Raw genomic sequence first — 69,375 nt, forward strand, 5'->3', positions numbered from 1 at the left:
CATTAAAACTAAAACTTCTCTTCCTTAAATGCTTTCTTTCTTTCTTTTTTTTTTTCTTCTTGAGATGGAGTCTTGCTCTGTTGCCCCAGCTAAAGGGCAATGGTGTGATCTTGGCTCACTGCAAACTCCACCTCCCAAGTTCAAGCGACTCTCCTGCCTCAGCCTCCCAGGTAGCTGGGATTACAGGTGAGCACCACCATGCCTGGCTAATTTTTGTGTTTTTAGTAGAGACGGGGTTTCACCATGTTGATCAGGAGGGTCTCGATCTCTTGACCTGGTGATCCACCCGCCTCAGCCTCCCGAAGTGCTGGGATTACAGGCGTGAGCCACCGCCCCCGGCCTATATAGACTCTTAAAACTTAATAATAAGAAAACCAACAGGCTGGATACAGTGGCTCACATCTGGAATCCCAGCACCCTGGGAGGCTGAGGTGGGCAGATCCCCTGAGTCTAGGAGTTCAATAACAGCCTGGGCAACATGGAGAAACCCTGTCTCCAAAAAATACAAAAATTAACTGAGCATGGCGGTATGTGTCTACCTTCATCAAGTTAAAAAATATTGCTACAGGTCGGGCGTGGTGGCTCACACCTATAATCCTAGCACTTTGGGAGGCCGAGGTGGGCGGATCGCCTGAGGTTGGGAGTTCGAGATCAGCCTGACCAACATGGAGAAACTCCATCTCTACTAAAAATACAAAATTAGCTGGGTGCCGTGGCACATGCCTGTAATCCCAGCTACTTGGGAGGCTGAGGCAGGAGAATCGCTTGAACCCAGGGGGCGGAGGTTGCAGTGGTGAGCCAAGATCATGCCATCGCACTCCAGCCTGGGCATCAAGAGCAAAATTCCATCTCAAAAAAAACCATATATATATATATATATATATATATATATATATATATATTATACATTTATATTAGCTAATATAATATATATTTATATAAATATAATATATATTAGCTAAATATATATATTAGCTAATATAGATATAATAAATATATATTTATATAAAATATATAATATAAAAATATATTATATATATATTTAGTGCATATATATATATATATATATATATAGCTACAGTATAGCTCCAAATCCTCACCCCTTTAGTGCCCCTGGGATGGAGTTAAACAAGTACCCAGGTTTTCAGTGAGAAAGCAGCTTCTGGAGAGTTAGGCTTGGAGGAGGCTTCCTTGCACTCAGTAATGACAGGATGGGACCTCGGACCTCAGCGTGGCTGCTCCGTCCCCCTGCCCTGCTGGAGGGAAAACATGGCCTGCTCGGTGTGGTGTTTGCTAAGAGATGGAAAATGAGGGCTCCGGTCTGCTTCGTCCTCTCTGGGGCCATCTCAGTGGGGCCCCCAGGGTGAGCAAGAGAGGGCTGCCATGAGGCTGACGGCATGTGTTAGGTGGGACCAAAGTGCCCAGAAGTGCCAACAGGTAAACAGGTAACTCTACACACATTTTCCATCCTCCCCCACGTCGCTTTTACATTCATTCGTGCCTGTGAAAGGCTCTTACAGAGCCTACCCAAGAGAACCTTATTGGAGAGAGTGTCTCCGTGGGAAGGGAAACGGGGGAGGCCCAGTGGCTGGCTGCAGGGCTGAAGGCTCTGCCCTGGAGCTATCGACAAATGAGAATACAGCGGACTTTGCTGGACCCCAAACCCCATTCCCCTCCCACCTTCCTCTGGTGTGGACCAGTCAGCACCTGTTACCGTCAGTATCCAGCTGGAGTGTCCTGCCCATGGAGGAAGTTGTCTTCACTTTTTACTCACACGTGTCTCTGCGGTCCAACTCTCTGATAGCTGGGATGAAGAACATGAGAAAACTAAAGTAAAATAGCAAAGGCTGGCACGGGGACCCATGCCTGTAATCCCAGCCCTCCCACAGGCCAAGCTGGGAGGGTGGCTTGAGCCCAGGAGTTTGAGATCTGCCTGGGTTGTGTGGCAAAATCCCATCTCCATAAGAAAGTAAATAAATAGGCTGGGCACAGTGGCTCACGCTTTTAATCCCAGCACTTTGGGAGGCCGAGCAGGGGGGATTGTGAGGTCTGGGGTTTGAGACCAGCCTGTCCAATATAGTGAAACCCTGTTTCTACTAAAAAATACAAAAATTAGCCAGGCGTGGTGGCATGCACCTGTAATCCCAGCTACTCGGGAGGCTGAGGCAGGAGAATCGCTTGAACCCGGGAGGTGGAGGTTGCAGTGAGCCGAGATCGCGCCACTGCACTTCAGCCTGGGAAACAGAGTGAGACTCTGTTTCAAAAAAAAAGTAAATAAATAAATACATAAATAAAAACAACTAAATAAAATTGCAGAGCTATTGTGAGGCCTAAGGGAGAGATGGTTCTGTCCAGAGCTTGTGCCTGGCCTTTGCAGGGGATTGGCAGGGAGGGCCCTGGCCGGGAGGCTGTGGGAAGAGTCCCAGCCAAGCTGTCTCTCTGTGGATATGAGGGCAGTGTGGAGGGCATCCGGGGCAGCGGCTTCCTGGGAAGTGGCTTCCTGGCTCCCTGACTTTTGCTTGCTCTGCATCTCCTGTTCTCTGGGTTGGCTGTGCTGACCTATGACTGGGGAAGCCCCTGGCCAGGCAGGAAACCAGGCTGCACGCAGCAGCCCACACAGTTTGTGTCCAGCACAGGGCTTGGGATGAAGGTGCTTGCTCAGCCATCTCTAGCTGCCCCTGGGGCACCCTCCTTCTGGGGGTCTTCCTCCCTGACACCTCCCTCAGCTGCTGTGCCTACCGTGCCTGTGTTCCCTCTGTTACCTTCTCCTTCCGGTCTCGAGGACACACCCAGCCCTGCCTGTGGGTCACACCACTGGGTGGGGTCAGGCATGGTGTTCCAGTGTCCACCACCTGCTGCCCGTGCCCCACCCTGACCCCTGGCATGGCTGCCAACCTTCCCTTGGGGACCCAAGGAAAGCTGCGGGGCTGAGCTGGGCCCTGCGCTCTGCAGGTCTCCCTGGCAAAGGGCTTCCTGGTCCTCCCTGGAAAGCAGGGCCTGCCCGGTGCTCTGCTGGACCTGATGGGGAGGCCGTCTTGCTGGTGTTCATGGACCATCCACCCTGGTGGAGCCCTAGGGATGAGGAGGGACAGGAAGTTGGGTGGTGAAGAGGAGACCTCGTGGGCAGTGAGGAGCCAGCCCGGGGAGGAGGGAAACGAAGCGTCATTTGTTTTTCTGGGTATATTCCAGACCGTCCGGGACTGGCGTCTTCTCGTGGCACACCAGTTTCCACCTCACACGGCAGCCTTTCATCGCCTCCCGGGTTCAAAGGAAACCAGCAAACCTGCTCCCCGGACTTTGTGGGACTGAGGCCGCCACTCTGGGGAACCATTCTACCCAGTTCTGCACCCAGGAGGGCTCATCAAGTATTCATCTCATCTGTTTGCGTTTCAAAAGGGAAGGTTTTCAGGTGAGGTGAGCTTGCATTCAAAGGAAATGCATCTAACAAGGGCCCCCAATCCTTTCTGGGGTTCACCTTTCACCCCATGCTCTATGCAATCTACCTTCTCCACAGAGCTGGTCAGGGAGGGATGGCTTCACAAGACACAAAGGTGAACCTGCCGCATCATCCCTGGTCCTCCCTCAGCCCACAAGGACACCCCTAGGCCTGGTAGAGCCTGACACACCTTAAAACAGCCCTCCAGGGTTGACACTGAGCTCCAGGGAGAAGCCCTTTCCTCCCGGACTGTCTTCTGAAGTACCAGGAACCCAACTGAGTGGGACAGGGCTCCCCGCGGGAAGCAGAATGGGAGGGAGTTTGGAAGGCGAGAAACCCCACTTTTCAGGGTCACACATCCTTATGGTGTGTGACCAAAGAAGGTCATTGCATTCTTTGGCTTTTGTTTGATATTTTTCTCTTTTGTTCTTGTCTCTCTCTCTCTTTTTTAACAAGAAACAAGAATTATTTCTGTAATTGTCTTAAAGGTTAAAATATGATGACAGTTTCCTGATTGGGCTGTTGGGAGAATTAATGTGATGGGGCTCCAGGGAATGTCAGTGCGGCTTTGGGGATCTTTGCGTCTGTGCTCGAGAAAAGACGGCACTTCTGCCACCAATATCGTTTCCATCAGTCGCCTGTGGGGAGCTGTTTGGGCCCCTAAGTTTGTCACTCATCAAATCCTGGCTCCTGGCGTCTTCCACGCATCAGAATCCCTTCCCAGCCCTCCAGGGAGGCCCTGCCTGCATTTTAATGGCACACTAAAGTCTTCAAGAGGAATTTTCAGTCATCAAGAACTTTAGGGGCCCAATTTTTTTTTGAGACAGAGTCTCACTTTGTTGCCCAAGCTGGAGTGCAGTGTCACGTTCTCAGCTCACTGCAACCTCCGCCTCCTGGGTTCAAGCGATTCTCCTGCCTCAGCCTCCTGAGTAGCTGGGATTACAGGCATGTGCCACCATGCCAGGCTAATTTTTGTATTTTTAGTAGAGAGGGGGTTTCACCATGTTGGCCAGGCTGGTCTTGAACTCCTGGTCTCAGCAAATCTGCCAGCCTTGGCCTCCCAGAGTGCTGGGATTACAAGTGTGAGCCACCAGGCCAGGCCTGAGCCACCGCACCCAGCCGCTTTTCTGGTGAGGTGCCTATAATACTGGAGAATTTAAAAAAATACACCTCCCGGGACTGATGGGAGGATGCAGTGAAATCAATGTCAGGTCAAGCCCCCCTGAGATCTCAGGGAATGAAAGAATGGGCAGCTATCAGATGCCTGGGGGTGCTTGAAGAGCCCTCGTCACAGTGGAGTTGCGGAGATGCCTCCCCAGGCCCCAGGAGACCACGTAGAGCCGGCCCAGCTTCCAGCCAGAGCCATCCAGTCCTCTGAGCTTCCACTTGCAGCCTGGGGCAGGGGTGGTGCTGGCTTAGCAGGAAGCCAGTGAAAGCAAACTGCCCCCGCAATGGTGGGCTTTGGTCGGAGGAGCGATTCCTGGCTGTTGCTTTAAGGAGAGAAGCGCTGGCCGGGCGCAGTGGCTCAACCCTTCAATTCCAGCACTTTGGGAGGCCAAGGCGGGCAGATCACTTGAGGCCAGGAGTTTGAGACCAGCCTGGCTAAATGGTGAAACTCCGTCTCTAGCAAAAAATACAAAAATTAGCTGGGTGTGGCAGTGGGCGCCTATAATCCCAGCTACTCAGGAGGCTGAGGCAAAAGAATTGCTTGAACCCAGGAGGAGGAGGCTGTAGTGACCTGAGATGGCACAACTGCACTCCAGCCTGGGTGACAGAGTGAGACTCTGTCTCAAAAATAAAAATAAAATAAAAAGAGAAGAGAAGGCTGGGCATGGTGGCTCACGCCTGTAATCCCAACACTTTGGGAGGCCAAGGCAGGCTGATCACCTGAGGTCGGGTGACCAGCCTGACCAACATGGTGAAACCCCGTCTTTAAATTAAAAAAAAAAAATTAGCCGGGCATAGTGGCACATGCCTGTAATCCCAGCTACCCAGGAGGCTGAGGTAGGAGAATCGCTTGAACCCTCGAGGCAGAGGTTGCGGTGATCTGAGATCGTGCCACTGCACTCCAGCCTGGGCGACAAGAGCAAAATGCCATCTCAAAAAAAAAAAAAGAGAGAGAAACACAAGCAGAGTTCATTTTCCACCCCTCTAACCTGATCATGCCAGCTTGAAAATGTCTGAAGGTGGTGCGGTTGAGAAGGCAGGTGATCATGGTGGGATTACCGGAGGCAGGCTTTATGGTCACCCTAAGGCTGCCAAGACTGGGAGCAGTGACCCAATCTGCGGTGCTGCGGTTTGCCCTGTGTCCGTGCCGCAGGGTGCTGGGCTTGCTGGTCCCACCAGCTGCAGGCACGCTTGCTTCTTGCCACTATTCACAGAGTTGTGGTCTCCTGGTTCCCACGCCTGGCAGGGCTTTCGTACCCATGTGTGGCCTTGACTTGCCATGTGCCTTGACTCTCTGCACCAGTTCACTGCAGGAGGGTCCCCATTGCCATGTGCCTTGACTCTCTGCACCAGTTCACTGCAGGAGGGTCCCCATTGCCATGTGCCTTGACTCTCTGCACCAGTTCGCTGCAGGAGGGTCCCCATTGCCATGTGCCTTGACTCTGCATCAGTTCACTGCAGGAGGGTCCCCATTGCCATGACTCTGCATCAGTTCACTGCAGGAGGGTCCCCATGCCCCTTACACTGCTGGCATCAACACCCTAGCAGCTACCTCGTGCTTCATTCATTTGCTCAGTGGCTGGGGATGGGGTGTAGCGATTGCTGGAAGACTTTGCCAAGACAGGGAAACGGTCTTCCGCGACCCCAAAGAGCTTTGCCCCACAGGCCCCAGGTAAGAACAAGATAAATATGCTTGGTACTCACTCTCACTTTGAACTTGCTAAATTTCAATCCCAAAGCACCTCTTAGAGCCCGTCTGGAGATACTCGGCTCTTTTAAGAAGGGAAGCCCCACAGGGTTAGAGAAGATCAACAGCCCAAGGAATTACCTTCTGCTCTCCCGCTGCCTTGCAAATAGCTCTGTCGGCTGGGGGTGTGAGCACAGGAACTAGCAAAGCTCCCCTATGGAATGAGAATGGACCCCTCACCTGCGGAGGAGTACACTCCTCTTTTGTTTTTTGGCCCTACGGATTGCAGAATCGAGCTTCGGCGTTTCTGATGTAATTTGACACTTGCAGGGTCCCTCAACTGCCAACAGCTCCAAGCCCAAGTGCAGGATTGGGCTACTGGCTAGTAGGTTACTAGAAAGTGAGGATTTCATGCCCCAGACCTAAATAGGGGATCACAAAGTTTGCAGGTCTGTGAGAGGCTATTTTCCCCGGGCCACGATTCACCGGCGGTACGTGGTTCGCCAGTGGCCCGTGGTTCGCCAGGGGCCCGTGGTTCGCCAGGGGCCCGTGGTTCGCCAGCAGCCCGTGGTTCACCAGCGACCCACAGTCTGGAACACCGTAACCATGCAGGTACAATGGCGTTCCCTAGGTTCTTCTTTTCTCCCTGCTCCACTGCTGCGAGACTGTGTTTTGCTGCTGCTGCGTTTTTCTTTTTTGAGATGGGGTCTTGGTCTTGCAATGTTGCACAGACTGGCCTTGAACTCCTGGCCTCAAGGGATCCTTCTGTATCTCTTGAGTAGCTGAGATTACAGGTGCGAGTCACCGCATCTGGCTCAGACTGTGGTTTGTGCCCTCAGTTCACCATGAATCACCAGTCGTTCATCCATCTCTGATCCTTGGAGTGGTGTGTTCCTTGATCTAGGGGACTGGTTCACCAGAACGGCTTCCCTCACCCACACCAAACTGTCCAGGGTTTTCTCTGTGCATCTCCCACCTGGGAAGAAAGGACTAGAACAAAAACCCCTCTTCCCTGGGATGACCTTCGTACATTTCACCCTTCACACAGCTCTTTAAAACCTGCTGGGGATGTTCCTTTAAAAAGAGGAAGACTAAAAAGCCCGACCAATTTCAGCTCCACTCCTCTTACTGTTTTGCAAATGTCTCTCTCAGCCCAAGGCGGGTGCTTATCGCTCTCCTTGCACCCCTCCGCCCAGAGGAAGACTTGCTGTCGTCCTCTCTTCTTTTCATCTCTGGGGTCCGAGGAATTAAGTTTTGGGGGTATTTGAGGAGATTTGGCATCTGCAGCTTCACGCCGAGATACTAACTACTCCTTGGACAGGAGAGCACGTAGCCCAGCCATGGAGCTGGGTTCGCCAGTAGCCCGTGGTTCGCCATTTGCCCGTGGTTCGCTGATACACTTTAATTTGCCATAAAGGATCTGAGCTGCCCTGACCTGCTAGGCTTCCTGGCCCTTCTTTGCCACAGATGGTTCTCTGCTCCATTGTTCAATGTGATTCACCACACATCACCCTGGTAGGCAACTTAATGGGTCTCTGAGATTCTCGGGTCTGCGGGTGATTATTGCCGGGTATCTGCGTGAAATAATACCAACCACTAATCCCCGCGTAACTTTTGCACCCTTTCGAGCATTTGCCAAAATTCTGTGGTAGGAATTGCCCAGACCTTCATTGTAGCTTAAGGAAACTGTCCAGAGGGTCCCAAAGACCCAGTTCTCCTGACGAGAGCCCACCTGTCACCCCAGTTCTTTTCCTTGATGGTTTTTGCGATCCTGACCTGCTTGGTGAGCAAGAGGTGCCAGTCAGTCTGGTGTTCGGTAAAACTGGAGAATGGAAGACCCATTTCCCAGCATTGTTGTACTGAATAAATGGTATGAGTTTCGTAGTATTGTTGCTGAAAACACTACTAATTGTATCAGAGTTTTGGTACCCATTTCCCTTCAGAACCATCAAATCCCTGATCCACAGCTGGGGCGCGGGTGACCACACTACACTGGCTTTTCTTCATGTCTGGGGAGGACAGGTGAACCAAGCAAAATTTGCCTGGGTAGCTCCTTAATGTCTTGTGTCCACTCTGAGTCCATCTTATGTGGGATGAGGCAGGATAAGAAAGACAACAACCATCCTCCCTGCCAATCCAAGATGAACTCTGTAAATTTCATCCTTAGAGCTGTTCCTTACAGCCTGCCTAGGGACACTCTGTTTCTTTAAGAGTAAGGTAGGATAGAGTTTAAAAGACTAACTCAAAAAAAAAAAAAAGAGAGAGAGATAAGGAAAAAAACGACTTGAACACTCTTAACCCGGGGGATGGGCTACTCCCCACCTGGCGCTGCTTGTGATGTAAATGACTCTCACGCGGGAGGCTGGCGCACACACCTGGTGGGTGGCTTGAACTTCCCTGAGAATGAAACTTGCTGCAAATTTCTGTTTTAGGTGTGGTTCTGCGGTATTGAATTTTGGGGTCTCTGAGGAGATTTGGCCCCTTTAGCCTCACCCCAAGACTGCTAGCTCCTCCTTGTACCCAAGTACAGGGTGGGCAGCTGGGCATCTTGGGAACTGGGGCATTGTTTACACCCCAGGCTGGAATTGCTAGGATTTTGTAAATCTGTGAGAAATGAATTTGTTCACAGAGCTGGCGCTCGCCTGCTACCTATGGCTCGCCAGTTGCCTGCGGCTCATCAGTTGCCCGCGGCTGACCAGTTGCCCGCGGCTGACCAGTTGCCCCCGGCTCACCAGTGCTCGTGGCTCACAGTTGCCCGAGGCTCATGGTTGGCCGCGGCTTGCCAGTTGCCGCGATTTGCCAATTACGAGTGGTTCGCCAGTTGCCCGCGGTCTACAGAACCCGTAATTCCGTGGTACTGTAATTGGCCACAGTGGACTTGCCCTCTAGGCTTCCCAGCCCTCTTTTGTCCAGATGCGGTTCTTAGCAGTGCAGTTCACTGTGATTCACCACAATTCGCTGTGGTTTGTGATTTCTTGGGTCTTGGTGATTCTCAGACCACAGGTTATCTATGTTCTTCAGGCAACTTCCTGCCTGTCTGTTTGGAGGAAAGCAGCCGCCAAATTGCTCCAGGCTCGCGTCCTGCACCTCCCCCATCTGAAACTCTACATTTCAAGAGAAATGGAATCTTGCTGCTTAGGCAGCCCTCCCCCAAAGCTCTTGGTTACAGTGAATTAGCCAGAACTCAGTCCAAGGAATCCCTGCTGGAGGTCAATGGTGGGGGATGGTGGAGTCAGAAGTGGGAAGGGCAGCACCTCCCATTCCCAGGTCCATTTCTGCTCTCCCTGAGCTGTTTGAGCAGAGGTGGTGGAGATGGGGTCCAGTGAGGCCTGGCTGGGCATGGTACTTCTGCAGGTGCAACCCTGAGCTGCCATGAACTGCAGCCCCAGCCTCATTCTCATTCCAGTGCACGTGAGCACTGAGTGCGCCGTGGCCACAGACACGCTCACTCATACAATGCACATGCACACTTCTGTCTGGAGCACCTTTATTTCCAGTGAGATAGACCTTGATGGTTTCCTGGATCAAATGGAGCAGGGGCTCAAGCCTGGTGTTGTCTGAGGAGGAGCATGAGTTATTCCTGTTTCCCACCATTGGACAGAGCCCTGGTTCTTGCTCTTCCCAAAGAGAGAGCAGCAAGGCTGTCAGGAGACCGCAGAGGCTCGGAAGACCCGAGCTCTCTCGGCAGAGGACCTCTTGCTTCTGTGGCCCCTGAAGCGCCTGTCTCCGTGGGATGAGGTTTTTGGGACTGTGGTGTCTATTTCAGGGGAGAAGTCACAGCTTGAAGAATTCTCCTCTGCCCTTGACTTGCCCTGCCTTCCCTGGGCTGTCTGTCATCCTGTCAGAAAGAGCGGATCTTGTCCTCTGCTTGAAGCAAGAAAAGGAAGTATCTGAATGGTTAGCCCTGAGCGAGCCTTTTCCTTTTCACCTTTGACATTTGCTCTGTTGCCAGTGAGGCCAGGAGAGAGTTAACTCTACAGGACCCGGCATGGCAGGCCCCAGTGCTGGGCCTACTTGTCCTCTCAATGTCTCCTCAAGCCAGTCACTTCCCTTGGGGCAAAGGAGGAGAATGACCTGGATGGCCACAGACTAGTGCTATTTCAGTGCTCCCACACAGAGCTGGGGCAAGTCTCGGCCCCTGGGAACCTCGCCTGAAGCATCTGTAGAAGTGGAGGATGGAAGCTCTGAAGGGTAGGATTTAGGGGTAAAAAGTTTTAAGAGGACTCCTGAACTAGTAGCATGGGGGCCCTAAATAGCCCTGCTCCCCACCGGATGGAGTGCTGGCCCTTCCCAGACCCCAGGAGGCAACACTGATCTTACTGAGCTCCAAGCTTATCATGGGCTTTTCCCTCCCAGCCTGGGGCAAGGGGTGGAATGTGCTTAGCCCAGGCAGTGAGTGGAAGCAAACTCGACAAGAAAGGGGCTGTTAGTCTCCATGGCCATTGTCAGCTGGAGTTGATCTGTTCCTTTAAGAAGGGGAATAATTCTCCAGCCCTGGAGTTTCAGGTCTCCTCCCAGTCTTGCAAGTTTGCAAATGGCGCTGTCTGTTTTGGGGGAGGCTGAGGCTGAAGGCCTGTCCACCTCCGTCCTCTGACTGACAACTGGAGAATGGGCTTTCGGATCCTTGGGTCTTGAGGAAGCTTGGCACCTGCAGACTCCACTCCAAGTCTGCCTGAAGCCTCTTGAGCACTTCTTGCCAGCCACACATACCGTTTGAGCAAACGGAAAGGGGACTTGGGGATACACATATGTCTGGTGGCTTTGCAAATAGGATCGAGGAACGATTTAGGTTTCCTCTCAGTGACTGCAAGCCAGCGGTGGGCCACGGCCGGTGCACTGGGCTGCCAGTCTGCTCCGCTCTGGCTTAGCAGGATTCTCTGTTGCTGCTCCACCACCCCCAGGTCCCATGGTTGGTGGTGCCCAGGCTCCCTGTGGCCCTTACCGTGGGGCTGATGTTGATGGGGCTGTGATTTGCGGTGTCCCACCATGCCTCCTGTGGCAGTGGGTCAGGAATGGCACACTCTTCCTGGGTGTTTGCTGAGTTTGAATGGAAACTGCTACAAGCCTTTCCCCTGGCTAGGGAAATGGAGAGGCCCAAAAATCCAGCTCTTCTGTGGAGAGTCAACTGAACTGTGATTTCTGCACTGAGCTGCATACACCAAAGTACAGCGCGCTCTCCGTACACACCATACACAGAGATGTACTCTCCAGTGTACACAGTTCAGTGCAGAAATGCGGAGCGTACAGTGACGCCCCTTTCCTGGGCCAGGCGTATGTGTGGACGGCTTATAAGCCTTCGTGCAAAATGCTAACTTTCTGATCGGGAGGCTGTGAGCAAATGACACCCAGCTTCCTTTGGGGTCTTCTGTTACCCATGTGGCCAGGAACTCAGTTCCACATCCTGAACCTTTGAGTGTCCCTGCCCTTCCAGCAGGCAAAGGCGGAGGTTATGGTGAGCCAAGGTTGGGCCATTGCACTCCAGCCTGGGTAACAAGAGCGAAACTCCGTCTCAAAATAAAAAACAAACAAACAAACAAACAAATAAATAAATAAATAAAATGGTGAATGGTGTGGCGTGTGAACTCCATATCAGTAAAGCCATTTTCTTTTCTTTTTGAGTCGGAGTTTCCCTCTTGTTACCCAGGCTGGAGTGCAATGGCCCAACCTTGGCTCACCACAACCTCCACCTCCTGGGTTCAAGCAATTCTTCTGCCTCAGCCTCCCGAGTAGCTGGGATTACAGGCACGTGCCACCATGCCCGGCTAATTTTTGTATTTTCAGTAGAGACGGGGTTTCACCATGTTGACCAGGATGGTCTCTATCTCTTGACCTCGTGATCCACCCGCCTCAGCCTCCCAAAGTGCTGGGATTACAGGCTTGAGCCACCGCGCCTGGCCGCCTTCAAGCTCTCTATTCACTGAATATACAAGGATTTAAGATGAAGCTGGGAGTGACCCTGGGCTGCCCCACATCCCCCAGGTTCCTGCGGCTGCGTGGCTGGGGCTCCTCAGTAGCTTCTTACTGCGGTGTCTAACCCATGGGCCTGGGACCCCATTTCTCCTAGCCCAATCACTCACCAGGGAGGACATGGCACACGCAGAGTCAGGGCGGCCACCCTGCTTCAGGCCCTTGTGACATCTGCCTTGCTCATTTTGGGTTGTTGTTTCTTGTTTTGAGCCTTTCCCTCCGGGAAGCACTACCTTATGTTCTAAACAAGCCCCGTTATGCTATGCGTATGATCTGAGCTGCTGTGACTGGGACGTGGGAGATGAGCGAGCGCCTGAGCTCTCGCCCCTTCCTGACCTGCATTTCTGGAATTCCTAGCCCTGGGATGGGCAGGAGGGAGCCTCCCTGCTCCAGGTGGACATGCTCTTCCCCTTTAGACAGGCTGGGAGGCCCACAGAAACCCCTGCCAGAGAAGCCGTTACCAAGAAGGGCATTGGAGAGGTCTCACCGGGGAGTGCTGGTGCCCTTGTTCCCTTCAGCTGCTCCCCTCATCTTCCTCCCTCTACTTCCTGCCAGCACACTCACCCTAGCCTCCTGCCCCGCCTGGTGGGAGAGGGTAGCTTATATAAGGTTCCCTGGCCACTTCCTGACCTCCCCAGTGGGGCTCTTCAGCTTAGGTCCACTCAGATTTCTCCAAATTAGGGCCCCGATTTGGGCCACGGAAACCGGCCCTACGTCCGGGCCTGGGTCTTGCCTGCTGTTCAGGTTTGCTGGGGGCCCTGCCTGTAACTCCAAAGCAGGGTCTGAGATACACACTCAAGCCTTTCAGGCCAGGCAACCAGACAGTTTTGCTTGGATCTCTGGGGCGGCTGCATGGCCATACATTCAACGCTCTGAGATGCCTGTGCCCTAAGCTAGGCAGGAAGTGACTTACAGCTGAAAACAGGATTTGAATGACTCTGCTCCAGGGAGGCCCCTCAGTATAAACAGTGAGAATTTCTGGGAAATGTACATGAGGCCAGACTCTTGGGAAAGAATGTGGGCCCAGATTCCTCATGCTCCCACCTAAGTGAGAGGTGTCAGCTCTTCCTGAGCACCCCAACCCTCCACGGGCTCTCCCTGTGGTTAAATGACAGTGTCTTACTTCTCATTTCATCCTCCCAGGGAGGGAGTTCACTCACTCGCAGGGGCTGGGCTGAACAAGCTACCCAGCTAAAATCCAAGCAGGGGCCTGCAGAGCGGCGTTTGCACACAGTAGGTGTGTAGCTCAGCTCCCTTGTTGGCTCTGAGCTCTGTGAGACAGGGTGCTTAGCCCTTGAAACGTAAAATAATGCCAGCCCTCGGCACCCAGGAAGTGCTTCTTGAATCGAATGAACTAATGGATAAGGAAAACAATCTGAAATTGTCTTTTAAAGTTGACAGAACTCAGGCTAAAGATGCAAATGCTCTGCTGGTATACTTTGGGGCAGGCTGTTCCGAGTGTGGAGTGTGCCTGGCCTGGCTTCCCCGCCTGTTTCCCATGCCCTTACTCCCACAGTTCCACCTCCCAGCCGTGGACCTTGACCCTCAGTGTCCCTATTCAATTGGGTAATGTGGGAGGCTTTTAGAAAATACTTTGTGGCCAGGTATGGAGGCTCTTTCCTGGAGACTAAGGCAGGAGGACCTCTTGAGTCTGGGAGTTCCAGACTAGCCTGAGCAACATAGGGAGACCCTGTCTCTTTAAAACAAAAACGAAAACAAAAAACTTGATATGGTGGCAGGTGCCTGTAGTCCCAGCTACTTGAGAGGCTGAGGCAGGAGGATTGCTTGAGCCCAGGAGTTTGAGGCTGCAATGAGCCATGATTGCACCACTGTACTCCAGCCTGGGCAACAAAGTGAGACCCCCATCTCTAAAAAAGATAAATAAAAAGAAAACAGTCTGTTTTAGTTCAGAATAAGCCTGTGGCATTAATATCGATTTTCATATTTTTGCAGGGGAAAACTGAGGTCTGTCAGGGTGAAGTGGGCCGGACCCTTCTCAAAGGGCCAGGATGCTAGTGGCCACCATCCTTCCCCCACCACCTCCAGGCCCCCCATCCCCCCACAGTTCACGATTCCAAAGGCAGCTTTAGCTTGGGAGCTGTGGAACAGAGAGGCCTTTCAAAGGCAGCTTCTTCGTTTGCTTTTCCTTATCAGCACATGTGTGAGGGCAGCCCCGCTTACCTAGAGGCAGGCGTCTTTGAGTTCATCCTTTCCGCAAACACCTAAAGGGTATGTTGAACATTTGAGCCCCTGTCTCAAAGGGCACGGCGTTTGCACAACACAAGCCCTGGCCACTTGGTAGATGGGGAGTGGGGGGTAGACTCAGGTTTCTGGGCGAAGCACTGAAAACCAAGGTGACCTGGGATGACCTTCAGTGGCCTTCGGTCCTGTCCAGTGACCTGGGGTGGTGAAGTTACCCCAAATGGGAGGAGATGAACTCTAGGTGGGCCGAGGCTGCAGGATGCCTTGGCATCATGGCTGTGAGAGCTCATGCATCAGGGGCTAGTGTGGAGGGCGCCTCAGCTACTCGGAGAATCTGCCACCGCCCCCCGCCTGGGATTCCCAGGAAAGGCTAGTGGTGGAGGCTGGAGAGGCTCACAACCCTGTCAGCCAGGCCTGGAGCTCCTGCAAACAGGAGGCCCAAGGAAAGGTCCTGGGCTCTGCATTCTTGTGGAGCTGCTGGCACTGTGAGGCCTGCTCTCCCTGGGGCAGCGGGGACTGTCTGCAGGAGGGGGAAGACGCAGTTACTGAGCACCGACTGAGTTACTGAGCACTGACCGTCTCACTGAACCTTCTCAACACCCCTGGGTGGGAGCAGGCACTATTATCCCCATTTTACAGGTGGAGAAACTGAGGTGCAGAGAGACGAAAGGAACCCACCCGAAGTCAAGTGGTGGTCAGAATTCAAGCCAGACCATCTGAGTTGGGAGGTTGTGTTCTCACCCACCTCGCCTCATGGCCTTCTCACTGCCAGATGTCCCATGCTAGGCTGCAGAGTCCCCACCCCTACCAGGAACAGGAGAGCCGCGGGAAGGCAGACCGAGCGTCCTGGGAATATTTTTATCTGGAAGATTTGTTTTCCCACTGAGCTTGTAAATGACATCTCAGATACCAGACTCTGAGATAGGAAGTCTTCAGTAGAAAGAGAGCACCCTCGGCAGCTCTCGGTGACCACAAGGACGGAGGCCAAGGGGCCAGGCGGCTGTGTTAGGGTGGCCAGCCCAGGCTGCTGATGGCCTGCAAGGCTCAGCCAAAATGGTCTGGAATGGGGAGGCTTGTTTCTCTTTTCCCCTCTGACCGATTAAGATTAAGGGGACTGCAGAGCCCATCCCCCACACCTCAGAGGGGCACAGCTGTTTTGCAAGGCGTTTCAGAGGAAGCATTCAAGGCGGTCCCACCTCCGTGGGAAGGGAAGAGCAGCAAGGCACCCATGGCACAGGCCTTCGCTCATAAAACTAGCTGATATGTTGGTTTAACTATTTTTATTATTTATTTAATTTTGAGATGGAGTCTTTTTCACCCAGGCCGGAGTGCAGTGGCGTGATCTCGGCTCACTATAACCTCTGCCTCCTGGGTTCAAGCAATTCTCCTGCCTCAGCCTCCCAGTTAGATTATCTGGGACTTCAGTCCCCCACCACCATGCCCAGATAATTTTTGTATTTTTAGCAGAGACAGGGTTTCGTCATGTTGGCCAGGCTGGTCTTGAGCTCCTGATCTCAAGTGATCCACCCTCCTCGGCCTCCCAAAGTGCTGCGATTACAGGTATGAGCCACTGTGCCAGGCCAGATTAACTTTTGAAAAATTACAAAATAAAATTTTTCTTCATACAAAATCAATGCAAATGACGGAAGACAAGAAGGTCTCTTCATCCCACTGCATGTCTTACGGCGGGCCTGCCATGAGTACAGCACACATTTCCCCCATGTCATCTTCTCAGCTGAAGAAGGCGTTTTGTCCCCATTGCACAGATCATGATAACGAGGTTCAGAGAGGTTAGGCAACCAACCCAAGACCACACAGGCAGCAAGTGGGCTCGCACCTGCAGTCTGATCATGGGGCCCGAACCTTCAATCACCAGGCAAGACAGCTGTCACTCTGCGAGCTGCACTCAATGGTCTGGAAGAAAGGCTGCAATCAGCATGTGCAATATTGTGCTTAAGGGGTGGGCAGCCCTCCCACCAGGTGCACGGCGTGTGGCTCTGCAGACTCTGTGCAGCACAGGCCACTGCACGGAGGGGTACTCGCCCTGCGCTGCCGCGTGCTGCCCTCTGATTCTCATCTCCTTTCAGTGTCAGACAGCAGTGGCAGACAGCCACATGGTAGGAAGGGGAACTCATTGTCCTATCTCCCAGGCATTGCCACCTTCCCCTGAGCCCTCATTAGCTTCTGAGTGGTTCTGAGCCTCTGAGAGGTTCTATGAAGCAAGAGTCTTGTGGATTTGGGCTTTTTGGAGAAAGTTAAAGGGGATTCCTGCTCTTGCTGGGACCCTCCTGTGGACGTGGGCTGTGACATGGACATCAGCAGACTTAGGCTCAGTGAGGGAGGATGTGTGCCCTCTGGACCCCCTGACCACTGCCTCGGTGTGCACAGGCCCCTAATCACAGTGCGTCTCCTACGCACCCTTGGCTCTGCCAGGAGCTGGTGGCTTCTGGGTTAGCGCTCAGACGCCGGTATCACCAGGCTTGGCTCAGGGAGACTAACTGTGTGCTCCGGAGCCGCCCAGACCCTGAATGTTTAAATAAATGGAAAGTGCGCCCAGCATTGGCCCCTACCCTTTGACATGAAGACATAAGACATTGGTTGTCCTTGTTGAAATCTAGTACAAATGCCTCCTCTGGGAGCCTCTTGGGTGGGGTGGGAGTTTTTCAACTGTCAGCAATCTTTTAGTTAAAAAAAAAGAAAAAGAAAAAGAAAAAAAGAGCAAACTTTCCAGTCCTGTTCTACCTGGAGCACATTTTCTCCTCTGGGGCCCCTCCGCAGGCCTCTGCAGTTCTCTGTCAACACAGCCAAAGCCACCCCCTCCCTAGCCGCAGGCAGTTGAATGAAGCAGTTCTTTGCTCCACCGAAGGAAATATTTCCATGGAGTTAGTCCAAGAAAACCCCTTGCTCGAATCTGGGGCTGGCCCACACCCAAAGCCGGGGGGCCCCGCGTGGGGGTGGGGTGGGGCAATGTGGCTATCTTTTCCTCGTGTCACGATGTGACTTCTAGAACCCAACCCACGGCAGTGGTCTGCGTCATCAGGACCCTGTTCTTGGCCTGCTTTGTCTTCTCATACATGGATTTCTTTAGGTCCCTCCAGTAGGAATGAAACCACTGAGGTGCACTTTTTTGCTTTTACCAGCTTGGAATTTGTTCACCCCTGGGGCAGATTCAGGAGAGTCCTTCCAGAAATTGGACGAAGCTAGGTGGCTGCCCCTGGCACCTACCCCTGTGCCCACCCCACACCTACCACCCATGTATGAATGCCTCTGTCCAGGAACTGGGCCTTATTCTATGCAGGACATGGATCCTGGGTTTCTTGATTTTTATTTACTTACTAGAAGAAGATTTTCTTTTTTTTTTTTGAGACGGAGTTTCGCTCTTGTTACCCAGGCTGGAGTGCAATGGTGCAATCTCGGCTCACCGCAACCTCCGCCTCCTGGGTTCAGGCAATTCTCCTGCCTCAGCCTCCCGAGTAGCTGGGATTACAGGCACACGCCACCATGCCCAGCTAATTTTTTGTATTTTTAGTAGAGACGGGGTTTCACCATGTTGACCAGGATGGTTTCGATCTCTTGACCTCGTGATCCACCCGCCCCGGCCTCCCAAAGTGCTGGGATTACAGGCTTGAGCCACCGCGCCCGGCCATAGAAGAAGATTTTTTAATAGAGGCCAATAAAAAAGAGGCTAAAAGAGTCACTCTTCTTGTACTGATACATTAAAACCATTTTTTTTTTTTTTACAGTTGGGTCTTATTATGTTGCCCAGACTGGCCTTGAACTCGTAGGCTGGAGGCCTGTGATTCTGTGATTCTGTCTGCTTCAGCCTCCTGAGTAGCTAGGGGTATAGCATATGCCATTATGCCTGGCTTTAGACTGCAGCATTAAAACACACACACACACACACATACACACACACACACGAGGAATATATGGCAGTAGAGAAATTTGTAAATGTAGAAAAGAAGAAGAAAAATCACTCAGAATGCATTCATCCAGCACAACTGATGGTACCATTCGGGGCATTATCCTCCAGCTTTTTCCTTGACACTAGTTGAAAAGTAGTCCCAAGGTGCAACGTCCCCTGCTTGTCCACATACCACACCCCTCCAGAGGCCGATGAGGAAAAGGGCCACTCTGCTGTTGAGCATTTCCTCTTGGGTTACAGCTGGTCAATGGGAAACGGGTGGAAGTCTTTTTAGCTCAAACACACAGTTGCCCTGCCTTGAAGCCCAGCGGTCTACCTGGAATTAAACTTCATCTTTGGCCTTCTGTGAAAGGCGTTGAACTTTATTTGTCTTTTTGCATCTACAATTTGGCAAACTCTTCTATGCAAGGCTGGTGCTGTGCCCAGAACTCTGGTTTTAAGGGAGCGGAGTGTTCCCGGCACTGGGAGCTGGGATCGGTATGGTTTCTGGACGAGCTGCTGTCAATGTCAAGATCCCAGAAGACAGGCCCGGTGTGCCTTTGATCACTTCCTCCAAATCCTTGGCTACCTGATGCCAAGTCTCACCTCTTTTTTTTTTTTTTGAGATGGAGTTTTGTTGTTGTTACCCAGACTGGAGTGCAATGGCGCGATCTCGGCTCACCGCAACATCCGCCTCCTGGATTCAAGCAATTCTCCTGCCTCCGCCTCCCGAGTAGCTGGGACTACAGGCGTGCACCACCGTGCCCAGCTAATTTTTGTATTTTTAGTAGAGACGGGGTTTCACCTTGTTGACCAGGATGGTCTCGATCTCTTGACCTCGTGATCCACCCGCCTCGGCCTCCCCAAGTGCTGGGATTATAGGGGTGAGCCACCGCGCCTGGCCAAGTCTCACCTCTTATGGGAGGTAGAGGTTGTACTTGACCATGACAGACTTTCCCTTGTCCCACAAGAAAAAACAGCCCCATGGAAGACCCCCCATGTGCTCTATTGCTTCTCTGGCTTGAGCTGAGTTCTATAGCAGAATGGGAGGGGGAGGGGGTTCAGTGATGTTCAGGGGTTTGAATGGCCAGAAGCTGGCACTAGAAGTAGAGATTGGCATCAATAGAAGCAGTGGCACCTTACATACGAGGTAGCCGAAGCAGCCTCCCTATCACTGCAGCCCCCCGGGGGAGTGAGGGAGAGGGACTCAAGAGAGTTCTGGTGCATGCTAAATTTCAGGGGTACATGGAAAACTGGGAAGTCTGCTTGGAGGGGGAGGCGCTCGGGGTTCACAGTATGATTTTTGAGAAGAGAGTGCATTTACCCATGTCTGGGAGATGGGTATAGGAGGACCTTGTCTTCATTTCCTGGCTGGCTCTTAGGAGGTTTGTCCCCTTGCCCATAAGTATGTACATGTGGATAGGAGGCTGCTCACACGGCTTTTGAGGGTTCCCAAGTATGAATTAAAAAAAGAAGAAAAATGTGTGCTTTGAATTAGATCTATGTGAAGAAAAAAAAAAAAGCAGCAAGCTAAGCCGCGCGTCTGGGACACTGGCTCTCCTCCAGGATGTCAGGAGAGTTGGGTTTCAGCATGCACAGAAAGCGCTCCATTTCTCAAACCTGGATTTCCTTGTCTGTTTCCCCTATAGATACAAATCTGAGCCCCTGAATGGCCTTTTTGAGCAAGAAAGCATGTATAGCATTGCTCAGATTGAGAAATAGTTCAGATCCAAGCATTACCATAGGTTTGGCTCCTTCAAGAATTTCTTCCATTGCTTTGGACCAATAAATATTTAAAAAGTTAAGTTCTGAGCTCCAGAAAAGCCAACAAAAACGTTTAAACATATGGATTTTTTTAAATTGTGGTTAAACCGTGTTCAGTGGAGATTAGTTTGCAGAAGTCTTTTCTTTCTCTTTGCCTTACCACGTCCATCTCTCCTTTCTTTTTCTCTCTCTTTCTCTCTCTCCTCTTTCTCTCTTTCTTTTCTTTTCTTTCTGGAAACCAGAAGGGTAAACATGTTGCTATGGAGTTCTGTTTAAAATAAAATACAATGGAAAGAAAAGCAGCATGATGAAGTAACCACATGGGCTGCAGGATACACCTGATACTAATTACTGTCATACAGAATGTTCTGGAAGACATTTGACTCGCCTGATGTATACATTCAAATCAAGCAAAGGAGGACTGGAAGGCTCCTTGGGGACCATCTTGTCCAAGTTTTTCCTTTTTCCAGATGAGGAAGTAGGGGGCCCAGAGAGGGGGAGGGCCTGGACCTCAGCCTCCCAGCACGGAGGGAGCAGAGCCAGGATTCAAACCCGCGGTGCTTTGTAGAAAACCCATAATTTCCAGGGTCTTTTTTCTTGGCCTGTCAGTAAGGCCCTGAAATAGAAGACTGGGGTTTACTGCGAACCTCGAAGGAGCAGACTTAAGAGCCAGGGAGCCCAGAAAAGCTGGCTTCCCACTGGGAGGCCCAACTTCCTGCAGGGGCCCCAGCTCTCGAGGGGAGAGACTGGACATTGGGTGTCTGGAATTTCTCCATCTTAAGGGCTCCAGGAGCACCCCAACGAGGCCTGGGGCTTCCACCAGAACGTCAACTCGCATCCTCTTGGGGCTGCAGGGCTGACGCGAGCTGGCACTGTCTGTACGACAGCCTCCGGGGCCCCCGGGTGCGAGGCTGCGGTTGCTCCCTGGCGGCCACCACAGTTCCCACGCACGGAGGGCTGAACTGCGAGCCCCATGACAATGCGCGCCCCTCGCCTCTGCCCCCGAGAGGCTAGCAACTGGGCCTCCTGGCGTCTGATTGGCCGTGGGGGCCTGACGACAGGGGCTCCTCGTTGCTGATTGGCCCCGGCCACCTCCGGCTGTTTCCTAGCTATTAATACCGTGGCTAATAAACGTTCTCCTGTTGACGCGGGTGCTCGGAGCCATGATTTTTTGAAGCGTTCTTGACGTCTGTGTCTGGTGCGGGCGTTTCTGCTGTGCGAGGCCTGCTTCCGGGGCTGTGGTCCCTGGGGCTCCTGGCAACTCCACAGGCTGTGTGGGGGGTGTTTTCTTTCTCCCTCGCTTTACCTGACATATTAAAGCAGGACCCCACGAGGCCCCCAACGTCCCACGCCTCCATCTCCCCAACAGAGCGCCTGTTTACGCAAAATCGAGGCCCCCGCACGCCCTCCCAAGGCTCTCTAGTGACCTCACGGTCACTGTTCACCTCCGTAGTCCTTAGCCGTGGACATAGAAGTAGCCTTTCTCCTTCCTTTCAGCCCTGGAGCCTCCCGTCTGATTTACAGTCACCTCGCAGGACCGCTGGGCATGGGTGGGGTGGGGGGGGGTCCCTCTGATGCCGCTTAAATCCCCAAAGAAGTGCGGGGGAGCGGTTCGGACTTGATGCCCTCGGTGGGGGGGGCCTCTCTGTTGTCCTCTCTGGGGCCCCTTGCTCATCCTCACCCGCTTTCTGCTACCCGGCACTCCATGCTTGTCCTCCCGGCTGCCACCCACCTGTCACCCTAAGATAGATCCTCGGTCCCTTTCAACAGCATTTTGACCTTTGCGAGAGGACATTTGATTGACGGCCGTGCAAGCTCTGGCACTCAGAGCCGGGCAGAGCTGCCGAGGGCTCCCACCTGTTAGGGATTAACGCTCGTGTACCAGCCCCGGAGCCCGAGACCGCGACGGGGCTCGGCGCAACATGTGTGGCTGCCTGCTTTCCGGGGTGGTGGTGTCGGTGGGGCTCTTTCCAAGGGCATGCGTGGGGGATCACCCCAACTTTGAGGGGTAGTGCACATGGGACACAGTCTGTCCTCTAAAAGTACTTTCCTTAGAGGGCACGGCTCCTGCCCGGATTCTTATTACAACCCTGGTGTGTGTGTGTGTGTGTGGGGGGGTGCCCCTCGTTAAAGTGGAGGAAACAGACCCCCTGGAAGAGGAAGGAAGAGGAAGGGGGATAGCGGGTTCCGCGTACACGAGTTGTAAGCGCTGGAGCCCAGGACTCAAAGCCAGGTTTTCTTACTCGGAGACTCGGAGCTCTGTCTCTCTTGTCTCAAAGAGAACGGTCAGAAACGCACGGGTGGGCAGGGAGGGGGTGACAGCCTCCGGCTTACATCTGGGAACTAGTTATGTCACCCGGGCATTTTATTTTCCTGAACAGTAAGAGAAAGCATCGTTTTCTTTCGCTAAGCCCGCATCCTCTGATGGATGTTCCGAAACCGCCAGGTGTGGAATCTGCTCCCCGACAGCCCCACCTTGGCCCTCGGCCGCGGGAGGACGCCAACCCTTGGGGCGATTCCCCACACACATTGTGCACGAATTCACCCTGCCTGGCCAGCCGAGATCACGCAGGGAAAAAGCACCCGCGACCACAGGGTGTTGGTCATGGCGGCCAGGGGCACTGCGGCAGAATTTTTTCCTCCCTTCTTTGCTGCAATCTGGGTGCGGCTAGAGCAATTTGTCATAGAATCTGGGGGGCTCATTTTTCCGGCCAATCACTTTTAGAGAAATGAGCGCATTGCAGCAGAATGCGCTGACGTCAGAGACCACCCCTTCTGCGCCTCCATATAAACCCCACCCAGCCAGCCACTAGCGCAGACGGCGGAGAGCGGAGAAGGAGCGCGCCTTGGCTCGCTGGCCTTGGCTGCGGCTCCTCGGGAGAGCTGGGGCGCCCACGCGAGGATCCCTCACCTGGTGAGTGGTTGGCCATCCTTGCCGCAAAGGATGTGCAGAAGGAAGACTGCATCCCCCTCTAGGGTGGGCTCTGTCCTCTTGGACAGGCCGAGAGCCGGATCCCGGTCCTGCTGCTGGAGGCGGCCACTTCGTCTGGTGCCCAAGCGTCCCCAGCGAAATTTGTCAGAAGGAAAATCTCGAGGCACATACTCCTGGGGGGAAGTCAGGGCTCCTCTCGAAAAGGTCCAGTCCTTGAGGGCGGGCTGGGTGGTAGGGACTTCAGTTCAGAGGAGCAGGAGGAATCGGATGGAACCCCTCTTGGATTCGGGTGTATGTCAGTCACTGGGGGGTGAACCCCGGATTTTCTGTATTGGGAGCGCCTCTAGAGTTGCGTTAATAGTGGGAGATATGGCGGCGAAGCCTTCTGCATGCCCCATGAATTAGGGGGGAGCACCCGAATGGAGGGGTCTCCCGGGCGGATTCGCCTGGCCAGTTGTTGGCCAGGTTTTTGGTGGATTGTGGGCGGGAGGAGTGGAGGTTCCTCTCGGCGAGGGATTCCAAATCCAAATACACAGGTTTAGTGCAGGGTGGACTCCAGGCAAAATGTAGAGTACAATTTCTATCCGATATCATCTGGTTCTGCCCTGAGCAGCCACTTTCACAGTGGAGAGAGATGGCGCCCAAGTGCAAACCTGCCAGGAGCCCCCTAGGATCAGTCCCTGCTCAAGGGGGGCGAGGGATCGGGGGGCACAGGCAGAATAGATGAGAGACGGCCGTGTCCTTGGATCTGAGAAGAGGGAAGAGAAATTCAGAAAAGGGGGTGTGTTGCTGGGGTATGGACGCTGGGAGCTGGGGAGGAAGGGCCGTGGGGGTCTTTTCAGCCTTGCGTGGTGGTCTCTCGAAAATCCTGACGTGTTGCAGGCTTGGACCTTTGGTCAAGTCGCCTTTTGCCGTTTCCTTTGTCCCTGTCAAGGCCCCCCAGGACGCCCCCTCCCACCCTGGGCCGGCGGGCCTGGTGGGGGCGCAGCCGGGTGGCTACGTGGCAGGTTTCTGGAAGGTTTCCTGGCTGGCCGCGAGAGGGCGCTGGCGTCACTGCGGAATTTTGGGGGGCGGGGTGGGGAGGGGAGGTGGCCTTTGTTCTCCTGCTGGAGGGGGTCGGGCGAGGGATCCACTGGAGGATCCTGGATTCATTTACCCAAGGGGGAACAGTTTCGAGACCCCCGGGTTCACCGTGGAGCGGCCACAGAGGCTGGGGTCGGCCCTGGCGCCGTGGCTTCGGATGTCTTGGAGGCGCGCGGACACACGTTAGTTGATTTCCAGTGGTTTTTGGTTTCGGGGGTCTTAGGAAGGTGCTGCTCATTTGAGCAGGATGGAGAGAGAGGCTGCGACAGGGTCAGTGAGGCGCCATCGCACGGGGTCTAGAAATTGTTGCTGTGGCGAAGGAGGGAGGCACGACTTTGGGGGCGCAATGTCAACACCTGGGGGCGAAGGCGGGGGCGGCGGGGTGGCCCCCTTTGCGTTACTTTCCAGCGATGTCGTAGGTTCTGTCTCGTCCTGAGACCACCCACATGGGTGACAGCGGTGTCTGGAGGACTGGGTCTTTTTGACTTTAGTGAAGATGTGTTTAATTGGATTGCCGAAGGTGGGAGATGAGATTTCTCTGTTTCCTAGTCGCAGGCAAAGCAGCGCTCTGGAGGGGCCTGGCACGGGTTCGCTGGGGGGCCCACGTTCCTCTGGGGTGGGGGTCCTGGTGGTTGCGAGTGCAAGAGACCCCTGGCGTGGGTGGGAGGCGCTGGGTGGCCACAGGTGGGCTCTGGCTGGTGCTGGCTGGAGAGGCGTCGAGGGGGTGTAGGGGCCTGGTGCAGTGGTCTGGGGTGGGCTGTGCAGCCCTTCCTCGCCTAAGACCTGTTGGGCACCCCCTGCCCGTCCAGGCCCGCCAGGCGCAGGCGGGGGCGCCGCAGGTGGCTGCGCTCCCGGGTTCAGGGTGAGGGCCGCGCGCCCCCTAGCGGTCTGTGCCTGCCCCGCTACCCTGGGCTTTCAGTTGCGCACGCGTACACAGCTAACACTTGTGACCTGTCAATCAAATCATCATTACCCCCTCCCACTCCTCTCCTCCCCCTCCCATTTCTCCTCTCCGCCCTTTTTCGTTTCCCCTGTCCCTCCTCCCCTTCCTATGTTTCTTCTCCCTCCTCCCTCTTTCATAGTTCCTCTTCCTTCCTCCCCCCTCCCCCCTCATTTTCCTTATCTCTCTTTTCCCCTCCCCTTCCCTCCTCCCCCCTTCCTCTCCCTCCTTCCTGCATACCCCTTCCTCTTCCCTCCCAGCCCCTCCCTACCGCCTTGCTCACTCCTCCCCTTTGCCACTCCTCTGCCTGTCGCTCTGCCTGCCCCCTTCCGCTCTCTGCTGTTCCGGTGCTGGCCATTAGAAGTCTTAAAGATGGTTTCTAACTTGCCCCCCTCCCGTGCCATAGGGTCTCTCCTCAGGGATGACATCATCCATCCACCTCCTTGTCTTCAAGGACCACCAACTGTCCATGCCGAGCTGCTGCCAAGGGGCCTGCTGCCCATCTACACCTCACGGTACCTCAGCCCTCCAGCTATCATTTCATATCCAACATGATGGGGAGAATCTCCCAACCCCACACCGTCCTTGCACCAACCCCAGACCCACTAGCAGTTAAAAGACAATTTTAAACTTGAACTAATCAGCTTTAATTATAATGAAGTAACTTAACTTGTAATTATGACCTAGGCCACGACTTTTTTAAGCAGGTTCTCTAACCTTTGATTAATTGCAGAGGGCACTAGGAGCACAGATTCCTGGATCCCACCAGCATACAAGGCAGCCACTGACAGACCCCCAGGACCAGGATGGCAAAGGATGAAGAGGACCAGAACTGACCAGCCTGCTGTCCCTCTTGCCCAAAGACTTAAACCGATGCCCTAGTGAGGGGGCATTGGGTGTTAAGCCCTGACCTTTGCTGTGTTCATGCTTTGACTCTATGAGTACTTTCCTATACATCTTTGCTTGTGTTCACCTGCTAGCAAACTGGAGTGCTTCCCTCCCCAAGGGGGTGTCAGTCTTTCTCGACTGTCTCTGTCATCACCCTTACGATGTCCTAAATGGAAGGATCCCTTTGGGAATTTCTCAGGAGGGGGACCTGGGCCGAGGGCTTGACCAGCATCTTGCTGGCAACTCCAAGGCCCTGGGTGGGCTTCTGGAATGAGCATGCTACTGAATCACCAAAGGCATGCCCTGCCTCTCTGGAGATCTTTCTGTCCTTTTCTGGGGAATGGGGTCGATGGGAGCAACCTCCTAGGGTTGTTGTGAGAATTAAATGAGGTTAAAGAAGCCTCAGGCAGGATCTGGCATAGAGGAGGTGAGCAGCAAATGTTTGTTGAAAAGGTTTGTCAGGTCAGTCCCTTCCCACCCCTTTTGCTTGTCTTACTCATCCTGTTTATTGTCCAGCAGCACTCCAGGCAGCCCTTGTCCACGGGGCTCTCCTTGCATCAGGTAGGGGCTTGCAGAGACCACCGGCGGGCTGACTTGAGTAAGAACACGAATTATGCATGTGGCCATTTCCAGAGCACTTTCTATGTGACATGAACATGTGGTTTTTATGTACTGTGTGTATGTAACTGACAGGTGACAATGCATTTGGTAGTATTGATTCGTGTAATTTAAAAAAGCTGAAAGGGAAAGAGGACCTGTGAGGACTTACATTTACATTAAAGAAACTGAAACTTGGGGGAAGATGTGAGTATTTGGTCACATTGCTGGCAAGAGAAGGGGTCTGAGTTGGCCCCAGGGTGCCATGGTAGCTGCCCTCACCCCCTCTTCCTCTCTGTCCCAGAGTTATACTAAGAGTCTTTTTGTTTTAAACCAAACGTTTGACAACGGGACAGTCTGTTTGAAATCCCAGCTGCCTGGGGTGGGCTTGGGGGTCTGGGTGGCCCCACTGCTGGTACCATGCGTTGGCTTCACCTTTTAATAATGGTGTGACCTTAAACAAGTCGCTTAACTTCTCTAAGTTTCAGTTTCTTTCATGGTCTAAATGGAGATGAAAACACATACACCCCCCCCCCCACACACCCCACCACACACCCCCGGGTGTATCTACCCCACAGGGCGCTTTTGAAGACCAAATGCTGTAAGTACTATGAAAGTGCTTTGTAAATTGCTGTGGAAATTGCAAGCTACTTAAACACCCGAGGCTGTCCCTCCTTGCTCCCATGTCCAGGCCTATTCCGCCTTAGTGAGAACAGCACCCGGTAGGTGCTATGTACATTTGTGTTCATTCAGAAATTCCAGAATAACTAAAAGCGAATTAATTCAACAAACGTTTTCTGGAGCACCGACAATATGTGCAGCGCACCAGGCATCTGATGCAAAGATCGTGAAAACGGGCTCTTGGAACCTAACTGGGGTCCTGGTTTGACCAGCACTCTCTTTGGTCCCCCTTTAAACCGACCAGTTTTGTCCGGACAAGACAAAAACTACGTGGGCTGCCTTAGAGAAATCCCACTCGCTGCGGACAATGGCCGCCCGGCCTCTGAAAGGCGCTGATTGGATTATGTGGCAAATGGAGGTGCGAGGATGACTTGCACGGTGACAAATGAAGTGGGCGGAGACCTGCTTTGAGTTAATCCGGGCTATTAGGAGGGGACCTTTTGTCTTCCAGAGACTGGCAGGAGCTTTTTACCAGTGGTTTTTATATCCTTAAAGTTCAGGACACATAATTTATGGTTGGTGAAAATCCAGGCCCCAGTGAGATTCGAGTGGGCTCTCCAGTGAGTAATGGCAGGGAATGTTTCGGTCACTTTTTGCAAGCGTCCATTCATTTGATCCTCACAACTCCCTGTCCTGAGCCAGGGCCGGCCTGCCACTCCCAGGGAAACAGAGGCTGTCAAGCGCTTGCAGGTTAGGTGTCCTCACTGGCCCATTGAGCCCCCACTGCCTGAGTTCCAGAGGAAGCATTGTACCTCCCTCAGCCCCAGCCTCCTCCAGAGGCTTCCCTCTGCATTTCTGACTTCGCTCTGCCTGCAGCCTGGAGCCTCCCAGGTCCCTGCTGTCATCTTTTCTAGCCGCTACAGTCTCTGTCTTTCCTTTCACAGCCAAGCTTCTTGAAAGGCCTGCCCACATTTGCTGTCTTCCCTCCTCACCTCCAATTTCCTCTTCAACCCACTGCTTCCTGACTCGCTCTACTCCGTGGAAGGGCTCTCACCAAGGTAAAGACTTTTCTGTGGCTTAACCCGCAGCACGTTTGCCACTCATGGACACAAGGACGCGTTTCCATTCCTTCTGTCACAGGTCTCTGCGGCGCCGGTTCACTCCTGTGCACTTACACTCCCCTTCACAGAGACACCTGCTCCTCCTCCTCCCGTTCTTAGCACCCCTAGGAACTTGCATACCCAGGACACCCTCATGGGGGGGACTGACCCCGTACGGGGTGTAGACAGCATAGTAAGAAGCAGGTTCCAGAGTCAGGAGTCACTGATCTGGGTTCGAGTCCTAGTTAAACTGCTCGGTGCTGCGACCTTGGAGTCGGTAAACTTTTCCAAGCCAGGTTTATCTCACTTTTAAAATAGGGTTAGTCATCTTTATCTGGCAGGTCAGGTGGGATGTCTCCCAGGTAAGCGCCAGGTGCTGTTTGAAGGACTTTGAGGCAAAGTCAATAAGGCATTCGTGAGAAAATACGACTGGAGATTTCACTAGATTTTTGTAGACATGAAGTTCCCACGGGGCGACCAGAGAGAGAAGAAAGAAGTGGAGAGGGGTTGGCGGTGGGGTGTGCAGGGCAGACAGGAGGAGAGAAACAAAGGCATTAAAGAGAAAACAAGTCAGAAAAGGAGGCTTAGAGATATTAAAAGCCACCAAAAACACATCCAAAGGCGGTTTCCCCTTACGTTCGGTTTGGCTAAAAGAAAGCAAACAGGAAGAAGGTTTTAAAGTGATTATCCCAAGGACAAGTCCCAGGAAGCTTTCACATCAAATCACCCTATTTTGGTTTTTTCACTTCTTCCATCGAGTTTAACCTCTTTACCCCTCACATCCTGGTAAACCCTGCCCCTCCCCACCATCCCCTCGGCTGGTGATTAACTCCCCCGACGGTACCCGGAGTATTTCAGTGAATGAATGGCTAACAGAAAAGGGCCTCCCCTCCCCCTTACCCCGGCGGTGTTTTTCAGTTTTATTCCACTTTCCACCCTTTTCCCTTAATGAACACAGGCTAATCTCAGGCCTTGTCGAAGGAAGAGGCAGCAGACGTTAATGAGGTTAGCTGCTGGATTCCAATATTCGTCGCATAAGGAGCCTTCTTTGTCTGTGAAGGAAAAACACACTGATTATCATCATGAGGTGAACTGGCCATCGCCGGGCAGGGGCGGCGTGGCTTCTTAAGCGACACTTCTAATTTTGGTGCCGGAGCTGACGTTTCTTTTGCTCCTCATTTAAGTCTTTGCCTCTGTCCCAGTGTGAAGTCCGTTCAGTGGGGTTGAAAGTGGCAGGCAGCTTGGGGAAAGGGGCTGTGGACAGAATTCCATGGTAGAAAGCTGCTTTGTTTGATCCTTCGTGCAGATGCAACTGGCCATTCGCTCTCCAAGAGCTGAGGATGAGGGGGTCCTCTCAGGACCCACGGAGGACACCCAAAACTCACTCAAGATTAACCAGTGGTAGGAAAGCACTAACTGCTAGGCATAGCCCTAGGGGAGTGACCACAGGGTGAATACCCGTGGAATCCCCAGCCAGGTGAAGAAGTGAATGTTGGCATCCCAGAGGGCCCCCTTAAGAGCATAGTTTGGGGTTCAGGTTTGACTTCATACTGATGAAGTTGGGGTGCAGGCGGGGGCTAGTGATTTGTCAGGATCAAGCAGCAGAGAGGAGATTAAAACTCACATCTGGTGTCAGAACTTGTGTTCTGATTGGCCTCTTACCACGCTCACCCATGTGTCCTGTGCCCTGCCTGAACCCTCATCCTCCGTGTCCTGATCTTTGAGCTTCCTGGAGCCCACTGATGTCTTTAGAGCAGGTGTGTCCCGAGTCTGAATCATTCGCTTATTTGTCCCTCGATCTGGGTGTTTCTCACCCCAAGGCAGATCAATCATGATTAGATCACTCCAATTAAACCTTAGGCTCCAGTCGGACCTTCAGCCAAATGGAAAAAAACTAGGGTATAAGGGAGGAAGTGAGAGCAAGAAAATGATATTCCTTGAAACCTTAAGGGACTTTACTTAGTGAATCTGTTGGCTAAAGGTTCTCTGACATCGTGAGTTAAAATTGGATACTTTTTCCAAGTTAGCAAAACCAACTCTAGCCCAGCATCCCAGAAAAAAGAATGAGGAAAGATCTCCCCTTGGCCGGCTGGAGCAAAAGCCTGAGGCCATCCTCCAGCCCTTTTGTCAAGGCGAGACTTTCGCAGTGACCCACTCTGTCTAGGGGAGCGTTGGGACTGGGGTGGACTGGGGTGTAGACCTCTGAAACTGAGATCACATGAAAACCCAGCCCCCTCCCATGTAGCTGTTGGAGAATAGAAAAACAGCACACCTGACGTTTCTAGATGAGAATACTTTCAATAGTAATGAAGAATCCTCACCCTCAAATACAGGACCCGAAGCCGTACTCCAGGAACCCTGCAGACATTTGCGAGCCTGGAGAGGGTCTGGAAGAAATCAGCTGGCCCCGGGCAGGTTCTCTGCAGTTCCTCCTACAGAGAAACAAACTTTCTATTTTTAATTTTTTGAGACAGAGTCTCGCTCTGTCACCAGGCTGGAGTGCCGTGGCACGATCTCAGCTCACTGCAACCTCCGCCTCCTGGTTTCAAGCGATTCTCCTGCCTCAGCCTCGCTAGTAGCTGAGGCTGCAGGCGAGCGCCCCACCACCCAGAGCCAAGTTTTGTATTTTTAGTAGAGACGGGGTTTCACCATTTTGGCCAGGATGGTCTTGATGTCTTGACCTCATGATCTGCCCACTTCGGCCTCCCAAAGTGCTGGGATTACAGGCGTGAGCCACAGTGCTGGGCCAATAAACTTTCAAAAGTTATCCCCCCACATCCCCATCCTGCTTGGGTCTCTGGACTTTTCCGAGGCATTGGCAGAGGGGTCTCACTGCTCCCTTGAGTGTAGGGGTGGTACCTTTAACCTGGCTACTTGTTTCTGGGGCACCTGAGAGCCAGCAGGGGCAGGTCTGTGCCTTGAGAGGACGTAGTACTCAGTCACCTGTGCACAGGGAGCCCTGCCCCAACTCTTCAGTCCAGGGGCCTGGCTGGCTTCCCTTGTTGGTCCTCTGACCCAGAGCCTGCTCATCCCATAACATCCCTTGAGCCATCAAAGTTATCTCCTGGAAACGGGGAAGATGCAGCTTAGACAGATGGGAAAGGAGGCGCATGGCCAGGGAGTGTCCCCACTGGATTCCTCTAAGAGCCAAATGCTTTTTCTGCTTGTTGCCTTCTCTATCCTCTCTCAATGTCTCCTTCTCTCCCTTCCCAATTCCTGACTTGGCCCTCCTAGGATGCCCTTGGCCAGCCCCACAGCCCCACACCTCCTCAGGGTGTCCCAGCGCCAGCCTGGCACAGAATGGGGCTCAGTTAGAGTATGTGGGATGTTGGTTTCTCCAGGCGACTGAATGAAAGGACTCGACCACCGCAGCTGAGCCACTAGGTGGGCCATGCGAGGAGTTCCAGGTGAAAAGGGTGCAGGGTGGATTCGTTTCCCGGAGGGGTGTGGGCAGCTTCCGACCCCTGCCCCATTTGAACGGGGGCCTTGCTGGTCGCGTCCTTGCATTTACTCGCGCGGCCATTCCGTCATCCAACAGTTGATCCTAACTGAGCAAGCCCACAGCCCTGGCTCTGGCCTGGGCACCTGTCACCGTAGCGCATCCCTTGATGGCCTCTGCATCCCAGGAGGGCAGGCCGGGGGGTCGCCCCAGCGGCTGGAGCAGCCTGTTCTCCGGCTCCATGGAGGGCAGGCCGGAGGGTGTGAGGGCAGATTTCAGCCATCGCCAGGGCTCTGCTCTGGTGGGAGCCAGCCCGTCCTCCCTCTCGGCCTTCCCTGCCCCATTCCTGATGCTGAGCTGTTCTGGACCCCAGGGCCTGAGTCTCAGGACCAATGTGGGCATGGGAACAGCGGTAGTGTGTGCCCCCGGGCTTTGGCCACAGGTCTCCCTCTCGAGGTGCGGTCGTGACTTCGACCCTTCCCTTGCCGTGATGCTTTCCTCCCCCGGGGGTTGGTCCAGCTCCTTGACCCTCTAACAGCTGCTGAGGCCGGCATCCCATGCCGGGGACCAGCGGGGAAAACTCCAGGGTGCGTCTGCAGGCTCTGCCTTTGCCCATCTGGTTGCTTCTCTCCCTGGTGGCTCAGCTGGCTCTCCAGCGGCCAGGTTCCTTACTCACCAAGCATTCTGCTCGCAGGCCCATCTCCTCTTCTCTGCCTCAGTCCCTGGGCTCCAGGGCTTAGTTGTGCAGCCCTCTGGCTTGTTCTCTCTGCCAAGCCCATACCTGTGGTCACTGGGCCCTCCTGTGGTCTGACTACCCCCCCGCCCCCGCCCCGCTCCCTGCCTTGGGAGCCTCTCCCTCTCCAGCTGCCTGTTCCCAGCAGGTACCCAGTGCCCCCACAAGCCCCTTCTGGAGTCTCCATCTCCTGCCAAGCGTCCTCCAATGCCTTCTCCTGTGGGCCTGGCTTCAGGGCTGAGGACAGACATGTCCTGTACCAGAGACCCCTCGTGATCAGGCCCTGGTGGGTGTTGCCCCTGCCTGCCTATGCCCCCGACATGGCCCCCAGAGTCCCGGGCTCCCCACTCAGTGTTGGGTTTGGGGCTGCCCTTAGCCCGGGCTATTGCTTCTTTGGACCATTTCCTGTCATTGCCCCCAGCAGTCACTCCACTTCACTGGAGAGCAACCTGCAGGTGAGGCCTTGCCCTGTGTCTGTCTCGGGCATGTGTGGCTTTTCCGGGGTGCTTGCCTTGCCATGATCCTAACTCTCTGCCCTTCCCCAAGCTACGTGGGCCGTGGCCTGGCTGAATCAGCTGAAGAGCTGCAGATGGAAGTGGAGGAAGCGCCCCTGATGGGACCCACCACCCCGGACCCGAGCCTTCCTTCTTCCTGGTTTGGGGTGAGTTTCTTGCTCTCTTGAGACAGCAGGATTTTATTAGGGTCAGTTCATGTCTCTCCTCTCTGTTCAAGAGTGTCAGCATTTAATCTGGGGAGGGGGCAAACTACCAAGGTGAATCCTGTCCACATAGCCCCGGAGGTCTGGGGGCCTGACAGCTGCCTGGAGTGGAGAGCCTCACCACCCCCACCAGCACGTGTGGGCGTCCACCCTGGCCGATGGCATGCTGTGGGCCAGCGACAGTAAGTGGGATGCTTCCACCTCCACGGCAGACTCCCGAGAACAGCTGGGGCCAGCACACAGGAGTCCTCAGTACCTTGCTGGACATAGTGGCACACGGGATGCAGGGTGCATTCCGGGCCCACTCCCGGCCCACGGACCTGCTCACATAGGAGGAAGTGGGAATGCTTGCTGCTCCTCAGCTGGGAAGACGTTTCTTCCCACCAGCCCTGTGAGAATCGTGGTTTCTCACACATGAGGCTTCGATAATGTCCTTTAATCAAATAGTGGCTTTGCAGCAAGTTCTTCTCTTGGCCTCCTTTCCTCACCCCTGAAATTGCAATGAGATGGGAATGTTTTTGTTTGTTTAAAGGAAATCAGCAATGGTAGAGAGGAAGAGAGCAGGGGATTGGAGCCACGGGGATTGGAGCCACAGGGCTTGGAGCCACAGTGTTCACTCGCGCATGTGTTTACTTGTGGTTTACTCATTCAAGATGCACCTGGGAGCTGGCTAGGGCATGGGCTTGGGCTCGTTTGGGGTGCCTGAGGCTGGGCTTTGCACTGAAGACCAGAGGGTCTAGTTGGGTGCCCTGGGAGCAGCCATGCAGTGAAGTGGCTTGCACGGCAGCCAAGCAAAGTGGCATGGGGGGCAGGGGCTCAGGGTTGCATGTTGGACGGCCATGCTGGGGTGAAGGCTGGGCCGGCAGGAAGAGCGGAGGCCTAGCAGCGGGCACTTTTCCTTTCCGGGGTCCCAGGGACTGAGCAGCCCATGGTTCACTCAGGGCGATGGGGTGTTTTTAGAGCCAGCTGCCCTGGGGGACAGTGTCAGCCTCTCGATATCCTTTATATCTGATGCCCCTGGGGTGGCCACTGGCATGAATGAGTACAGTAAGGCTTCCCAGGGGCCCTGGGTGGGCGCTGAGAAAGGTCTGAACTGTGGGGTGAGGCTGGCTCAGTGTCACCTGACATTTATGGAGCCTTGAGTGAGCGGTAGCACTGTCCTTGGCCCAGATGCCCATACTCCCCCCAGATACCCACACATGGGGTTCCTGAGGGAAGTGGAGGAGCAGAGTGGCACGCCGGGCCACGCCCAGCCTCCAGTCCTCCAAACATTGCAGCCCGTGTGCCGCCCCGGCCCCCCACCCCGCAGAGTCTCCGGTTTCCAGCGCAACCTCCATAATGCTCTTTAATCAAACAGAGGATTTGGAGACAGCTCTTCTGCAGCCCTGCCCTTCTCCCCTGAAATTGAAATAGGATGGGGATATTATTTTTAAACAAATCTGGCAGCGGAGGCAGAGGGGGCAGAGGCGCTCTGACCTGGGCTGTTGCCTTTGTCTGCTTGCTTCTGCTCTCTGGAGAGCCCCTCAGCCTGGAGAGACGGGGGCAGTGTGTGCCCAGGGCTAAACCCAGGGAGGGGCCCAGGAACACTCTGCCCTGTGACATTTACTCCAAGGCTAGCATTTGCTGAGCCACCTGCAAACACAGTGATGTGGAGAAGAGGCCTGGGAGGGGAGCTTTGCACAGGGCAGGATGCCGGGCTCCTGGGGGGATGTGTCCCAGGCTTCCGAGAATGCATTTGCGTAGCTGGTCTGAACCAGATCCCCTCGGCTCCGGAACTCATTTCTCAAGGACACCTGAGGACTTTCCCAAGGAGGACTAAGCCCAGGAGCAGAGTCAGAGTGAAGGCCGGGACAAACAGACGAGGCCCAGACAGGACCGCACTTTGCCAGCCCCTGGCTCTCAGGAGTTGAAAGGGAACCGTCTTTGCACTGAGTTCTATTTCAGGTGCTCATGAGTGTTCAGTCTCAGGAAACATGTATTTGGGATTTTGTGTGTCATGAGGTAGAAAATAGGTAAACATATACCACATTCTCAGCTAAAGAAGTTGAAATGTGACATAGTACATCAGCCTCGCCGATGAGCCTCTCGGGAACTGCTGAAAGGCTGTTATTAAGTGTTGAAAGACGTGATCATTTTCAGGAACATTCTATTTTATTTATTTATATTTTTTTATTTTTGAGAGGGAGTCTCACTCTGTTGCCCAGGCTGGAGTGCAGTGGCAACGATCTCAGCTCACTGCAACCTCTGCCTCCTGGGTTCAGGCGATTCTCCTGCCTCAGGCTCCCCAGTAGCTGGGACTACAGGTGCCCGCCACCACACCCAGCTATATTTGTATTTTTAGTAGAGATGGGGTTTCACCATATTGGCCAGGCTGGTCTCGAACTCCTGACCTTGTGATCCACCCACCTCAGCCTCCCAAAGTGCTGGGATTACAGGCGTGAACCACCGCTCCTGGCCATGTATTTTGATGGATTGGCCAATGCCTGAGCAATACAGGGTGGAGACAAGACCCTGACTGAGCAGGCAGTGAGCCACAGAGGATCCTGTCACGGCGGTGGAGGGCGGTGGGGGATATCTGGGCATTTGTCATAGGGCTAAGTGGTTCCTGGGGGGCTGTCTCTAGTGGGACTCTTCTGGGTGGTGCAAGTGTCAGGGTGAAGATGGTGGTCTGGTCTGGAAACTGGCTCTCCTCTTCCACCTGCTACCAAAGGCTGGCTCAGGCCTGAGCTCACGGAAAGGAAGAAAACAGCCCCTCATTTGCTCCCTCGCCCCCACCTTCTCTCACCTGCGAGTTGCTCGTGGCTGCCTGTAGGACCCCTGACCTCCTGCCTCCTGAGTTGTGATCCAAACCCCAAATGTCTTTCCAAGTACATTTCTCCAAATAATGTCAAGACTCAGCAAGACTTAGGGGCAACAGGATGCATGGACTTCTTATTCATTCATTTACATGAAATAACGTAAATGTGTTTTTTTATGAGCAATCTGACTTCCAGAAAGAATGGAAAAGAAAATTTACCCGTCTTTAATGAGCTTGCTAATGAATTTTTCCTTGCAAAGGGGAAGGGAGCTTTCCACAGAAGGGGGTGTGCAGGGAGACAGATTCAGGTCCGAAAAGGGTTAAAGGGCAGGGGGCATTGTGAGCTTCAGTGGAAAAGCCCTGGGTCTCTGGGGGCGGCTTCTTTTTAGGAGACTGGAATTAATGAGTTGTGAATTGTCCCAAGGACTGTTTCCCCCTCCCCGATGCTTCTCTGAGCCCTGTGCCTCTCCCAAAGGAGGAATAAGGATGTCTAGCCTGGTCTCCTATGCCCAATTTGAGCAGATGGAAAAGTCTAGAAAAGAGTTTTACCTTTCAAAATGAGGCCTCTCAAATGTGGGGTTCCCAGACTGGCAAGGAGAAGGATGACTCTGGGGACGGAGAGGCTGTGGCTGTGATGCCCCATTCAGACAAGGCGTCCATGCCTGGGCTGCCCACAGGTTCTTGGGGGTGTCTAAGGAAATGGAGCCACAGAACAGGCTTGCCTCCTTGGAACGCATCGGGTCAGTGTTTCAGAGACAGGAAAGGTGGGAGTGTGGGGGGGCCCTTGGCGCTGGTGAGGAGCACGTGGCCCCTCGCCCACTGTATCTTCTCCCAGGAGCCCTGCCAGGAGAGGGGTCCCAACACCAGCTGGATCCAATGGTCGTGGAGGGACCCCTTATCCGAGAGGCCCACTTTCTTTCTTTTTTTTTTTTTTTTGAGACGGAGTTTCGCTCTTGTTACCCAGGCTGGAGTGCAATGGCGCGATCTTGGCTCACCGCAACCTCCGCCTCCTGGGTTCAGGCAATTCTCCCGCCTCAGCCTCCTGAGTAGCTGGGATTACAGGCATGTGCCACCATTCCCAGCTAATTTTTTGTATTTTTAGTAGAGACGGGGTTTCACCATGTTGACCAGGATGGTCTCGATCTCTTGACCTTGTGATCCACCGGCCTCGGCCTCCCAAAGTGCTGGGATTACAGGCGTGAGCCACCGCGCCTGGCAAGGCCCACTTTTGAGGTGTCCATAGAGCTGGAATTCCTAGGGCCTTCAGGGTTTGAGTCAGGTCCTGAGGCCAGGGCCCGGGCCCCCATCCTCACCATAGAACACTGTGGTCACTTTACTCAGGACAAACTGTGACAAGGACTCGGGACATATCTCTGTCTGTCCTCTCAGCTCCCGTCACCCCCAAGCCCTTGGCGATGGTGGGCTGCCCGTATACAGAGCAGGTGCTGGGTCACAGGGCCGCCCTGGGCCTCCCAATGCGAGGGGCTGTGTGTGACAGAGGAGTTCTTTGCGGGAGAGGACGGGGGCAGAGGGTGTAGCCCTGACTTTCTTAATTGCTCTCCAATTTCTTTGGGCTTAAAAATAAATCTAGATGGAGAGTTCTTAAGTCCCCTACCCTGGGAGAAAGGAAGGCTGCCCACCACCTTCAGCTGGCCTCCACTCTCAGCCGTGAATAGGGTCTTTGGCAGGGGCTTAAGGAGGAGACTCTTAGCCTGGGAGCTCCCAGAGCCGTTTCAGATGGAAACAAAGGCTCGGCAGAGAGGAATGTGGGGGAGCCCCCCGTGGGGAACAGCCACCTGGGGATAATTGGGAGGGCTGAGCGCAGATGAGTTTTCCCAGGTTCTGTGAATGCGCCCTTTCAATGGAAGGTGCCTTTTCTTCAGAAGAAAAGAAGAAAACGTCAATTACCTTCCCCCGAAACGGAGTGTGTGTGTGTTCCTCCCAGGGGTTGCGTGGGGCCCCTGCCCTTGTGTGTGCGTCGGGAGCTCCAAGGCTGCACAATGACGCACTTAACAAGCCACCGAGTTCACGCGACCCTGGGATGCTCACGCTCTCAGATTCTCGGGATTGACTGTCGAAAGTTTCTTAGCAAAGGGAATCAGATCAGCCTGGGCCTGTTGCCCGAAATACAGCCAAAGAGACAGAATGGGGCCGAGGAGAGAGGGGTCCAGGATGAAAAGTTGGGGAAGGAGGACAGTGGGGGGCTGAAGGCTCACTGCACGGCTGCATTGGCCTCCACTGCTCCATCTGCCGCTCCAGCCTTTTCTCTGGGCCCTCCTGGGACTGCACAGAGAGTGATTCGCTTTGGGGGTAGGGGTTTAGAAATCCACAGGGCTGTTGTTTGACGGTTAGGGAGGAGAGGAGGGGGTCTCACGGCCTGTAGTGTCGGTGGGCAGCTGCGAGAGAGGGGACCCTTTGGTTAGACAAAACTGTTTGCATCACGACTGCCCCAGACTGCTGTAAGGGTGGGGCCACTCTGGAGGGACTGGGGCAAAGTCCCTGCTGTGACAGGAGGGGGGCCCAGGTCGGTCTTGGCCCGTCACTGACTTTGCTGGTGCTGGCTTCCAGCCTCATTTGTAAAATGTCAGTTCTCCATATAATCCAAGTAAGAAGGAGCCTGGGAGGTCAGTGCTATTTCAGGAGGGAACGGAGGTCTCCCAGTGTCCAGACTGGGTGTCCACTCTCCTGGCTGTCGCTACTTGGGACTTGTCAGGTAGACAGAGGAGAGAGTTCTTAGCTCTCTCCAGCAATTTGGGAGCAGTCTTCAAGAGACATGGTTACAGCCTGGCTCATCCCTGACTATGAGTGTGACCTTGGCCCCCGTCTCCAGCCCCTAGGCCTCAGTCCCGTAGTGGTCTGAGTGGCCTTGGTGCTCCCACAGTCTTGGGGTTTCTTCAGGCCTCCCTGGAGTTCATCTGCGGTTCGTTTGCTGGGTCTTTGGAGCTGCTTGGACTTTGGGGGTCACTGGTCCACTGACCCCTCTGCTTTAGAGGTGGGAAGCCAGACATCTCAGAGGCCTGGAACCTCGCCCACAGTTGCACGCTGTGCCGGCAGCAGACCCTGGAGGTGAGGCCCCTGCCAGTTGCTAGCTCCTGCATGACATGTGTGGTCAGGGGGTCATGGTCACTGAGGTCATTAGTGTGGTCAGAGCGCTTGCTGGAAGAAAGTTCCCAGGGGCTTCCCTGTGAGTTAGGATGCAGCGACCGTGTTTGACGGGGCATTTTTTCCAAACAGGCAGGCTACTGGGCTGGTCCGGAATACCTTTTGGGTCTGTAGAGTGACTCTCGGGTAATGAGACTGGCCTTGTAGCTTCAGAACCAGGATATGTTCGTCCTCCACCCCGTGGCTCACCCTGTGCCTTTTGAGCCCTGAGACCCTCGCCAACACCTCTGTTGGCCCTGTGGCCCGGTCAGCTGAGAACTTCCTGAAAAAGCCAGCAGGATGGCAACTTCTGGAAAAGTCATTAGTCACCGGGCTGCACTGGCTGCCTGTCTTCCACTCAGCTCTGCAAACATTTCCAGCTCTCCCTTTGTGCTGCAGCGTGCGGTTATAAACAGCTCACAAAACCTCTGGTCGGGCCTGCACCCGGCTATTACTGTGGTGGGCTCAGCTTTTGTTTTGTGACCTTGGTTGCTACAATACCTGTGAGCTGAAATGAGGAATCGAAAAATTGCCGGCTTCAATTAGACGGGCAGACTGCTTTCCCAAGGCTGCCTCCGCTGCTCCATCCATTAACGGTAAACAGGCACCAAACAGGCCCTAATTCTCTCTAATTGCCCACTCCTGAAGCAAAAGAGGTGAAATTCCAGGAAGAGGCATATGTAAACATCCTCTGTAACCTGACCAAGTAAAATTAGAGGGCTGATGGGGGCCTGCGAGAGAGAGGGGACATGATTTCAAAAGATGTCCCAATTACCTCTCCCATTTTCATAAATGGGTCCGTAATGTCCAGGGCCTCGGCCTCACAAAGGTACAGGAAATTAGCTCTGCAAGGTGCTTGCATTTGTCAGGGGAAGTTATGAGACGGTGGTATTTACTCAACAGGTAGGAAGTAGAGATCTGAGGCAAGGCTGATTATTTGTGTAACGACAGGCTCTCTTTCTTGAGATCAACATTTTAATCAAAATCATCCTTTTCGGTCCTTTTCTGTTTGAAACAGCCATAAGTTATTTATACCGAAGACATGCCAGATCAATTAGGTGCTGTTTGTCTCCAGAAAAGAGTAACTTTTAAAATCGTCAGATGCAGAGCGAGAGTTTTCTGATCGTGTTAAGCTGCAGAGCGTGTTTTTGCTGTGTTCACCGGCACTTTCCGCGTGGGGCGTGAGCATCCACGCACTCAGGAGGTCTTCGATCAAATGCTTGTAGCAGTTACTCCTCTGGACTCTAGAAGGAGGCCTCGTGTTTTCCTTTGGTTCTAGATGGTGACTCATCTCTGCAGCTTTTCTGACATTTGTTAAGATTCCAGCCCAGCGCTGCGTTATTCACACGTCACACAAGCTTGGAGCCGGCACACGTAGCTTTTTAAACCAAAGCCCGAATTGGCCGGGGCTTCACTGTAGCAGAGCAGTCTGGGGTCTGCACACAGAGTTAATTAAGGACAGTCAGGGGCTCTGAGGGTTCATGGGGTCCCTGGAGCAGAAGCAGGAAAAAACCCAGATGCTCCTTCCTGCTTCTGATTTCCCTGCTCCTATGAAAGACACAAAAAAGAGCAAAACAAAAACAGCAAACCAAGGCACCCGGCTCTGAGTTCTGTGGGAAATGGCAGTGCCTTTGGTCTTGCTGTGTGTTCCTGATCTGGAGTCTCTGTGCCATGTCAGGACGTGGCGATGGTGAGAGGCCACCCCAGCCATGCACAGTCTTGGAGGGAGGGTGGGAAACGGTCTTGGGTGGTGGGTCTGGTAGCCTTTAGGTCACTGAAATCTGCCCCTCAGGCACCTGTGCACCAATGATTGCATCACTAACACTTACTTTAAGACTTGTTCTTGGTTATCATATAACCAGTTATAGCAAAACAGCGTTTATGGAGGGCAAGGCTGGGGATGGAGTTCTTGGGAGGGTTTGGAGGCAAGAAGTATCTCCTGTGTCTTGGCTGGGACGTCCCGGCTAGAGACCGACTGGGAGTAGAGAGGCAGAGGCAGCAGGGGTGGAGATTGGAGAGGTCCCTGAGAGGCCTGGGGACAGGCAGCTTTGGGAGTCCCTCAAAGACCCACAGAGGGGCAGGCAACTGGACTCCTGGGACCTGTTTTTTTTTTTTTTTTTTGAGATGGAGTCTCACTCTGTTGTCCGGGCTGGAGTGCAGTGGTGCAGTCTCAACTTACTACAATCTCCGCCTCCCAAGTTCAAGCGATTCTCCTGTCTCGGCCTCCTGAGTAGCTGGGAGTACACCACCCAGCTAACTTTTGTATTTTTAGTAGAGACAGGGTTTCACCATGTTGACCAGGCTGGTTTTGAACTCCTGACTTCAGGTGATTGCCCGTCGCAGGCTCCCAGAGTGCAGGGACCTGTGGTTTGTGGCTTCTGCCTCTCTCAGCAGCCCCGGATCCCTCTCATGGCCTGTCTGTTTCCTGGGTGGCTTTGTGGGGGCATCCCATGGTCTCCCCCTGGCTTCCTACCTCCTCCTGTGCCTAACCCAGGAAACAGTCCCCAGAGAGGGTATCTGAAGACCTTAGCCTTGCCTTGTGCTCCTCCTGGCCCAACCCCTGGCTGCCCCATCACCCATCTTGCTGCACTGGTGGGACCTTGGCTGTCACAGGTCACATTTCTGTGACACCTCCTAACCTTAAGTAGACTCTGTGAACATATTTTAAAAGCCATTGATTGAACACATTTTTAAAATGAATGAACTGTTTATTTTTCTGTGTAGCTTTCAGTTTACAAACATTGGTGGGAAAGTACAGAGACCCCCAGACCCCGTCCCCACTGTTTCCCCTCATTCACACGCTGTCTCCGTGTGGCGTGCTCTGTTTGTCCCTGTCGATGGAGCAACTCCGATACATGATTAACCAAAGGCCTTGGTTCACATCATTAGGGCTCACTCTCTGCGGCCACATCCTGTGGGTCTTGACAAATGAGTCATGATACGTGTCTGACATGGCTGAAGTCACTCTTTCTCCTTTTCTTATTGTGCTTTAAGTTCTAGGGTTCATGTGCAGATCATGCAGGTTTATTACGTAGGTGTACACGTGCCATGGTGGTTAGCTGCACCCACCACGCCATCACCTGCTTTAGCTATTTCTCCTCATGCTATCCCTCCCCCAGCCCCCACCTGCTGATAGGCCCTGGTGTGTGATGTTCCTCTGAAGTCACCTTTTTTCAAAGCTTAAAATCTTCGCAGCATTCTGAACCACATTTGGCCCAGCCTGCTGCCCGATTAAAACAGGAAAAAAAAAAAAAACAAGTGAAAATATAAGGCAAATCTTGCCACTGAAGATGCTCTGTGGCTGGTCGTGGTGCTCCCCAGGGCCTGCCGCCACGTGAACAGAATTGCCGCAGTGGAGTCGTCTACCCAGGCACACATGCGAGCCATGGTTTTGGGAGGTCCCTTCCCACGCAGAAATCCAGGTGATGGCGTCGGCTGGAAGGAGACGCCATCACCTGGATTTCCGCGTGGGAAGTATCCTTAGTAGCCCAGCAGCCCACCGTGGGCTGCCCTCCCGGCCACACACCACTTCTCTGGTCTCCTCCAGAACCAGCCATCTTGTTCACTGACCTGGGCACCTGGCTTCTCCTAGAGCACAGGCTCACGCCCTGTCCTCAAGGGGAGCAACTTCCAGGGCCTGGGCCACCCCTCTTCTCATCTACGCAGTGCCCTAACCCTTTGGGTCCCATAGAGCAGGACCTCGCTCTGTGGACAGCACCAAGCCAAGTCTGTTCCATGTCTTCACACCTACCCTTTCTGCTGCATGAACAGCTGGTGGGTGAGGGGAGTGACAAGAGAAATGCATGGCTTCCCGATGCCATGCTTGCTGGTGGTTGGGAAGTCACTGCCCCAGGCCACCCCTGCCCCCTGAGAGCTGTTGTCCTTATCCGCCCTCCTCCTCCTCCTTGCCTGCCTGAGTGAGGTTCCAGTCAGTGACCTAGTGTCTTCTCCTTCCAGCCGACGCCATCACCTGGATTTCTGCGTGGGAAGGGACCTCGAATGTGGGACCCCAGCCCCCTCCAGCTTGAAATCGTAAGTGGCTGGAGTATAAAGAGCACATGTGTGGCCTTGCTGCTGAGGGTGGGGCCTGCCTCCCAGAGCACACTGCCAGGTGGACCTCGTGGAGGGGCTGGCGGGCACTGGCTGGGGGGTCTGTGCACGGGGAAATGGGTACCCATCGAGTCCAGCTGAGTGCAGACCTGGGGGCTCCTGTTCTCTAAGACGGGAGCCCCCAGCCTCCTTGTGTTGTCTCTGTGGCAAAAGAATTCTATAGGCGGCTTCAAATGTCGGACCCCAAAAGAAATTCTTCTTTTTTACTTTTCTAAATGAATGGTCCTTTCATGATTGAGTCTCCCTTTGGCTCTTGTGCTGCAGGGCAGACTAGGATGGAAGTGCCCTGTAAGCTGGGGGCCCTTCAAAGGGCCAAGGAGAAAACGCAGGCCGGGGGAGCAGCCTTCCAAATGGGCTTCGAGCTCCAATGACCTTTGCTCACCCCCTCGAAATGTCTGGAAAACATAATGGGCAGATTTTCTGTCTTCAAAGTTTCCGGCTAAACCTCTTCAAGTTCTTATTGTTTGGGAGTGAGACACTCAGCCATGGTAATGGGTAGTTTCTTTTGTATTTGCCTTGAAAGGCCAAAATATTTTTATATTGCGACAGACAAAGCCACCTATTTAAAAATGAACTCCGTGTCCGTCGTTTCCCACCAGGAGACTCTGTACCATGTGTGTGTCTCTATGTATTCTGGGGTCTTGAAACAGGTTTCTCATGGGGATGGTCATTCACCACGGCGCAGAGGGGCAGAGTGGGAGGTGCTTGCTCTGCCCGGGCGGGCTGGGGAAACGTAGGCCCTTGTCTCAGATCTGCCCCCAGCATGTCTAGGACATAAGCCCCAGAAGGGTCTGGGAGTAAACCTACCATTCACTGTGTCTCTGCCTGCATCAGCCATTCGTGTGTGTTCTGGGCTGCCCGCTGGGTGTACCTTGGCGGGTGACTCAGAAGAAGCAGGAATGCTCAGGATACTGTGAATGTCCTTGGTGTTGAGAGGTTGTTTCCCTGGTATCTATTGCATCGTGTGATAAATGACGGGATGAATGGATGAATGAAGAAAGAGAGAAGGAATAAACAAGTGCATAGGTCAAGAAAGTAAGCGAGCCGGGAGGAGAGTGCGGGTACATCATCTACTCTGATGCCCAGGCAGTCAGTATATGAATAGGAAAGACCTGTTGAATCACTAAGTGATAGGGAAACACACAGTGACACCAGGTCATTAAGGACTAAGGGATATGTGTAATTCAAATATATGCCTCTGACATTCGACAATTAAAAAGAACCTAAATAAGGCTGGGCCTCATGGCTCACACCTGTAATCCCAGCATTTTGGGAGGCTGAGGCAGGTGGATCACCATAGGTCAGGAGTTTGAGACCAACCTGACCAACATGGAGAAACCCCCTCTCTACTAGAAATACCAAAATTAGCTGGGCATGGTGGCGCATGCCTATAATCTCAGCTACTCGGGAGGCTGAGGCAGGAGTATCACTTGGACCTGGGAGGTGGAGGTTGCAGTGAGCCAAGATCGTGCCACTGCACTCCAGCCTGGGCAACAGAGCAAAACTCTGTCTCAAAAATAAATAAGTAAATAAATGAACACCTAAATGAAAGAAAGAATGGATGCTTGGGAAGTGGAATGCAGAATCAATTTTGAGGCCCGTTAAAATGAAAAGATGCGAGTTAGGGGAGGAGTGATCAAAAGGGAGAAGGGAAAGGTTTTTAAAAAAACCGAAACAACAAGTAAAAGATAGAAAAGTGAAAAAACAATGTGGAGGATGAGTAACTATGTAAGGAGAACCATGTCAGGTATTCTAAGCTACGCATTAGGACTCATCCAAATCATATGTGCTCCTGGCATAGAAAAATAAAGAAACCACAGAGAAAGAGTTCAAAGAACAGCAAAGAAAGAAAGGGGACCCAGTGGACCAAAGGTGAGAGTGTCTTTTTACCAAAAGTTATCTGAGTCTGGGCACTTGAAATCTGCACATAAATAAGTAAATGACAAAAGAAAGAAGGGCCAAAAAGTATATACTAATGTGTGGATGAATGAATGAACGAGGAGCGTGGGGGTGCAGGGCCGGGTGACAGGCAGCATGAGGGGGGTGCAGGGCCAGGTGACAGGCGGCATGAGGGGGGTGCAGGGCCGGGTGACAGGCGGCATGAGGGGGGGTGCAGGGCCGGGTGACAGGCGGCATGAGGGGGGGGGTACAGGGCCGGGTGACAGGCGGCATGAGGGGGGGTGCAGGGCCGGGTGACAGGCGGCATGAGCGGGGGTGCAGGGCCGGGTGACAGGCAGCATGAGGGGGGGTGCAGGGCTGGGTGACAGGCGGCATGAGGGGCTTTGAGTCATCCAGTCCTGTGCACTGAGGTCTGTTAGATGAAAGGAAAAATAAAATAAAATCTTGGTACATAAAGAAATAAGGAAAAATGTAACAAATGTTAAGTACAGAAATATTTAATTTTTTATGAAATATTAATTTATTGATAAAGACATAAAAGAAGGCAATGGGACAGGTGGTGGCAAAAGATCATCACAAATTAAGGGCTATGGCTGGTCCACTTCTAGAAAACCACAGTCTAGCCATTAAATAATAAACATTTAAGTGAACAAGTCAGTATCTAAACAGATAAGGATGAGGTGAATGAGAAGACGTGGCCCCATGGGTCCTCCTGATGGGGGTGTTGGGGTCCCCTCTGGGCACTCCAGCTGCATGAGAGTGGAGGACAGGAGGTGTGGAAAGCTATGATAGAGAAAGGAACTGTAAAAAGAAATAACAAGCAAACGGATAAATGGGCAGACCCCAAGGGGAGTTAAGCTAGGACTGGTTGTATTAGGCATTTATTCCTCTGTTAGTGGAATCACAGCACCTGAGGAATAAATGCCTAATAAAAAGATGGAGCAGGAAGGAAGGATGCTATGAGCGAAGGAAGGAAGGAATACGTGAGACGCGGAGCCGCACGGGCCGAGGATGGGCGCTGGCGGGATGTATGATGCACACAGCCCTGCCTGGCACTGAGCTCCGAAGACAGAGTGCAAGAGAGGACGCGTGAGAGAGAGAGAGAGAGAGAAAAGCAAGAACAAATGGGAAGAAATGTGTGAAAAGGAAGAAAGTAATATATTGAGAAATAAATAGACGCACGCATTTACGAGACAGAGCCGTGCTGAGAACAGGAGTGAAAGGCTGGTGAGCCAAGCGGGCTGCTTAATTCGCGTCAGTGCTGCCGGCATGGCCAACCACCTACCCAACTAAGGAACCGCTCAGAGTGTAAACGTGGAAGGGAGGGCTTCTGTGGGCCACGGGGGGAGGCTCTGTTAGCTGCAGATTGTGGAGTATCCAGTTAGGTGCACCTGCTGTCTAGAAGTGTAAAAATAAGTGTTGACACAGAAAGACTGAATGGATGCGTGGTGAATGCGTGAATGAATGAATGAATGGCAGAAAGGATTTGCATTGAGCAATGAGGAGGGTGTGAGGGTCATTGATCCTGGTGCAGAGCTCCAAAAGAATGACAGAAAGAGCGAGAGGTGGAAAGGAACAATAGCATGGGAAAAATGAAAATGGGAAAAAAGGAAGTGAAAAAGATAATAAATAAGAAGATCTAGCAAGGTGATAAAAGGGGGCTGGTTTAGCACAAGCCGTTCACATTAATTCAAATCTGCGGCTGGGAAGTTTGGTTTAAAAAACCACAAGTGAAAGACTGAATGAAAGAATCCATGCAGCTGGGCGCGGTGGCTCACACCTGTCCTCCCAGCACTTTAGGAGGCCGAGGCAGGTGGGTCACCTGAGGTTAGGAGTTTGAGACCTGCCTGACCAACATGGTGAAACCCCATTTCTACTAAAAATACAAAATTAGCTGGGCATGGTGGCTCAGGCCTGTAATCCCAGCTACTCGGGAGGCTGAGGAAGGAGAATCATTTGAACCCGGGAGGGAGAGGTTGCGGTGAGCTGAGAGTGTGCCATTGCACTCCAGCCTGGGTGACAAGAGTGAGACTCTGTCTCAAAAAGAAAAAGAAAGAATCAATGCATGCATTCCGTAGGAATGCAAGAAAGGAGTGAGGAATGGAAAAATTGAAAGAACAAGAGAGGGATAGATGTAAGAAAAGAAAGTGAAATAGACCTATGTAAGAAAAGGTACCTCCTGGATAAGTACTGAAAGAGAACGAGTCAGTTTTATCCATTAAATGTGCTAAATAGTAAACACTGAGGTTCATCAATAAAAACGCAAATACGTGGCTAGAGGAGTGTGTGGCTGAATGGATGACAATGGACGATTTTCACTACCCTTTGCACTCACGGCCCACTGGAGTGAAAAGAGAAAGTGACAGGGGAGGGAATGTGGAAATGCATAGATGTGTATAAGCAATACAGACGCATTGGATGAATAAATAAAGACATAAACTTGTGCGAGAGAGGACCGTGCAAGGGCAAAAAGAGGAGAGAAGGCAGCAAGAATTATGACCAATTCAAAACTGGGTTCCTGAGCTAGTTAAATCAATCCTGCACCAAATCCCCAGGGAGAAGAATCAACGAACAGAAGACGGCCCCACACAGACCGCTGTGTGGAAGGCTCTGGGAACCGCAGATAATGCTTAATCCAGTTCTGTGCACCTGAGGTCCATAAATAAAAGAATCAATATTGAAATGAAAGAATGACAGAAAGAATGAATGGACACATGAACGACTGAATTAGAAATGGAAATGGCTGGCACAGCCAGGCAGGAGCTGCCCAGGGGAGTTTGCTCATCTCACTCCGGGCACCTGAGGTCCAGAAGCACGAAAAGAGGCAAGAAGAGAAGTGTCAGGGAGTCAGAGATAGAGATAAGGAAAGGCAAAAATGAAGCCGAAGGAAAGCGAAAGGGAAAATTAAGAAAAACCAATAAAAAAGAGAACGAATCCGTGGGTGTATCTGTGAGAGTAGGATCTGTTAGGATTAGTCACAAGGCTGTCAGTAATCCGGAAGATGGATGAGATAATCCAGGCCCAGGTTCCCAGGGGGAAGGAAAATGGAGAAAATATAAAAAGAAGTGAAAAAGGAAAAAGGAAAGGTAATAAACAAACAACCGAAGTGATAAATGGATAGTTAAGGGAGGTTGTCTGAACAGGGATGATAATGAGTTTACATACGTACTCCTTAAATGGATAAATACATTACATCTTTCAAAGAATAAATGAAAAATAGAGAGACATACCTGGCTCCAAAACAAGGCTGTGTCTTCTGCCACTGTAATAAAATAGATGCAATTGAGGTTCATAAATGAGAGAATAAATACTTAAACGTAAAAGGTGACTAAACACGGGGAAGAAAGATTGCCAATAAATACATGGGCCAAACATGTCTGTTTTGCCCATGGGGTTTTAATGAGAACAATTAATGGGTAAAACAAATACGCAAAAGAAGGAGGGACAAATGGTGAGTGGATGACAGAGTGAATGACGCTGGATGGAGGTGATGACCAGGAGGCCTGATTCATCGGGTTCCGTGCACCTGACTTTATAAGAACCAGAGAATGTAAGGAAGAGTGAGAGAAACAAAGATGCAACTTGGGAGGAAATGAAAAATAAATAAAGAATAAAATAGCTGGGCGCGGTGGCTCACGCCTGTAATCCCAGCACTTTGGGAGGCCGAGGCGGGTGGATCACGAGGTCAAGAGCTCGAGACCATCCTGGTCAACATGGTGAAACCCCGTTTCTACTAAAGATACAAAAAATTAGCTGGACATGGTGGCGCGTGCCTGTAATCCCAGCTACTCGGGAGGCTGAGGCAGGAGAATTGCCTGAACCCAGGAGGCGGAGGTTGTGGTGAGCCGAGATGGCGCCATTGCACTCCAGCCTGGGTAACAAGAGCAAAACTCTGTCTCAAAAAAAAAAAAATAATAATGTAACAATCAGTAAATAGGGCGTGTGAATGGAGGCCTTCGGGCCAAGGGTTATGGTGAATTTCTAGCTATGCTCCTGAAGTCCCTAAACAAAGGACTCAGATCTAAATGAATGAATGACCAGAAGAAAGGGTGGTAGGAAGGTAGGAAGAAAGGAAGGGAGGAAGGAGCCTTCTTTCCAGTTCTGTGTTCTAGACAGTGAAGGGAAGTAGTCCCCAGGGAGGGTGGCTGTTGTCACATGCACTTGCCCTGGCAGGGAGGAGCTGACTCAGGAAGACCCAGGTCTTTGAGTGCTGTTGCTCTATCTTGGCTGTGTGTGCCATTTCACTGCATCTGTTTCTTGCTCAGTTTCCCCATCTGTAAACTTGGAGTGGCACCAGCTGCCTACTTGGTTTGATCTTACGTGTCCCTGTTGACGGTTCCCCACCTATGGCCTGGATAGGCGGGAAGGGCTTGGACCCAGGGCAGTGCAGAAAGTTGCATGAACAAGTGGTGTGAAGCCTGGTGGGTAGCTCGGCCCCTCCCTGGGTGTGGGTCACCTGTGCAGGAGGCTTTGCTCGCCAGGGGGCAGCAGAGGGTCAGGGAGCAATAGGCCCTGGGTGGAGCTTGGGCCCCGCCCACTGTGTACCACCCTGGGTGTGGCACCTACTCATGTCTGGGGGCTGGTGCAGGGAAAGGCCAGAAGGTGGTCAGGAGCACCTGAGGAGGACCCAGGAGTCCTGGGCAAGCCACCAGAAACCTTGTTCTTGCGACCATCTGCAGTGTGCCCGGGCTACCCTCTGGCCTGGTCCTCCATGGGGCGGGGCACCCATCCTTCTCAACTCAGGGTTCCCTGGGCAGCAGGTGCACCTCAGCCCCCTCCCTGGGTTGCAGAAGTGGTTCCGGGACCCTGGCTCCCTTGACGTGCCATCCCCACAGCCTGGTTCAAGGCCTCTCTGTGTTCTCAGCCATTCCGCGGTGTGCTCTGTAACCCGGCGGCATTGCGTTTCACTGTGTTGAGGTTGTCTCTTCTCTGACTCGCTCTCTGGGGGGGCTGTGGGGAAGACCTGGAGGGTTGTTCGTGCTGACGGTCCTCCCCCAGCGCCTCCCTGGTTCTGTGGAGTCTCCTTTCTGTGTAGTGGAGGAAATGTGTGTAGTTGTGTGTTGTGTGCCTGTGTTTGTCTGTAAATACAAGGACCAGAGTCTCCCTGGATTTCTCTAAAACACCTGGATTCTTAACAAGTGCCCGGAGCAGGAGGAGCACAGCTTGGATGGACCCAGGACTAGTGGCAGGGAGCACATGGGAGGCAGGGGAGCGGGGTGGCTATGCGGTCTGGGGCAGGGGCGTCATGTTCAGAGTGACTCTGTAGACACTGGGTGAGATGGCGGTTGCAGGCACAGGCATGGGTGGGCCTGTTGCTCTAGTGCGAGGCTTGAGGCCTGAGCTGACCACAGCAAAGTAGGGGGTGCGGGAATCAGAGCTATGGGGTTACAGACAGGATGTGAGGCAGGGAGGGAAGCAGGAAGAAGGGGGTGGATCCCACGCTTCTAGCTCTGACCGAGTGGATGGCAACAGCATTTAGAAGGCGGAGGACATGGAATTCATGTGTCAGGAGCCACCTTCTGAGCCTCCAGTACCATGTGTCAGGACCACATGAACTGGGCATTGTGGGCCTGACATGGTGCTGGGGCCTCAGGGGTCTGCTCTTCTCCTCTTTCAGAATCTGGGGCTCCAGGCTCTGCCTTGGCTGGACTCTGAGGTCTGTGGGTGCACTTATTATCCCTGGGGACACCTGCTGAAGTTTCTCCCCAGCAAGCCAAGTGTCACTGTTGGATGAGGATGGGGTGAGGGGCTCAGGGCAGAAGACCAGGAGGGTGTTTCAAAAGAATACGTACAGCTGTTAAGAAAAGCCAGCAGAGGCTCAGGAAGATGGAGGTGTGCAGAAGGTGAGGAAGGGAGGGCCACAGCAGGCACCAAGAGGAAACTGAAGGAACAGGTGACTTTGGGTGCTGGGAGAGCCTTCTGCCAACATCTAGGGGCTGTCCCAGAGGGTCTCTGTGGGTCGAACTGAGCCAGTGGGATAAGCTCTGGGGAGAACACTCGTGCCCTGGAGGGTAGGTGCGTTTGGGTTTGGTGAATTCTCTGTGTCCGTTTGGAAATGCAGAGGCCATGAGAAGGGACCAGGGTTCTTGTTTTTTCTTTATATATATATATATATATATATATGGTCAGGAGTTCGAGACCAGCCTGGCCAACGTGATGAAACCCGTGACCAGGGTTCTTAGGGTCTTTGACCCATAAGAGTTTTGCATCTGGAATTCAAAGGCTCTTTAGTTCTGGGATTCTGAGAGTCGGGATAGGGTTCCTAATGGCACAAGCCAGGGGTAAAATGTCCTTCACGTGCTCCCCACCCGGTCCTTTCTGTACCCGACCCACAAGGTCTGAATGCTCCTGTCTGATCAGAGTCTGTCTTTATGTGTTTGTTCAACTTTTAAAAATGAGAACAAATTCTGTCTCTTGACTTTGTCGTTTGCATGCAGCCCACACACAAATCCTTTCCTGGTGACACCCGGAGCTACAGCTCTCTTTGGCCTCCCTCTGTGACTCCCAACTCCTTCCTTGGGAAGCTTGGCCTCAGGGCCCCTAGGACAGACCCCTGTGTCTCGTATTCCTAATGTAAATGACGTGGATGGCACTTGACCCAGAGCAGTGGGAAATGCATCCACCCCTCAGCATCCTGACATGTCACCCATCTTTTTTTTTTTGCCTCTTTTACATTCCTTTTTCTTTTTTGAGATGGAGTTTCGCTGTTGTTACCCAGGCTGGAGTGCAATGGTGCTATATCGGCTCACCGCAACCTCTTCCTCCTGGTTTCAGGCAATTCTCTTGCCTCAGCCTCCCGAGTAGCTGGGACTACAGGTGCGCACCAGCATGCCCAGCTAATTTTCATATTTTTAGCAGAGATGGGGTATCACCTTGTTGACCAGGATGGTCTCAATCTCTTGACCTCATGATCCACCCGCCTTGGCCTCCCAAAGTGCTGGGATTACAGGCGTGAGCCACCACGCCTGGCTTCTCTTTTACATTCTTACAGGTGTACTTTAAAAAAAAAAAATGGCTGGGCACTTCTTTTTTACATTCTTACAGGTGTACTTTTTTTAAAAAAAATGGCCAGGCACGATGGCTCACACCTGTAATCCCAGTACTTTGGGAGGCCAAGGCGGGTGGATCACGACGTCAAGAGATCGAGACCATCCTGGTCAACATGGTGAAACCCCGTCTCTACTAAAAATACAAAAAATTAGCTGGGCATGGTGGTGCGTGCCTGTAATCCCAGCTACTCGGGAGGCTGAGGCAGGAGAATTGCCTGAACCCAGGAAGCGGAGGTTGCGGTGAGCCGAGATCACGCCATTGCACTCCAGCCTGGGTAACAAGAGCGAAACTCCGTCTCAAAAAAGAAAAACAAAGAGTGTCTATTTTTTAATGAGCATCCCTTCTTTAAAAAAACTAATTGCCGTTATGCTCCACAGATACTTTTTTTTTTTTGGCCTCCTGCCTCTTCTATGTCATATTCTCTCATCAGCGTTTTTCCTTGTTCCATCACCTTCGTAACCTCGCTGGCTGCATTGCTTCTTGCTAAGTGGCTACAGCGTCATTCACGGAACTATTCTGTTACTCTTATGTATAAACATCTTTTAAAAATATTATAAATAATGCCACACTAACTGCTTAGAACACCCTTTTTTCACTCTTAAGAATTATGTTCTTCTACCCAGAAATTATCATTGCTTCATTACAGATCAGTTTCCCCTGCTAGACTGTGAGCCCCCGGCAGGGACAAGGAGCTTATGGAATCAGCCTTTGTATCCCTTATGTCCAACGTGTTGCAGACTCTAAATAAATGATGGATGACTGGACGGAAGAATGGAGGAGTGAGTGAGTGAGTGAGTGTTTGGCTGATAGATAAGAGGGCGGAAGGATGGTGAACACGTGGGTTGGTGAATGAATGAATGAATTTCCTTTGGTTAAGTTTCTTGAAAGACAAGCTATGGATCTTTGTATGGATATTGATTAATTTCAGAAGGCTTGCAGCACTTTCCATTGTTCAGCAATGTACGACCATTTAATTAAGATATGGCTAGTTTGTCTCTGTTATAAACTACTTTTGCATTATTTTAACTTGCATTGCTTTAATTACTAATGACAGGTGAACACTTTCACCTATGTTTTGTTTATTAACAAATTGTATCTTCTATTCTGTGAACTGCTTGTCCAAGTCCCTTGGGTCATGGCTTTCTGAAGAGATTGGTCCTGGGTGTCCTTGGGGTGTAGGGAGCCCTTACTTCACTGGAGGCATTCAAGGAACCAGCCAGGCAGCCCTTGGGGAAGGTAGTTTTTTTTTTTTTGTTGTTGTTGTTTTTAATGGGGTTTCACCATGTTGGTCAGGCTGGTCTTGAACTCCCGACCTCAGGTGATCCGCCCACCTTGGTCTCCAAAGTGCTTGGATTACAGGTGTGAGTCACTGCACCCGGCTGGAAGGTAGTTTTAAGGAGATTCCAGTGGTGCGGGGTTGGCCTATGGGGCCTTTCAGGTCTGTTTGATTTTAGGATTTGCTTATCCCTGGGAAGTGGGTGACGGGGACGAGGACACCTTCCATTGGCAGGTGGAGCCACCGCAGGCTGAACCTCTGTTATGCTTGTGCACTCTGATCTTGCCCTTCATAACACCTCTTTGAATCTTCAAGGTCCAGACAGCCACTCCTAGCACCCTGTACCATCAGTTGGTGGCCCTTCCACCAGCCCAGTCACTCATTCCTATTAAACCCCTAGGAAGCCAGACCCTGGGGCCTCCATTTTCCCATCTCTTAGGAGAAAATTGGGTTCCCAGCACCCTGTGATGTATCAACAAATGTCCTTAGCCCTGGCCTGCATGTGTGGCCTCCATGGTGGTCTTTGGGGTTTAATTGATGAATGGAACATTTGTATCAGGACTGATGGGAGAATCCCCTTTCATTTTTCTTCAACTGGGGCAATTACATTCCAAGGAGCAGAATAAAGGCCGTGTTCTGCCCATATTTATCAGGGCAATAGTTAGCAGGCCCAAAGTTATGAAGGTCAGTCACAGCCATTCGGGGAGGGCACACCACTCAAGGAGAACTCCGCCTTCTCTCCAGAGCATCCTACACGCTCAGCAGAGCTGCTTCGGCCCAGCGATCCCTCCGCTATAGCACTGAGCACTGCTTGCCTTTGTCTGAACCCCTCACCCACATGTTTAGCTTGGTATCCAAGCTTGGGAGGCCAGTGATGACTCAGCACGTATTGCTCCATCCGTCCATCCATGCATTCGGCCTATGTATCTTGACCCGGTGCTTTTGACCTTTTCTTCTCCTGAAAGCAAACCCTTCGTTTTGGATGGGCTGTGCGGCGCCATGGGCTGTGGTTATGGAGCAAACACCCTTTCTTGTACCTGCCTCCTCCGGGGTCACTGCTGAGCATGTCCCAGCTGGATTTCATCTGCCACCGTCACCCATGGCTTCTTCCCCATGATGCTTCCCATGCGTCACACATTGTGACTGTGACCCGGGATTGGGGTCCCGGGGTGGTCCGGGGCCAAGCCTTCCCACCCATGAGTGGAGAGGTCCTCGCCCGGCCTCCCCCGGCCTCCCCCTGCCTCCCCCGGCCTCACCCTGCCTCCCCTGGCCTCACCCTGCCTCACCCTGCCTCCCCCGGCCTCACCCTGCCTCCCCCGGCCTCCCCTGGCCTCACCCTGCCTCGCGCATGGTCCCTGCTATCAGCTTTGTGTTCAGCCTTTCAGCTTCCTCCACTGGACTGTGGTGATGTAACTCATTCATTCATTCCTTCACTCCTTCATTCACTTAGCAGCCAACAAACATTTTTAAAAAATTAGCCAGTGCTATACTAGAGCTGGCTCACAAGGACCCACTGCCACACTGTCTTCTACAAGAAAGCAATGAACATCGGCTGGGCGTGGTGACTCATGCCTGTAATCCCAGCACTTTGGGAGGCTGAGGCAGGTGGATCATGAGGTCAGGAGTTCAATACTGGCCTGGCCAAGATGGTGAAACCCCATCTCTACTAAAACTACAAAACAATTAGCCAGGCATGGTGGCAGGTGCCTGTAATCCCAGCTACTCAGGAGGCTGAGACAGGACAGTCTCTTGAAACTGGGTGGCAGAGATTGCAGTGAGCTGAGGTGGCACCACTGCACTCCAGCCAGGACAACAGAGTTAGATTCCATCTCAAAAAAAAAAAAAAGAAAGAAAACAATGAACATGTTGGTAAGGGGCTATGCTTGTGTTAGTGACAAGCAGAGGTCCTGGAATCAGCTCAGACTTGTAGATTCTAGTTCTGTTGCAGGTTTGATTGCCCCTCTGACTTTTTCCCTGTACAGCTGGAATCAGCCAACTGTGTTCCCTGGGTGCTCAGAAATCACAGCCCACATCCTCAAGAGGCCAAAATGAGAGCTGGGGGTTGAGATGAGTGCTTGCTTCTGGCCGTGAGCAGGCTTTCAAGTCATTAGGGCACTCCGGCCTTTCCTGGAGGGATCTTGGAGCCATTCCTGCCCCTTTCAAGAGTAGTTAATGCCCAGCTGTATTTAGAGAAAATTGGGGGAGATGATTGCTCATGTGGGTGAGAAGAATCACCTCCCATGTGGGGGTCTGCATAGAACACTCCATTGGCAGACCTGGGTGTCCAAGGCATGTGGCATTTTACAGACTCTGGGTGCAGCCCCGAGCTGTGGGTCCCAGGCGAGGTGAGAACTCCCAGAGTGCCTGCTGCGTGGGTGGGGGTTGAGGCATAGTCTTGGGAGTTCTACCTGGAGTTCTGAATGTTATTCATTGCCTTGGAGAGGAAGGACAGGAGGCAAAGCCAAAACCCTGGGGCTGGACAAACTTGCATGGTTGAAACTCACTGTGAGAGCTGGGGCTGAGTCTGCCTTCCGGGGAAGCTGTTGTGAGGAGCCATGTAACCGTGATTTTGAACTGTGATTCTGGAAGCGCAGTGTGTGTGTCCCCGGGGGTGTGCCACGGGAGTGAGGGTCAAAGGCCAGGGCGATGGCCTCACTCAGACAGCCGAGTGGGAAAGTGCTTATCTCTAAACATGGAGGGGTATGTGGTAGGACAGGAGGAATTGTGGTTGGAACTTTTGGGCTAGGGGTTTGGAAGACTCTTTGGGCAATGCCCCTGGACACCCCGGGGGGAATTGTTCACGCTCTCCTGAGAGGCTGGACACGCCTGACTGTGCGTTTTGAATGCTGTGGGCAGCACCTGCATGTGACCGTCTTCAAAAGGCCCCTCTGGGTGGTGTCCTTTTCCCCAAACTATTAGACACCAGCCATCAAAGACTGCATTGTTCCCTCCTCTAACTGACACCATTTGGGCTCAGATGCCAGCAGGCTGGGTACCCAACAGAGCCTGATGAGTGGTAGGCTGGTGCCTTCCTTCTCTGTCAAATGGATGGATAGCTAATGAAATTGTAACCAGTGACACGCCTTGATGTTTGTGACCTTTACTAAGAGTTTATTATTTCGCTTTTCATTAGCCTGTTAACCATTGCCATGTTGTACCTTATGGACGTATGTATGCCACGTCTGAAAAGCAGAGCCTTGCTTTGCTGTCATGTGATGGAACTCTAGCTGTCTGAGGAGAAGCTGTGCTGTGTGTTAGGAAGAGCCTGGGCTTTGGCAGGATCTGGCAGGAGCCGCCTAACTCACCCTTTGCCTCTCTGACCCTTGATCTCCTTTTCTCTAAGCCGTGGGTCACCAGAAAGCCCAATTCACAGGGCTGTTGTGAGGGCTGAGGGTGGGTGCGCTGTCACAGTGCTGTGCAGATGCTGGCTTTCCCTGGGAATGGGCACATGTGGGGTTTGTCTTGAAAGCGTGAGTGATGGCTTTGCTATTCCTAAGTGGATAAAAAGTCAGCCCTGACCTTATGCTGGGATTGCGCCTCCCACAGTCGATGGCATGTGCAAGCCACTGGTGGAGCCGCCTGCAGGTGCTTAGCCCAGTGGGCTCAGGGTAAATATTTGTTTCATTCCCGCCCCCATTCCACCGTGGGCTACTTCGTCCCCCCAGCAGGTTGTAGCTGGCAGGGCCGTGGTGTTTTGGGGTTTGCTGTACCTGTCGGTGCCATGAGGGGACAGTCTGTCTGCTTGGAGGGGCTTCTGCAAACATTCGTGTATGCCCCTGGGTTGCTAGGGAGGAGGAGTGGGGTGACCTAGAGAGGATGCAGAGGGGCTTCTGGGTGGCATGCTTGGGGTACTCACCCTCCTTCACCCTGTGCTCCACATTTCCTCATGGCCCTTTTCTTGCCCTGGTAGAAGGTGCAGAAGGTGGGTTTTGCCACCTTTCATCGGCCTGGCACCAAGCTCGGGGGTCTTGGACACTTTCCCTTCTCTAACTGGAGTGCGGGCCGATTTCTTAGACGAGACTGCTGAGGATCGGGACAGCTGGTGTCGGAGCCAGGACTGCCCAGCCTTGCACAAACAGCCCGTGCTTTTTTGAGTCCACTAAATAAGGCCCCCGGCCTGGTCCAGCTCACCCCTGCCAGCCCCCAGCAAGTGCAGCCTGGTGCAGCCCCGCCCCCGCCAAGTACCCAGGAGTGCTCTGGTAGAGGAGTACAGGGAGGAGGAAGGAGACTGTGCCCTCCGGGGCACTCAGCCACATCAGAGAAGGTGCTGCTGCACTGGTGGGGGTCTCCAGACACCCCAGGCACAGGTCGCCTCAGATCCGGGGTCTCTTCACCAGACCTCTGTGTTCCTTTCCAGCTGTCGTCTCTGGCATGTAGGGGAGCAGTATTTGGCTCTCATGTCCCCACATGCCAGCTGGTGGGGGCTTGACTGAGTGTTCTTCTGCACCCCCTCCGGCCCCCACCCCATGCCAGCCTCCCTTGCCCCACCCCTTTGTCTCCAGCTTCACAGCCTCAGTGGGCAGGCTGTTGGCCCGGTTGCTGCCTCGGGTCTCACCCGCCGCCTCTTCTTCTGCAGCCTGAGCTTCACTGTGAGGTGTGGCCGCCACACCTTGGCCCCTGTCGTGCCTGCCCCCAGGAGCACCCACACAGGTCCCCTGACTCTCCCCTCCCCTGGGCTCTGCTGAGGGGCCCTTGCAGTGCGGCCCCTGGTGTCTGCCCCCTGCCCGTCCCCTGTTCTTGGGAACTTGGAAGCAGCGGGGGGCCCCTCCTCAGTGCTCTCTCTCATGGGGCTTCACAGCAGGGAGCTCCTCCCAGGAGATTCTGAGTCTGTGTTTAGGTGTCTGTTCCTGGGTGGGCCTTGGGGTCCTCTCAGGCTGGGCCTGTGTGTGACCTAGGGCTGGGGGCTCTATCAGGTGCCTAGCATCCCCTGGAGGTGGGCGGACCTGGCCCTGGTCTCCTGGGGGTAGGTGGGGACACAGGCTCAGGGAGGTCCCCACAAAGCCTTGAGCCCCTCTCTGAGCCCCATACGAACCCTGCCTCTCGCACCAGTAGGTGCCTAATAGATGCTCGCCCCTGTGGAGGGGAGGGTTTAAATGGCTGTGAAGAACTGAATGGGCCGTTTGCTTAGTGTAGGCGCATTTGTTTAAGAGGAAAGGGTGTGTTTCTTGGCAGATCCTTCGGAGGAAGCTCTGAACTGGGGAAGGTCTCTGCCCGTTCTGGGGCCTCACTGCCCTCCCTGCCAGTTGGGGGCCAGGTAGTCACGGGTGGGTTTCCCCCAGTGGAACACCATATTTTGGAAACATTTATATCTAGGATAAAACTTCATCTGGACCAAAGTGCCCCTGTTGCTGCTGCGGTGCGTGTGATTTTGAGAATGTATAATACACTTGGCAATTTCTAAGGGGAGGGATGTCCCTGAGCCCTCAGAAGCCCCTGCCTTGGGAGGAGGCTGTTTCCCCTGAGGAGTCCTCGTTCCCACCATTGGTGACAATTAGCAATGACCTGTGAGTCACCTGTCAGGTTTGGGATGCAGCCTTAGACATCCAGAAAACTGGGGTTGGAGGGGTGGGGGCGTCAGACCCCAGACCTGGATTCCTTTCATCTGTCTCACCCCCAAAGAATGGTGCATGGGTACCAGGCAGGTTACTTGAACCGCCCTCCATCTTCCCACCTATTAGAAATGAGGGTAATTCACGACAGCATCTGCTTGGGGGATGACCATGAGCCCTGAGAATCCTCGCTGCACACCATAGGCCGACTCCTGAGACTCAAGGTCTGGGTTCAAGGCCCCCCCCAACCCCTCTGACTCTGTGGCCTGGGAAAGTTTGCTGTTTGTAACCTGGAAAGCATCATACCTGCCTGGTATGGTTATTGTGGGGTTCAATGAGATTCTTTGTGTGAAATAAATGCTTTGTGACCTGGCACACAGGGGCTCTCACATCGGCTCTCTTGGTGGGCCCAGCTGGAGACCTGGGCCGCTGGATGCTGGCTGCAGAGGTCCTGTGCCCCCTGGAACTATCTGTGCTGGCCCCAGGGACTCGTGGGCAGAGTAGAGGGCAAGGGGGGAAGCACCAGCCCGCTCTGGGGAGACAGTGGCAGAGGGAGGGGTTTGCTTTTAAATACAGAGACTCAGCAGGTTTGGATGGGAGAGGTTCAGAAGGGAAAATTTAAAGCTCTCTGGAGGAGGAAGAGACTGAGTTTTAAGAAAAACAGCAAAGCCGGATAGGCTGGGCAGAAGAGCTGGGGATAGCATTTAGAAAGGCGGAGAGTCCTGGGTTCTGGGTTATCAAGGTGAGAAAAACCGGAGGTTGCAGCTGAGGGAGGGTGTCAGGACTAGATTGATGCTTCCAGAAGTTTCTGCAGGTGGGCAGAGTCCAAGGTAGGGTAGAGGACACCAGAAGTTGAGGGGCCAGTAGGTAGACGGGCAGAGCTGGTGGCTGGGTGCTCCCCTCAGCCCCCATGCTGCCGGAAGCCCCTGAGCACGGACTCGCCCTCCTCCCCCTCCTCCTGAGGCCTGCCTGTCTGTGAACTCTTGTCGGCCAGCGAGGCCGGGGGCAGGTGGACTTCATCTGCAACTGTGTCTCTCTCAGCCTCCACAGCCACGGGGACGCCCTGCACCTATTCCCACGGGACAGGCTGGACCCAGAGACTCTGGACCCGGGGCACCCCCTTGAGTAGAGACCCGCCCTCTGACTGATGGACGCCGCTGACCTGGGGTCAGACCCGTGGGCTGGACCCCTGCCCACCCCGCAGGAACCCTGAGGCCTAGGGGAGCTGCCGAGCCTTCGGTGTCTGCATGCGGGGAGTGGTGGGCTGGTTCACCTACCTCACAGGGCTGTTGTGAGGGCACTGTGATGCGGCAAAGCACAGGGCTTGGCACACCCCACTGTGCTCTCAATAAATGTGTTTCCTGTCTTAACAAACAGTGATGGATGTGCTACTAATATAGGGAGAGTGAGTGTTGGGTGTTCTGTCTCTCGGGCAGTGTGATGGGTGGGAGGGTGGGGAATCGGCTGGAACCCCATGCAGCTGCCAGCACCCTGCCCTGCCCACTGGGCTCTCAAGGGGAGGGTGCTTTTTAGAGGTCCAGAGGTTGACTCATACTTGGATGAACTAACAGCTCTCCGGTCCCCTCCTTCTGTGGATCGTGGGATGCCAGGCTTCTTTCCAGAAGGGATGGTACAGGAGGAGGTGGGGCAAGTCCGGCTTTGGTGGTGGAGAGGGGTTCTGAGCTCAGCTCACTGCCTTGGTTCCTGGAGCCCCAGAGAGGAAGCTCCCCTGGGGCTTTGAGTCTTCCTCCTCCTCCTCTTCCCACAATCCCCAGGGCCGGGCTGAGTGGTCAACATGCTTGAACTGATGTCGGGTGATGGCCAAGATGGCCCAGTCAGGCTGGGGCCAGTCATTCCTCAAAATGGCTCCTGAGCAGGGCTGCAAAGGTGGAGCCTCAGACCCATCCCTGCCCGTGGCAGGAGTGCTGGCCAAGCTGGAAGGTGAGTCTTGCACCCCCAGAGCAGCTGGGCTGAGCAGGGGCACTGAGGGGCAAGGGGCTGAAGGGCACTAGGCCCAAGTTAAGATGGATCCTGAGTCCGCACACCTGGCTTCACTGGAGCAGATAAGAACATGCTCCCTGTGAGGAAGGAGAGACTGACTGCTTTTGCTGCTGTAGCCACCACGGCCACCACAGCCACCATGGCCACCACAGCTACCACGGCCACCAGGGCCACCACATCTGCCACAGCCGCCACAGCTGTCATGGCCACGACAGCTGCCACAGCCACCACGGCCACCACAGCTACCACCACCTTCTCGGCCATGGACACCACTGCCACCTCCTCCCTCTTCTCCTTCCTCTCCTCCTCTTTCTCTTCCCCCTTTCCTACCTTTTTTCCTTCCTTCTTCTCCCTCCTTCTCTTTCTCCTCTTCCTCCCACCTTCTCTTTTCCTCCTCTTCCTCCCTCTTCTTCCTTCTCCTTCTCTTCGTCCCTCTCTTTTCTCCTTCCCTCCTTCCTCCTCTTTCTCCCTCTTCCCCTTCCTTTCCTGCCTTCTTCTTTTCTTTCTTCTTCCATTTTCCTTTCTCCTCCTTCCTTTTTCCTTTCCTTCTCCATTCTGCTCCTCTGTCTCCCTCTTCTTCCTTTTTCTCCTCCTTCCTTCCCTTCATTCTTTACTCCCTCCTGCCCGCTCCTCTCTCTTTATCTTCTCCTCCTCCCTCCTCCTCTCCTTCACAGGGAGGTGCGTCAAGAGAACTGCAGGCAAGTCCAGCTACGTGTAAGTTCTGAGCACAGCCCCCTTTGCTGAGAGAAAGAGCTGCCTTGGTGATCATGGCCATCACTTGGCAAAGGAGACCTGACCCAGCTTCTGATGGAGATGGTGACGTGGACAGTGCTGAGTGATGAATCAGGCCGCAGTGAGAGGAGGAGGTGAGTTTCAGAGTGCATCCTCCTAGATGAGTCAGCCAAGAGCAGGCTGAGAGTCCAGGAGAGTCCTGTGTGGGGAGCAGAGTGTCAGCCTCCAATGAACCTCAGATGTCCAGAGGGAGCCACCCACTGATATTCAAGAGCTGAGATCCCAGCTCCAGCCTCTGTTGTACCTTGGACATTCAGAATGAGCCACCCCACTTTTGATGTCCCAGATTTGAGACTCAGTTCCAGCCTCCAATGAAGCTCAGATGTCCAGAAAGAGGGACCTCTTGACGTTCTAGAGCCAGGACTCCAGATCCAGTCTCCGATGAAGCTCAGATGTCCAGAAAGAGGGACCTCTTGATGTTCTAGAGTCAGGACTCCAGATCCAGTCTCCGATGAAGCTCAGATGTCCAGAAAGAGGGACCTCTTGACGTTCTAGAGTCAGGACTCCAGATCCAGTGTCCAGTGATGCTTCAGATGTCCAGAAAGAGGGACCTCTTGACGTTCTAGAGTCAGGACTCCAGATCCAGTCTCCGATGAAGCTCAGATGTCCAGAAAGAGGGACCTCTTGATGTTCTAGAGTCAGGACTCCAGATCCAGTCTCCGATGAAGCTCAGATGTCCAGAAAGAGGGACCTCTTGACGTTCTAGAGTCAGGACTCCAGATCCAGTGTCCAGTGATGCTTCAGATGTCCAGAAAGAGGGACTACCTTGATGTTTTCGAGCGAGGACTCTAGCTCCAGCCTCAGATGTTCAGAATGACAAACCTCCTTGATGTTCTTGAGCCAACACTCAGCTGTGGCACTTAATGAAGCTCAGGTGTCTAGAAAGAGGTGCCTCTTTGATGTTCTAAAGTCAGGATTTCAACTCTGTCATTTGATGAAGATCAAGTATACAGAAGGAGGGACCTCCTTGATGTTCTAAATCCAGGACTTCAGCTCAAGCTTTCGATGAAGTGCAGATGTCCAGAAAGAGGGACTGCTTTGATCTTCTAGGGCCGGGACCCAGCTCCAACATCTGACAAAGCCCAGATTTCCAGAAAGAAGGTCCTCCTTGATGTTCCGGAGCTGAGCGGCCTCCTTGATGTTCCAGAGCTGAGGGGCCTCCTTGATGTTGTAAAGCCAGGACTTCAGCTCTAGCTTCATTGAGAGCTTCATAGATGTCCAGAAAGAGGGACCTCCTTGATGTTCTAGGGCTGGGACCTGGCTCCAACCTTTGACAAAGCTCCGCTGCCCAAAAAGAAGAATTTCCTTGATGATCTAGAGCCTGGACTCTAGCCCCAGCCTCTAGTGAAGCTCAGATGTCCGGAAAGAAGGACTTTCTTGACATTCCAGAGCCAGAACTCCAGCTCCGGCCTCTGATGAAGCTCCGATGTTCAGAAAGGGGGGACTTCCTTTATGTTCCAGCTTTAGCCTCTCACAAAGCCCAGATGTCCAGAAAGAGGGGCCTCCTTGATGTTCCGGAGCTGGTACCCAGATTCAGCCTCTGAGAAAGCTCAGGTGTCCAGAACTGGTGGAAAGCCTCACGGCTGTGGGCTTCGCTGGGCAGGGATAGGTGTGGCCAAGGTGTGACTTGAGACGGCAGAGGGTAGAGAACACTCTGATGTGCAAGGGTGGCCTGTACTATTTCTCAAGAGTGACACTAGCATAAAGGTGGGTCCCAGTTGCAGAAGGAGAGATGTGCAGAGGGGACTCCTTGTAGGAGGAAGAGTATTAGGAAGAACGTGGCAGCAGAAATCACGGATTGCAGGTGGGGCACCTTTGGTGAAGCCTGCCTGAGAGCATTAACACCGCAGCCAAGTGCCATTGTGTGCATTTTAGTTTTGCTGGACTTAGGGCTGGCCACACACCCGCCTCGACCCACAGGGCTGCCAAATTGGCCGGACCCTGGAATGTAACCCAAGCCAGTTTCTGCGGCTTAGCTCCTCTCCCAGTGGAAGGTGCTAAACCCCCACTCGCCAGCCCAGTGTGAAGCTACAACCTCGGTGCGAGTCAGATCCGGTTGCCTCCTAGCAACGGAAGTTCGTCTAGGTTCGCACTGGGACAGGGCCAGGCTATCGCAGTGGGTGTGAAGACAGCCTGAACCGCCAAGGAGGCCCACAGATAGGTGGGGACGCAGATGCTGACGTCTCAGAGGAAGCTGCGTTTGGGACCTGCCGGGACCATCTTGACTCTACCACTGGTCCTCCGGGAGCTCCATTGACACCAGACTGTCTGTTAGGCTGGAGGTGGATGGCGAGTAACGAAATAGGCCAGGAATAGTGACTCACTCGGAAACCTTCAGAGCATCACGGGTAGACAGAGTCCAAGTGATGAGAAATGTAGACTTGGGGAGGAGAGAGTGCTGAGTGAACTCTGGAATATCCAGGTTGGGCAAGAATGTGAGCTCATCGGTGTTGCCATTCAGACACAGCTCAGAGAATGGAACGCGGAAAGTGACTGACTTCATTCAGCTGGAGTCTGCAGGCAAAGGGAGCAGCTAGCAAGAGTTCTTGAAAACACACCCTAATGATGCCACGTCATTCTGGTGGTATTTCCTAGAAATTTGTTAGAACTTGGAACGATGCAAGCAAGAACTTCTTTTATGAGTAACTGGAACTCGACATTTGGGATTGAATGAAGGAGAAATGTCATCATAGAGGACTGTTCTGCCCCTCATTTGGCCAAGTTATTTTAGTTAATTTCCAAGAACAAGCGATTATTAGAATCACTCATTGCTGATTTCCTAGAAGTCCCCACAACAGATTCTGAAGCCAGATGCAAAATGGGTGAGGTCAGCTTGTGAGGCTTGTGAAACCTACTCTATAAAGTCATTGGCCTCAGAGAGCAATACTCAGAAGTAGAGCTGTGTTAGGGAAAATGAGGACAGAGCGGAAGGTCAAGGTGGTCAGGAGAAGGCCAGCCTTAAGATGGCTGTGAGACTGGCCCCTCAGAGCCTGTCCTCCATCACCCCCTTTGTCCTGCTCCTGCCCATCGGAGGGATGTTCTCCGGGCTTCTGTGTTGCTCACCTGGCCTCCTTGGGCCACGGACACAGAACCAGGCCGTGGGCTCCGGGTGACTGTCCCTGAGGTATGGTGAGCTTCCTGAGTGGTGGCCACTTGGCAAAGTGGATCCGTGGCAGGGAAGTGGACAATTACTGGAAGAGGGGAAAATCAAAGACTTTTTTCCTTCCCAGGAGGGCCTGACGGGGCCCTCAATTTCCCTGACAGTCCCAGCTCAGCTTGTAGAGGAATCAGGGAGTGGAGATGCCTTGGGCTGTAATTTTCTTTCAGATGACTGTAATTTTCCCCTCTTATCTTCACCGGTGGCTGCTGTGGGACAGGGGCAGGCGGGCGGCCTGAAAGCTTTTCCTCAAGCCCCCCTTGAGTGCAGCCCACCAGCCAGCAGGAGGCTGTGCTTCTAATCTTGACCCCTACTTCTCAGAAGACACTGGACTCCACTCCTGCTTCCACACCCAACCATGCCGTGCAGCATTTTGTGTGACTGAGTGGAAATCCAACCTGGCCCTGAGGCCCTCCAGTGAAGCCAGTCCGAATTGCACCGGATGCCCTCTGCAGAGGCTGGGCTCATGAATGGCCTGGGTGGGTGGAGGTGGGTTGAGAGGACAGGGTGGGCAAGGCAGGGGAGGGCAGGATGGTGAGCAGCTGGTCCAGAGCATCCTGCAAAATTCAATCCAGATGTTACTGGATTAATCAGCAAGTGAGGGGGAGCCCCGCTCCAACCCCATGGAGACATGGACGAGGCCGAGGAGATAGCCGTGGCTTCTGGGCAGAGCGAGCACCTCCGACCCCAAATTGCCTTGGGAGGGTGGGTTTTTGGTGTCAGCTTAGTTTAGCTCAGCGGGCTTTTATAGAGCACCCACTGTGTGCTGGCTCACTGGGGCGATGGTGCCGTGGGATAGATGAGCAGCAGGGCAGATGCATAGGGTTGGGTGCAGATAGCACTCCATGGGGGGCATGGTGGGCTGAAGGCTGGGCTTGCAGGGTGTGGGCTGGGGTGGGAGCTGGCAGGGTGTTTTGGAGCATTACCTCTATACCTGCACTTCACAAAGCACTTTATCTGTTTGCTTGGTGTTGGCTGACGGTGGAAGGAGTGAGTGGAGATGCCTGTCTGTGGCCTGGATGCTGGTTAGTACCCCCATGTCAGAGGCACAGACCCTGGGCTCAGGGCAGGCAGAGGCTGGTCTAGGGGTTCCCCAGTGTCTATAGGAGGACTGGGTGTCCCTTCCTGGGACAGGGAGGGGCTCTTCCTGAGATGCTGTGGCTGGTGGCCTTTGTCTCCCAGAATCACAGGGCCATATGCTAGGAAGAAAGATCCCGTAAACTCCAGACCTGACCTCCTGGGACCTGGGGTTCATTACCCAGGTGGGGACTTGCCTCTCCTGCCCTCCACTTAGAAGCGACAGTGACCCTCTAAGGGGCCAGGCCTTAGCCAGAAGCCACCACGCAGCCTGGTGCTCCCATAAAAGTCCTGCCTCTGGAGGGTTTCTGCAACTTGGGGCTCCCGTCAGAGGAGCTAGTGTCCCCCATTCACCCCGCTCATGCACAGTCCTCAGCACCAGGTGGGTACCCTCTCATGAGGGGTGGGTGGGTTCCTATGCCATTAGCCCTGGGTTAGGCTCAGATGTCTCTGCTGGGCTCCTGTCCTGGGAGGGCTCAGAGCACAGGGACCCTGGCCTGGGGGGAGGTAGCTGTGTGTCTCTGTGAGCCTGTGTGTGCCTCCGTGAGCCTGTGAGTGCCCTTGTGAGCCTGTGAGTGTGTGAGCATGCCTGGTGTGCATGTGTGTGGGCACATGTGCCTGTGAGTGCACGTGTGTGCAAATCTGTGCTTGCGTGTGTGTGTGTGTGTGCGCGCACGCACGTGCGCGTGTGTGGGAGACAGATGGTGGAGAGCGGCTGGGAGTGAGCCACAGAGTGGATCTGTCCCCAAGCCTAGAACACCCTGGGTGCCGATGCCACATCCACATCCCGCCCCCAGACCTGCTTCATGGAGTCACCCATGCCCATACGCCCTGTGGCTTTGCCCACCAGCCCGTCTGTGTATCCTGGTCTGCCTCAGTGGATGGAAGAGTGAGAGTCTTGGCCCTCAAACCCCTGTTTTTCTCCATGTCCCCTACTACCTCTTCTTGGCAAAGCAGCTGGCTAAGGCCAAGGGTGGGGGTGCTGTGCTCTCATGAGCTGCAGACACCATCCTCTCACCAGCTCTCCCTCCTGTGTCCTGGAGTGGACCCCCCCCACCTACTGTCCATCCCTTAACCCCTATTCCCTTGTCTGCGGTTCTGAGCATCCTCCCACCCCCAACCCCCAGTCTCCACCTTCCAAGACAAGCTTCCAAGACAATGGGTTGAGCAAGAGGCAGGCTGGCAGGGTCTTCTGCTCAGCCCCCCAGCTCCCCCGGTTCCCCTAGCTCACCCAGCTGCTGCCTGGGGCATATGCTGCTCTGTGGCACTGGCTGGGGACCCTCAGGACCAGATGGGGCCTCCCCGGCCCCGGCTGCTGCATCACACTCTGGACAGGGCTTTGGGCCCAGACGATGCCTGTGCCCGCCATGCACTCTGGCCAGATGCTGCACCATCCACCCGGATGACGCCTGTGCCCGCCATGCACACTGGCCAAATGCTGCACCCTTCACGTGGACGATGCCTGTGCCTGCCATGCACTCTGGCCAGATGCTGCACCATCCACCCGGATGATGCCTGTGCCTGCCATGCACACTGGCCAAATGCTGCACCCTCCACCTGGACGATGCCTGTGCCCGCCATGCACTCTGGCCAGATGCTGCACCATCCACCCGGATGATGCCTGTGCCCGCCATGCACACTGGCCAAATGCTGCACCCTTCACGTGGATGATGCCTGTGCCCGCCATGCACACTGGCCAAATGCTGCACCCTCCACCTGGACGATGCCTGTGCCTGCCATGCACACTGGCCAAATGCTGCACCCTCCACCTGGACGATGCCTGTGCCTGCCATGCACTCTGGCCAGATGCTGCACCCTCCACCCGGCCTCCAGGTGAGTTCCTTCCATGCTCATGGAGCCCCACCCTCCTCAGCATCCAGGGGATGCATCGACTGGAGGTTCCGAATCCAGAGGGGAAATGTTCGCCTTTGCACTGCACATGTACGCACTGATTAGAATTGAAGGGTGCCAAAAATGACATCGGGCTTTCTCTGAAAAAGCCTGTTTTGCCCCATTGGTTTGCCAGTGAGGTTCAGCATGGACAAATCAAAATGAGCGGATTCTGTACCTCTGAGGTTCTGATGAATGCTACGCATGTGTATATGCTGTGATATGCCAGAGGCCACCTCATGGCAACTTTTTAAACTTTCTATTAAGTTCTATGGCCCATTTAAAAATGGGTTGTGGGAGGGGGAGATAGTGGCTTTCGGAAATTCCTTGATGGGGTCTGCAAGCAAAAACGTCTGCTGCCTTCTATTTCCAGGGCACGGCCCGCTCCTCACTAGCAGGGCTGCCGGGCCCAGTGGTTGTTCTCTGAGCATCACACATGGTCGGTTTTCTGTTCATGCAAGTGCACGGGGTGGGTGGTGGGGGTGTGGAGCCGAATGCTGCGTGGACTGTAAAGGCTCCTGCTTCATGTCCCACCTTGACCCTCCGAGGTTTCCAGGCCCTTCTCTTGGCCCCTGGCTTCCTCCTCTCCTTCTCGTCTTTGGGGGGCCCATCTCACGCATGTCTGTTACTATGGACTCCATCATGTCTCCCTTTACCTCCATCTGGCCCCTGTCATCCTGGGCTCGGCATCTCATCTCTGGCCATCCCAGCCTCCATCACCTGCCTCACCTCCATCATCCTCGCTTCGGCGCTCATTCTGGCCTCCAGGGCTTTGTACATGGTAGGCTTTCATTCATTCGTTTGCACATTCGGTGAAGGTCTACTGTGTGCCAGGCCCTGTGCCAGGTATCGTGTAGAGTCCACACCTCGGGGAGACGCACGCCAGCTGGTGGAGGGCAGGAGAGCCCTGGCCAGGGCTGTGGGGGAGGTGTTGTGGGTGTGGGTGCAGAGGAGCGTCAGCTGGTCTCCAGAGGGGTGGGGTCAGGTGGGCTGGTGGGAGGGGGTGGAGGTGTGGGCTCAGCTGAGGCCCTGCTGCCTGGATCCTGGAGGGAGAGGTTGCATGTCCTCTCTGTATTCCCCATGGGTCACTCACATCTCAGTAATGGCTCCAGGAGTTCAGGAGACTGTAGATTGCTCCCAAGGTCCTCACTCCCAAGATCTTGGCAAGATTCCTGTGTGCCAGGAGCCTTGCCACCTGACTTCCCTGGGTCTGCGGGTCAGCCTCATGCTGCCCACGTTGGTGGGTGTCATTGGATTGTTAACAGTGTGCGTTTTCACTCTAAGTTGTTGGTGATTGAGGATGGGAATTATGTTGTCTGTTGCTTTTAATGTTTTCTTTTTTTGGTAAAGTGTTGGTTGTGGAATGAGGATTTTGGAAGTGTTTAAATGTTGGAAAGCGAGTCTGGGGTCCGCTGGTGTGTAGGAAGACCCTGTGATGCCCCAGGGGGAAGGGATGTG

The 69,375-nt window shown here is 53.4% G+C and overlaps 2 protein-coding genes and 1 pseudogene across 5 annotated transcripts; 2 read left to right on the forward strand and 1 right to left on the reverse strand.

Annotated features, from left to right (window-relative positions):
* The first annotated feature begins 22,941 nt into the window (after nt 1-22,941).
* Nucleotides 22,942-60,374, forward strand: LOC100413948 (uncharacterized). Of its 4 annotated transcripts, none has more exons than XM_078335761.1 (8): nt 22,942-23,041; nt 25,489-25,597; nt 25,816-26,568; nt 28,133-28,246; nt 32,882-32,915; nt 33,007-33,121; nt 43,074-43,148; nt 60,042-60,374. In XM_078335761.1, exons 3-8 carry the CDS (start codon nt 26,409-26,411, stop codon nt 60,123-60,125), a joined length of 582 nt encoding a protein of 193 aa, XP_078191887.1. In that variant the 5' UTR covers nt 22,942-23,041; nt 25,489-25,597; nt 25,816-26,408; the 3' UTR covers nt 60,126-60,374. The 4 variants fall into 4 exon arrangements, with proteins under 4 accessions (XP_078191887.1, XP_078191889.1, XP_078191888.1 ...); XM_078335763.1 differs by having other exon boundaries at nt 32,885-32,915; XM_078335762.1 differs by lacking the exon at nt 25,489-25,597.
* Nucleotides 25,510-26,039, reverse strand: LOC144577475 (uncharacterized). The gene is made up of 2 exons (XM_078335765.1): nt 25,814-26,039; nt 25,510-25,601 (listed from the first exon to the last, which is right to left on the reverse strand). The coding sequence occupies exons 1-2, from the start codon at nt 26,037-26,039 to the stop codon at nt 25,510-25,512; spliced, it is 318 nt and encodes a 105-aa protein (XP_078191891.1).
* Nucleotides 57,001-58,424, forward strand: LOC144577527 (uncharacterized; annotated as a pseudogene).
* Nucleotides 60,375-69,375: the final 9,001 nt, after the last annotated feature.

The sequence above is a fragment of the Callithrix jacchus genome, chromosome 8 (genome assembly GCF_049354715.1).
Source record: "Callithrix jacchus isolate 240 chromosome 8, calJac240_pri, whole genome shotgun sequence".
Lineage (NCBI taxonomy): Eukaryota > Metazoa > Chordata > Mammalia > Primates > Cebidae > Callithrix > Callithrix jacchus.

Bases quoted from the DNA above. Each gene is read 5' to 3' on its own strand.
- LOC144577475 (XM_078335765.1), bottom strand. From the start codon at position 26,039: ATGTATAGGAAAGTACTCATAGAGTCAAAGCATGAACACAGCAAAGGT. The intron at 25,602-25,813 runs GCAATTAATCAA...TGGAGGGCTGAG, and splicing joins CTGTGCTCCTAGTGCCCTCT to GTACCGTGAGGTGTAGATGG.
- LOC100413948 (XM_078335761.1), top strand. From the start codon at position 26,409: ATGTTTGTTGAAAAGGTTTGTCAGGTCAGTCCCTTCCCACCCCTTTTG. The intron at 28,247-32,881 runs GTAAAGACTTTT...CATTGCCCCCAG, and splicing joins GTGGAAGGGCTCTCACCAAG to CAGTCACTCCACTTCACTGG. The intron at 32,916-33,006 runs GTGAGGCCTTGC...CCCTTCCCCAAG, and splicing joins CACTGGAGAGCAACCTGCAG to CTACGTGGGCCGTGGCCTGG.